The 64,582-nt window shown below is 37.8% G+C and overlaps 3 protein-coding genes across 3 annotated transcripts; 1 reads left to right on the top strand and 2 right to left on the bottom strand.

Moving 5' to 3' along the window:
• Positions 1-3,382: 3,382 nt before the first annotated feature.
• LOC138808753 (calcium homeostasis modulator protein 4-like) lies at positions 3,383-8,370 on the bottom strand. Its single transcript, XM_069994935.1, has 2 exons — positions 7,813-8,370; positions 3,383-3,796 (listed from the first exon to the last, which is right to left on the bottom strand). The coding sequence occupies exons 1-2, from the start codon at positions 8,368-8,370 to the stop codon at positions 3,383-3,385; spliced, it is 972 nt and encodes a 323-aa protein (XP_069851036.1).
• A 9,706-nt stretch (positions 8,371-18,076) lies between these two features.
• LOC138808763 (trafficking protein particle complex subunit 3-like protein) lies at positions 18,077-63,908 on the top strand. The gene is made up of 5 exons (XM_069994948.1): positions 18,077-18,140; positions 21,115-21,212; positions 23,438-23,537; positions 59,352-59,537; positions 63,789-63,908. The coding sequence occupies exons 1-5, from the start codon at positions 18,099-18,101 to the stop codon at positions 63,906-63,908; spliced, it is 546 nt and encodes a 181-aa protein (XP_069851049.1). The 5' UTR covers positions 18,077-18,098.
• On the bottom strand, positions 51,836-57,435 carry LOC138808762 (calcium homeostasis modulator protein 5-like). The gene is made up of 2 exons (XM_069994947.1): positions 56,865-57,435; positions 51,836-53,697 (listed from the first exon to the last, which is right to left on the bottom strand). Exons 1-2 carry the CDS (start codon positions 57,411-57,413, stop codon positions 53,308-53,310), a joined length of 939 nt encoding a protein of 312 aa, XP_069851048.1. The 5' UTR covers positions 57,414-57,435; the 3' UTR covers positions 51,836-53,307.
• Positions 63,909-64,582: the final 674 nt, after the last annotated feature.

The following is a 64,582-nucleotide window of genomic DNA, read 5'->3' as shown; positions in this document are numbered from 1 at the left end:
AGCATTAGCACATAATTAACTATAATTATCGGTTCCATAATTATATAAATCCACTAAGCATAAGGGGGAGGAAATACCATGTTTTTACTGGAAATTTTTTTTATCTAATTGGCTGTGGAACAAAAGAGAAAAAAGGCAGGGAATCTAATTTATTTAATTTAAAATAGCAAATATAGAAAACAATGAAATCCCAAGTGTGTGTATGATCTTTTAAATGTTCCTATAGGTGCTAAAAGGTACTTTGAAGCCTTGTTAATCAGCCAAAGAATCATGATTAACTAGCTCAAAATATAAACTTCTATGTCATACTGGCAAAGAGTTTGAAGAATAAAGGGCTACAGATGCTGGTAGAAACAAAGTGTCCAATTATAAGGTATAAACAACTATTAATCTTTCTGGTGATGTCATGTTATAACCATACATCTTTGATATTGCTATTAAATGTGTTAAAGAAGATTCTTTATTGTGGTATGGTTTCTAAAATTTAATTAACCAATTCTGAGCCTTGTTCATTTAACTAATAACCTTGATACAAAGGAATGTGAAAAGCTCTTATGAAAAAAGAGGCACAGGATTTAGGACTGCAGGAGAATTTTGAGAACAAAACATACTGAGACTGTGTGTGTGTGTGTGTGTGTGTGTGTATGTGTGTATGTGAAAAGCTCTTATGAAAAAAGAGGCACAGGATTTAGGACTGCAGGAGAATTTTGAGAACAAAACATACTGAGCCTGTGTGTGTGTGCAGGTGTGCAGGTGTGATTTAGGACTGCAGGAGAATTTTGAGAACAAAACATACTGAGCCTGTGTGTGTGTGTGTGTGTGTGTGTGTCTGTGTGTCTGTGTGTCTGTGTGTGTCTGTGTGTGTGTGTGTGTGCAGGTGTGCAGGTGTGCTGCTGCTACTGTGGCTGGAACTCCAGGCCATGCATCCTCACTTGGCTTTTTTGCTCTACCACTTGAGCCACAGCTCTACTTCCATGTTTACTAACTCTTATATCAGAGGGAATTAGAACACTAGTTCCTCCCATAACACACTTCCATTTTGTTTCAATATCGTTCTATAATCTTATGTCAATACTGAGTTATGTGGTTAGTTGATATGGTAGAATAGCATTTTCTAGCTACTTGTTAAAGGTCATCACGCTGTAAAAGGTAGAATCCCAGTAGATTAGACAAAACTCAGTCCAACCCTGCTATTTTCCTTCCAGAAAAAGGAACACTGGCATATTACCATCCCAGAGGGTTGTTTATATACTGACCCACATACATCCATAAAAATAAAGATTCTATGGGGTTTAGAAAGGACCTCAAGAATTTAGTTATTTGTTTTGCAGAAGGTAGCATATCATTATGCTGATTGCACAGACGAAAGAGTTAAAGCCCAGAGAGATGAACTAAACATTTGTAGGTTAAATAAGGAGTAATGGTGAGGACAGGACAGGTCTCCTGCCTTAGCCAAGTCTGACACTAAACAGTCTCTATGGGGGGAGGGGGGAGGAATCTTGAAAACATTTTATTTCCTTAAAAAAATATTTTCTAGCATAGTGGCATATGCCTGTAATTTCAGCTACTTGAAAGTCAGAGGCAGGAGAATTGTAGATTTGAGGGTACCCCAGGCAAATATTAAGATCCTATCTCAAAAAAACAAAATATGAAACTAAAGGGCTGAGGACATATCTCCAAGAAGTAGAATGTTTTCTGTGCATGCATGAGACCCTGGACTCAATTTTTAAAAAATCACTTGTTTTCATTAAGTTAAAGGACCCAGAATTTAGAACAAAATATAATTTCCCATACTCGTATAAAATACAAGTTACCGCCGGGCGCTGGTGGCTCACGCCTGTAATCCTAGCTACTCAGGAGGCTGAGATCTGAGGATCGAGGTTCAAAGCCAGCCCGGGCAGGAAAGTCTGTGAGACTCCTATCTCCAATAAACCACCAGAAAACCGGAAGTGGCGCTGTAGCTCAAGTGGTAGAGCACTCGCCTTGAGCTGAAGAGCTGAGGGACAGTGCCCAGGCCCAGAGTTCAAGCCCCATGGCAGACAAAAAATAAAATAAAATAAAATAAAAAATAAAATAAAATACAAGTTACCAAGAAATTAGCTGCATTTTAGATTATCAAGTTACATTGTCTCCTTGAAAGTTTGAAATTTGACCATTGGCAGTTAGTATATTACTGAAAAAGAAATCATTGTTTGGGCTAAATAAATGAATACATAAAACCCCCAGATTGCCAATGTAGCCCAGATGGCTAGTGTGGTAGTTGAACATGGCAAAACTCATGTAGGAGACACTGCATCAGAAGTGATATGTCAGAAATAATGAGGATAAACCAGAAAAATGTCAACTACCAGAGGTTACATTTTAGCAAAGCAAGACAAAGGCCAAAATGATATTGTACCTTTTTGAGTTCTAATAGTAGATAGGCAAATATAAGCAGTCAGTCCAAATTTCCCAAATAGACTTTGAATGCAAAGATTTGAAAGAGTAAAGGCATACATTGGACCCTCAGTAGTGAAGCACAGAGGATAAGCTGTCTAGAATAAACTTTATATGTAGTGATAAAAATGTTCCTGAGAAGTGGACACAAGTGGTTTCTATATTTTTTGTTGCTGTTTTTGTTTTCTTTTCCTTTTAACTTGTTTGTTCATTTATACAAGTTGTGGGTGAGGATGGGAGGGATAACTGGGAGACAGCCAGGGAAGGAATGACATTGTTCAAAAAGAAATATACTCATTATCTGACTTATGTAACTATAACCCTGCTGTAATCACCTTTACAATAACAATAAAGAAAAAAATTAAAATGTTCCTTAGATGGAGCTGGCGATAAGTAATGTATTCGTTTTCCCTCATCACAAGGATGACTCAAAATCTTTCGCACATGTGTCAAGAGTTAGAAAGAGAATTTTACCTATCTTCCCAAATGGTCAGATATTCAGGTTTGACAAAAGAGAAGAAGGCAGTGAAGACTTACTATATAAACATAGAAATAGAGAAAAGCAGAAATTAAAAGGAGTAGAAATAGTAAAGGCTTTGTGGTAAATAATTGACTTAGGATATCACACCTAATCTTCACATCATTTCCATAAGGCCAGCTAAAGATGACAAAATGGCACCCAGAAATGTTCATCTCCATCCAGCTAATAACAGAACTAAGATACAAATTTTGATAGGGATTGAAACGTTGTTGTTTTTAATTAGACCAATGTGACACAATAAGTATACAAAGGCAGAATGAAATTTCAAAAACATAGATTGGCATAGTTCTTCAGATAAATTGAATTTGGAAATAGTATTTTGATGGGCTTGTAGAAACAAATATCAGAGGGAGAGGGGAAAAGAAAACGAATTGATTACATGAAAACTCCATTATCATGTATACATTAAGCAACTTGCATTGGGCATGACGCGTTTTCTAATTCAATTCCTTCTGGTTTGTCTTCCTCATTTTCTTCAACTACCTTGTCTCCCAGGAAGCTATAGTGGTGGCCTTGTGAGTTATCGCCCATGCATAGAAGACTGGGCACTGCAATATCTCTCCAGTCCTGACATGAAGGAATACGGATGTGTTTGGCATCTTCACTCCCAGGAATGAAACCAAATAGCTTTTTTATGCGCTCCCGGACGACAAGTCGGGAGTGCTGTTCTGCAGCTTGTTCAAAGAGCTCTCTCTCATTTTGGAGGTGGTTGGTCCAGTAGTGATGCTGCAGAGGAGTGAGGGGCGAACAGCATCTCGCCACGCAGCGGGAGACTAGATATGCAATGGTTGCCAAGGTAATCAAAATCCAGCCCAGCATCTTCACATGATTGTTAGGGAGAAAAAAACAAACCCAGCACATAAAATATTTGAGAAAAAGCCATGGTAGCATGTATTCTGACATAACAGAACTAAAATATAGATCCGTGCATTGTTTTTCCAGTCTTTTAACGTATTAATAAAGTGCTGATTGTTATAGAAAGTATGCTGATAGAAGGATAGGTCAAGCCACATATGTTGGTAATAAGAATACTAATTTGACCAGTTAACCTAGAATGGATTCTAAGTAATGTCCTTAGAGTGGCTGACGCTGTAACCCACCAATTAACCTTACATAAGATACATAACACTGGCTTTTGCTTATAGCTCAACCTTACTTCTCAGTCATCAAGTATAGGCCCATACATTCTTTGGGGACTTCATAAATATTTACTAATAATATAGCGATAGAAATGATGGTTTGATAGACAATAATGCTAGCCTCCCAGATGTCTTCCATGACCTGCCAAACAGCATTTATTGAGACTTCTTCCTGCATTGCTCTTTCTTCTTTCTTTTGCAACCAAAAATAAATCAGTGAATGGACTTGTGTCTCTAAATGGATTATTGATATTATAGTCATTGTAACTTCTAGTACTCCTTTAAAAATAAAAAAGTTTACTTCCTGCTTTTAAAGCCTGACATAAATGTTTTCTAGTCTTAGAGGACAGTTCTATACATTTAGGAAAGCTAACAATGTATATCCACAGTCTGGCAGAGAAGGCCTCTTATGTGTATTTCTATTCACCAATAAGCCTAGAGTTAGCAGGGTGTGCACCATGAAATAGTTGCACTCTGTAGATGCTAAAACAAAGTAATACTTGGTGGGGGGGGAGGGGGGGCGGGAGAGGGAAGGGGGAGGATGGAATGTGAAGGGATGGGAAGGGGAAACAAAGGAGGAGGCAACAAGGAAGGTGGCTCAGTGGTAGAGCGCTTGCCTTGCATGCATGAGGCCCTGGGTTCGATTCCTCAGCACCACATAAGCAGAAAAAGCCGGAAGTGGTGCTGTGGCTTAAGAGGTAGAGCACTAACCTTGAGCTGAAGAGCTGAGGGACAGCGCCTAGGCCCAGAGGTCAGGCCCACGACCAGACCCCCCCCTACCCCCCCAAAAAGAAATGTACTCGTTACCTTGCCCATGTATTTGTAACCCCTCTGTATGGTATTTTCACAATAAAAACAAAAAACAAAAACAAAAAACCCCCAAAGTAATACTTGACAGAATTTAACCCAATTAAAAGACAGCATAATGGGGGAAAAACTTTCACAGCCATATATACACCAACTATCATTTATTCATCTTTAGGTTGACCTCTAACTACCTGTGATACCTACTGCTGAGTGATGGGGATTAAAATGGGGACTTATCTACAATCTTCAAGCCTGAAAGAGGAGAGAAATGAACATGTCAAGGAAAATGTCATCATTTTTATTTGAGTAACAATAGCACCTGGAGAATCACAATGGAAGAGAAATAAACTTTAACAAAATACCAGAATAATGCTCAGAGAGATGATGGCCAGATTTAAATTATGTCAACAAAAAAAATAGTCCAGTAGATACAAGTTGAATAGATTTGTTATGTAGAAAGAAGACAGGAAAATAAGGAGAGTGATGACATAAAATGACAGAAGGGAATGTCTGATCATATGTTGTATGCATGTGTGGATATGCAAGTGGATTGTACATTCCTGTACAATTAATTGATCCTAATAAAAATGAGGGAAAAAATAAAAGTTTCATTTTACAAAGCTAAAAGAAACAGCACAGGAAAATAAGAGAATGAAGAGTTGAGGGGGCACAGATACTTTGTATTTATACCATTGTAGGAATCATGTAGAAGGCCAAATATTGAAGGACTTTGTATATGATATCAAGGAATTTGTGCACAAGATGGTAGAAAAATCACTGAAGTACTCTATATAATAGAGAGGAAGACCTGACTACCCAATATGCATTAAGATAGATACTTTGGCAAGTATGTAGAAAGTAGATTGAAACTGAAGAAAACTAACGTCAGGAAGAAGTTTCAGAATGGGAGGTGGGCAAATAGTAATTTTTAACTTAATATGATCTTGTGGTCAACCCAGGAAAATCCATCTGGCAGTACATTGCTCAAAAGAGATTGAAGTTCAAGGTGGTTATAGAAGACAGCAAGGCAAAACATGATCTTTGGCTTTTTTTTTTTTTTTTGTGGGTCCTGGGGCTTGAGAACACTGTGCCTGGGCACTGTCCCTGAGCTGCTTTTGCTCAAGGGGAACACTCTACTACTTGAGCCACAGAGCCACTTCCAACTTTTTTGAGTAGTTTATTGGAAATAAGAGTCTCATGGAGTTTCCTGCTGGGACTGGCTTCAAAATGCGATCCTCAGATCCCTCCTGAGTAGCTAGGATTACAGGTGTGAGCCACTGGTGCCCTGCGATCTTTGGCTATTTTGATCAGTTATTTAGTAGCTCCACAAACCTCTACAAGTCACATAACCTCTGAACTTTATTTACTCACCTGTAAAAATGGAGTTTGTATCTAGCTTTCAATATTACAAGGTTTAAAATTAACATACGAAATATCTGCATAGTAATACATATGACAAATATCTAAAAAATATTTTAACACATACCAAAAAATTAACCAGTAGTGGTAATCAAAGCTCAAAACTTTTAAAATGGAAATCAGTGTGTACATTTTAAATTTTAATTTGATCTTAAGAAAATCTTACCTTTATGTGTTCTTTTTAATTTAAGCAAGAATGCATTTGAATTTATAATTGTCCTACTTTTTAATAGCAATAACATTTTTACTGTATTGCAGTGGTTTAAAAATATGTTTTTCTCCAGATCCATTGGAGAAACTAATTAAACTCAATGGCTCTGTCATTACATAATACAATGCAAAATTATACTTCTAAACTTTAACCTGATAGTGTAGTAAGTTAAGGATTTCCTCTCACTCTTTCCATTCCCTGATACATACCTGCACATTGACTGATTTTAGAACCATCACTGGAGACTTTTAAGTTATAATTCAATGTCCTATTATTTCAGATGAGATTTTATCATATACAAATACATATGTGAGAATATATATTCATAAAGATAGGATTTAGTAACATAGTATTACTGTTTCTAATAGTAGTTAAAGTTTATTACTTTTAATACAGATTCTAGGCAGAGCATCAAGCACTTTAAATGTATTAGTTCATTTATTCTTTATAACAACTCTATTCAGTAGATACTATAAATAATCCTAGTTTATAGATAAGAAAAATGAAATATGGGTAAATTTTGTAACTCAGAAAATGGCAAAGCAAGGGCTGGGAAGGCGGCTCAGTGGTATAGCGCTTGCCTTGCATGCCTCATGAGGCCCTGGGTTCATTCCTCAGCACCATATACGCAAAAAGAAAAAAAGCCGGAAGTGGCACTGTGGCTCAAGTGGTAGAGCGCTAGCCTTGAGCTGAAGAGCTGAGGGACAGTGCCCAGGCCCAGAAAAAAGAAAAAAGAAAACAAAATGGCAAAGCAAGGCAAACCCAGGTGGGCTGATTCCACAGCCCAGCATCCTAAATCTTATGTATGTAGCTGTTCAGCAGGCTTCATTTTCATCAGTAGCATCTGCTTCTTGTTCTTTCATGATGTAATATAAAAATAAGCAAAAATATGACTGTAAAAGTATGGCAGGAAAAAAATTTAAAAACTTACCTTTTGTGGGCTGGGAATGTATGTGGCTTAGTGGTAGAGTGCTTGCTTAACATGCATGAAACCCTGGGTTCGATTCCTCAGTACAACATAAACAGAAAAAGCCGGGAGTGGCGCTGTGGCTCAATTGGTACAGCTCTAGAGTTGAGCATAGAGAGGCTCAGGGACAGAGCACAGGCTCCGAGTTCAAGGCCCATGATCTTCACCCCCCCACCCCGAAACACACACACACACACACACACACACACACACACACACACACACACACACACACACACACACACACACACACACACACACACACACACACACACACACACACACACCGTACCTGTGAATGGAATCTGTGCAGAAGAGCTACTTCATCTCTTGCTAGGCTCACATCGGAAGGAGCCGGACTGTAGCATGGAAATCCAGCTAGTATCTCTTCTCTTTTGCTGTCAGTGACATTGTCGAACTCTGGGTAATGGTCCACAGATGCAAACTCGCTTGCTGCACATTCATAATAGGTTCCTCGTAGCAAGGTCACCGCCAACCATGTTAATGGAGCCACGAGTGCCCTCCCAGTGATGCTGAAGAACTGAAGGCAAGCCAGCCTTTGCTCCAGAGGGCTGATTCTTCGGCATGGAGGGCCACAGTTGCAGCAGTATTCACTGGTTAAGGTCCACGTTTGGCTTCTCAGAGCAAATCCAGCAATCAGAAGGATCAGGGCAGGAAACACAAGAAAAGCGGAGCCATAATAGAAATTTTTCCCTACCTGACAAGGACATGTGAATGTGGAAGAGGAGCAGAGGTGTTGCCCACTGATTGTCAAAGCCACAATCAAAGAATTGATCAATGTGCCACTTCTCTGCAGAGAAGACACAATATTGTTGAGAGATGGGCTCATCCTGAGAGGCTCTGACTCAAATCAGCTGGTGGCCCTTTCTGATCATTAGACTCTACCTGCTGTAACCATTTTATGGGCTCTTACTGGTTTAACTGGTTGTGTCAAGTGACCCAACATCCTTCCATGTTTAAAAGATTCTAGCATCTTTCCTTGTTTACTGTGTCAACACTGAGCTAGTAAATTCACATTAGGTTATAGCTAGAAGAAATTGTTCTTATCTGGTATGAATAAAGAGGGAAACTGTAATAACAATAATAATAAAAAGACCATAGCTTACTTACAAAGCAAACTTCATCTTTCTCCATGGTGCTTTGTACAACACAAAACACAAAGTACTAACAAATATAGCCCAGGAAGCAAAACTGAGACATTCTCATCTTTGTAGTAAACCATAAAATTACAAGATACAAGATAATGAAAATGATCAAATATAAAGAAATTCAAAACTTGGGGTTAGCTGGAAGGTCTGTAACCTAAGGATTCTGCCAAAAGATCCCAAAGGATTTTCCAAAAGAGAACAAGTTTAGTTTACCCAAATGTGTAGCTTTAAAAGTGTTAAGTGGCAAATTTGTTTAAGAGGTTAGATACAAATATGATATTTTATTTTAACAGAGATATACATCTATACATAAGAATGAAATGATCAAACATGTAAAGTGTCGATATTTATTTGATCAGTCAATAGATATTACATCCCATCTATATGAATTATACTAGATGGGGCTGAGTTTAGACATTACACAGGCTTGGTTGAGTTTAGACATTTGTCCAACTTTCCATATCTAGTTAAATCTCTCATGAATGAATTGGAACACTTTACTGAGATATCCAAAACTCAATTCGAGAAGAAATAATGTATTTTAAAAGATCCGATAATGGAAATGGAAGACAGATTAAGCAACTCTACAATCTATCTAATAAGAGTTCCCAAAGGATTAAAGGATGAGCAGAGTAGAGTAGTAGCTGAGAACAGAATCAAAAGTTTTCACATCAGAAAAATGTCAGTTGTTGTGGGAAGTAAAGTTAAAGCTAAATTTACATATAGATGTGTCAGTAAACCTACAGAGTGTAAAAAATAGAGCTATCAGAAAGATAACCTTAAAAATAATGACAATAGACTGAAGCAGGTTTTCATCAGTAACAATATAGACTAGAAGACAATATCTTGATAATTTACCACGTTAAATTATCATTGGAGAAAAAACAAAAGAAAAATCACAAAAAGTAAGGGAATTTAATTCCCATAGAACCTCATTTAAAATGTTGCTAAGGCATATTCTTCAGTAAAGACTAATGAACTCAAGGAAAGACATGAGATCAAAAGATAATGACAGCAATCTGATACTTCAAGTCATTATGTAGTTGTTAACTATGGAAACAATTTTTTATTTCTAATGATATAAATAAGGCAATACATGTCCACTGAAGGGCTTACATTTAAAATTAGCCAGATATTGATAGAATGTAGAACAACATTTTCATACACTGGTGGTAGGAATGTCAACTGAGACAATATCCTTTGGAAAATTGTCATTTTTTTTTATAAAAGCTAATCATATATCTGCCATGGGATCCAGTCATTCATCTCCTGGTTGTTTATATCAGAGAATAAAAGCAAGTGTTTACATGAAAACTTGTGCCTAAATATCCAAACAAAAATTCTTCATAATAACTATAAATAAGAAATAATCCAATGTCTATCACTAGATGAATGAATCAACAAATTATTATATTTTCACACACTAGAATGAAATGTAATAAATGAATTACATAGATTACATAATAAATTAAGAATAATTGGGATTGAAATAATTCAGAAAGGGAAATGTGCATTGTACAATTCTATGTATATACAATTATATAGAGCATAATCTGTTCTGATAGAAAGCAGACCAGTGCTTGCTGGGGATGACAAAGAAACATGAGAAAACTCCTGGGTAATTCATCAATTATGCACACAAGATTTGAATTTATGAAAATAATGGCAAAGGGTAATGCCTTTGAAAGAAAAATTTATTAGTTATCTTTCTCAAGACTTAGGGGTCAAGCCAGGCTATGTGGGTCATATGAGGAAACATGAGGTTCAACCAGGAGACATAGAAGGAAGAGAGAGCCAGCGCTAAAGCCTTTGTTGGAGTGTCAACCAGAAAGGAAATACGAGGCAGGAGAAACATTTGGGATTGTAAGTAATTCTAGGTAAGTAATTCTAATCTGCTCTGGGGAGTAGAGACTGTCTGTTTGTGCCTGCAATCTGGCTATGGGCTGATTTAGGGAAGAGAAATATTGGATCAGTAAGTTAAAATTAGATAGAATGTTCAGTATAAGGGCTTTGGACCAGAGGGGAGAAATGAATAACTTGGCTATTATTTGTTCCTGTAGTGGATGGATGCCAAATGACATGTTATTGAGAAAACATGAACAGACTAACAGAAATATGAATTATATATGTATATATATATCAGTTCATCAAACTACACATCAAGTTCATCACCATAAAACCATAGAAAATTGAAGTATAATGACTAAAAGAATAGACAGACAACATATAGATTACTCAAAAACAGAGGAAACAGGGCTGGGAAGGTGGCTCAGTGGTAGAGCTCCTGCCTTTCATGCATGAGGCCCTGAGTTCAATTCCTCAGCACCACATAAGCAAAAAAGAAAAAAGCCGGAAGTGGCGCTGTGGCTCAAGTGGTAGAGCGCTAGCCTTGAGCTGAAGAGCTGAGGGACAGTGCCCAAACCCAGAGTTCAGGCCCCACGACCGGACCCCCCCCCCCAAAAAAAAATAGAGGAAACAAAAGGTAATATCAGGAAAGGAGACAGTAAACAACCTGAAAAGGATGGTAGAGAAAAAACGAAGCAACGCTGGAGAGGAGACCAGATAGGTCAACAGTCATAGGAAGAATTATAAATAACAATTACTTCACACTGACTCCATGCTACTCGCCTTTCTTAAAGAAAGTTATTTCATTTAATCCTCAATAAGAGCATAATGTGCTACTAACAGTTACCTCAGTGTTTTTACAGATGAGAAGACCTGAGTGTAAAGAAATTAAGGAAATTTCATAAGGTCCCATTTCAGTAATGGAAGAAGCAAAAGAGAACCAGATGACCTGATATACACTTGAAGCACCTCAACCTAAGCTGACTTAAACTCACCCACAAAGTGATTTAAAAACAGTCATATTGCTTCTCAGTATCACTCTCAAAACTGTACCACACAGAAAGCTTAACAACAATGGTATTTAAATGGAGATCACTGAGAACAAGAGGATTAATAAATGCAATGCTGAGCTAAAGGCAAAGAATTTTGAAAGGGTAATTTTGAGCACCCTATCATAATAAAAGCAGCAATCCATTATAAGTATAAGGCAATGTCAGCTTGCATGTCTGCACCTGTATAAGTTTGAACAAACAAAGCAAAAGAGGCTCAAGATATAAGGAGAATTCTTACCATTCAAACTGTTAAGTATCATTATCAGAAATGAGGTGATAAAGTAAAAACATTGCAAAGGAAACAAAAGAGGCAAAAAATAAACTTGTAAGAATAGAATATATATATATATATATATATATATATATATATATATGTACCCTAAAATAGAGAATAGAGAAAAATAGAAAACAATAAAAAAATAGAGAAGAGAATAAATTTTTTTATAAATCAATTATACATGCAGGATTCGAATTTATGAAAGTAATAACAAAGAAATGGTAATGCCTTTGAAAGAAGAATTTATTAGTTATCTTTCCTCAAGACTTAGGGGTCAAGCCAGGCTAGATGGGATATTATGAGGAAACATCAGGTTCAGCCAGGAGACAGAGAAGGAGGAGAAAGCTGAGGCTAAAGCCTTTATTGGGGTATCTACTGGAAAGGAAATATGAGGCAGGAGAAATAGGTAAATAATTCTAATGGGCTGTAGCCATTTTGGAATTGATTACAAAGCAAATGTCAGCCTTAATGTCCAATAGTAAGGGAATACATTAATGAACTCTGACGAAAGAATGTCACAGAGACGAGGTCTGCAATCTATGGCTTATGGAACAAATTGCCCCATGAGAGGCTGAAGATGGTGTAGAATAGTTCAGCTGTTTTAGCCTAGCTTTATTGCTTGCTTTATATGGCTTATCAGCTAAGAATAGTTTTTATAACTTTAAATTGTGGGAAAAATTTAAATAATATGAGATATGTGAAAATTAAATGACACCCAAATTTGTAAATAAGGTTTTATTGGTGATAGACTATATGCACTATGACAACAGAGTTTGACTTATCATGTCATTGGTCAGTTTCGTTGGCTACAAAACGTAAATTATTCACTATTTGGTCACTCACAGCAAAGTTTCGTTGACTTTTGCTATCAAACTGTGAGAATAAATTATACTCAAATGAAAATCAAGACCTAATAGAGACATCTGCACACTCATGTTTATTGCAGCATTATTCACAGTAGTCCAGCTATGGAAACATTTCAGATGCTCTGCATCAGGATCAAGAAAACGCAGTAGACACCAACATACGCTCTCTCTCTCTCTCTCTCTCTCTCTCACACACACACACACACACACACACACGCACACACACACACACACACACGCACACACACACACACACGCACACACACACACACGCACACACACACACACACGCACAATGGAATTTTATTAACACTCAGGAAGAATGAAAATATGCCATTTACAGAGAAATGGATGAATCTAGAAAAAATATTGAGTAAAGTAAGTCAGGCTTGGACAAAGGGTACATGTTTCATATTTTCTCAGATAGATAGATAGATAGATAGATAGATAGACAGACAGACAGATAGATAGACAATTCCCCTCATGTGAGCACTCTGCTTCCCATCCTCTTCTATAGTATCTATAGGAATGAGATTCCATGGTGTAACACCTTTGAACAATTAACAGGCTGTTAAAATTAAGAGAATATTAGAAAATTGAAACATGTCTTGACCCAAGGTAGGTGTTAGTGGTAGGAGGCTGGACAAACAAAGAGAGGGAAGATAGATGAATATGGTCATAACATTCAATGTATATATGTGAACAAGGATGAGACTGGTGTGGGAAGGGAGAAGTAGGAGGATGGGAATGATGGAAGGGTAACAGATTGAAACCCCTTTGTACCACTATTTGAAGATAATGTTTTAAAGTGAATTAAAAAAAGAAATGTTCTACAGTGGCATATATATATACATGGATACAAATAAATTTGGCGAATAACTTCAATTGAAACAGTCACACATTAGGAAATGTGCAGTATGATACTATTGCTTTAAGTACTATTCATGTTTTTATAAACAGTAATGTAGGCAGAGAATTTTCTGTTTGCCATTCTTACCATGCATAAGAATAGCAAATATCAAGGTCTGGGAAGGACATGTCTGAGAAGGACATGAAAATTTAAACTAGAGATGGCCGCAGGATGGTTTTTCTGTTTCAGCCCTGTTTTATTGCTTAAAATAAAGCCTAAAGTGAATGCAGCAACACATTCTGTAAATTCTGATAGTAAGTACCACATCCGTCCTTATGCTTGCAATTTGATATTTTTCAAGCTATTAATTAAGATTGGAGATGCAAAAGTAGGGAAGGAAGTTCTAGATCATTCCTTCTGGCAACTACATAGGAAAAGATGGAAGCATTGACTACATAAATTCTAGTATGGGATTGTTAAATTATTGCTGTAAAGGAATTTATTGGTGACAAAATTTTAAGTATTTATTTTGTATCTTGTAAAGAATCACTTCATCTTCAGTACCCGTGTACAGCTTGCCAATGACTATGATTTATTACTTCTGTGAGTCATGTTTTCTTTTGTGCTTCATCATAGTCTTTCTGTGGTACTATTAAAAAAATACCCAAAGCTAGGTAGTTTATAAAAAACAGAAATTTACCTCTTATAGTTCTGGAAGCTTGGAAATCCAAGATAAACAATTCGTGTGTGGTAAGGGCTAGTCTATTCTCCAAGAAAGCACCTTGAAGGCAAGGGAGAGAGAGATAAAAGAAGAGTCCTGGATGAGTTTCCTCCAGCTCTTTTATAAGGCTATGCTTTCAAAAGGTCTCACCTTGTAGTTTACCACCGGTGTGGGGGGTGGTGTAGATGGTAAATTTCAATACACGAATTTCAGAAGGCATTCAGACAATAGCAGGCTTTATAGCCAAATTGTCTTTCTGTTAAAGGGAGTTCCCTGTTGTGTTGTGGTCCTCAGGGACCCCACCAACCCAAGTCCATTCTCAGCACAAACTAGCATCTGCATAAAGCAAACAGTATCTTGAGCACTGCACTACCTTAGGGGCACAGAGTAATCCATACACATACATAAGGAAATCAGATGAACACAAACACAAAAAGCAGGTTTTATTTTAGCAAGGAAAGAGTTAATTAAAGGAGGAGGAGGAGGAGGAGGAGGAGGAGGAGGAGGGGGGGGAGGAGGAGGAGGAGGAGGAGGAGGAGGAGGAGGAGGAGGAGGAGGAGGAGGAGGAGGAGGAGGAGGAGGAGGAGGAGGAGGAGGAGGAGGAAGAAGAAGAAGAAGAAGAAGAAGAAGAAGAAGAAGAAGAAGAAGAAGAAGAAGAAGAAGAAGAAGAAGAAGAAGAAGAAGAAGAAGAAGAAGAAGAAGAGGAAGAAGAAGAGGAAGAAAACAAGCCTCTGCACAGATAGTGTAGTGGCTAGAAGTGGCTGTTCTCTGTCGGCATCATCCCAAGTCTACTTGCATGTCCAGGTTCCTCTGTGAGGACCTCCATGGAGATGGAGGCTTGATCATTGTTCATTTGGTGTGGCAACTACAGAACAAATTTGTGAGCTTAAAGAATGCTTCTTTTCAAAGGAGGAGGCAACAATGCTTGATAAGAAATGTACTCATTATCTTGCCCATGTAATTGTAACCCCTCTGTACAGTATTTTCACAATAAAAAATTTTAGATAAAAACATCTTTATCTAGAGTTGGCACAAAATACATCAGAAAAAAGAAAGAAAATGAACCATACAACCTGTGGCTGGGGATGGGAGGGAAAAACTGGGAAAAGGCAAAGAAAGGAGTGACTGTCCAAAAAGAAATGTACTCATGACCCGACTTATGTAACTGTAACCCCTCTGTACATCACCTTTACAGTACTAACAACAAAGACACACAATTGACTAAATTTTGTGGTCATGAAGCTAGGTGTGTTTGTTTTCTGCTGAGGTTACCAGCGACTTTACCACAGGCTGAAAATAAATCTTCTTTATGAGGCCTCCATCAAAAATAAGAAACTCAATAGTTTTTAAAGATTAAAAAAATGCTTCTTTTTCCAACTCTAGTTCCAAAATGAGTCCTAACTAGCCTAACTAGATCTCTCACTGAAATAACTCTTAGTCTTCTGCATTATTTTGAAATAAATCTCCTTCCACCTTTATTGTCAAGGCAGACATGATAATACAGACCATTTACCTGCTTGAAACCTTATCGTGTAGGTCACTTACCTGCTTTCTTTCCTGAAGTGAGGGGTGATTTTACATAGAAACAAGGATTCTGGGGGACATAAAGCTCACAGATTCTAAGAGGTGTTGAGAGCCATAATTTTCACTGTATAAAATGAGTAAGTAAAAGTATCCTAGGGATAATCACTCAGGCTGTGCCTGAGCAGGGACCCCATCCTCCAAGACCTTCATCCCAGCTGGAGCATGGTTGGGGAGGGAGGGAATCTTATCAGTCTGAAGGAAGATTGTATCCATGACATTCTGAATTCTTACAGTATTGATGATTTGACCATACCACAGCTATTAGAGTTTACTATCTCCTTCTAGTGCCCCATCCCCTCTCTCTGAGCATACAGGCCTTTTCTGTGGTTATCAGGCTTTCTTACCCAGCACTCTAAATTTCCCCAAACAGCTCAGAAATGTGCTGTCAACTGCATTTTATTTATTTTATTTTATTTTTTGGTCGTGGGGCCTGAACTCTGGGCCTGGGCACTGTCTTTCAGCTCTTCAGCTCAAGGCTGGTGCTCTACCACTTGAGCCACATCGCCACTTCTGCCTTTTTCTGCTTAAGTGATGCGGAGGAATCGAACCCAGGGCCTCATGCATACAATGGAAGCACTCTACCATGGAGCCACCTCAGCCCCTGCCAACTGCATTTTAGTAGGCTTTGTGAGTCTGCTTCTAAAACATTTTGTTCTACCACATTTAAAGTAGGATTTTAAAATTGGAATCAGCAAACTTAGCTCAAATATCTCTTTGTTGCCTAGATATTCTTGAACAAGCATCTTAGTCTTTCTACTTTCATATTCATATCCTCTGAGATGTCTGTTATTACAGTACTATTTACTTCTCAGACAATTCTTGACTTAAGATGAGAAGAAAACGTATGAAAGCCAAATTGTCAACTATAAAGGTTATATAAGTATAAGTTTTTATTAATCTGCCATTGAAAAGTCTCATTTTCCTGAGAGCATGGCACCAATGGACCATGGCACTGATAGGAATACCTTCAATTTTGTAGAATTTTATTCCAGGTATTCACTTATAAGAATAACCTGTAGCAATTAGTTTTTATGCAGTGCATTACAATGTGTTTTATAGAACATACCATCTCTTTGATAGTCACAATTATTCTGTGAGGTGGGTATTACTACTGCCATTTTCCAGATGCAGAAACTGAGCCACAGAGCAATAAAGAGGCTTACCTAAGGCCACACCACCAGTAATGAGAAGAAGTACAGCTTAACCTGAGCTTTCTAATTCCTCCCAAGCTCTTTCAACTATGTCACATTCTTCTTCAAAATAATCACTCATCTGTCACTTTACAGGAAAAAGGTTTCAGAGCAAGTAAGACAATTGTCTCAAGCTGCCAAAAGTAGGAACTTACTTTCCTAAACTGAGTTTAATGCTTCTATTTCTGAAATGGCTTTGATCCTGCAGTTGTCAAGATGAGATTTCTTGTTTAAACTTTAAATATCCATATTTCTGCATAAATAAACAGAACCTTCAATAGCTCAGGAACTATCAAAGGAAAGCTAAGGGCTTATATTTCTCTGCCAGAATCATTATACATTATTAAACTATAGAGCACCCATACAGAGCAACAGTTCTGTAAAAGCAACAATTCACCCATTTATCACTCCTTAAAATGACTGATTGCTATTTATGAAGAAGAAGAAAATAACAGATACATTTGAGTATTGTAATCTCACAGATGGAGGTCTGCGTGCTGAGGTCAATGTGATATCCATTTACATTGTTGACCAGGTTTGAACCCAGGATTTACTACCCCCAGATTGCTGATCCTGTCTCTCTTATTCGTACAACAATCGATACAAGACTGAATAATGCTAACATTGAGATCTATCTTGGATTGTGAGGGTTTCTGTTTGTGATTTTAGAACAATGCATTGGCATGAGAACAAAACACCACTCTTGAATTCCCTGGGGCTAAAGAATTTTTAGTGTTTCTCCTCTGACTTCACACTATCAGCTTTCATGGGTCTGGATTCCATCTCATCCCCACAAGTGGAGCAGTTATTCCATCAGTGCAGGTTGCGTTAGGGACCAGACAGTCCCTTGTCCATGATGTTCGGTCTCCTTTTCCACAGAGAGCAGAAGCTGTAGAGTGAGAAAGTCGCACTCGTGTCTCAAAGCCAGGAGGAACTGGCAAAAGCAAAGGAAAAGGACAAAGGGACGGAAGCACTTGTGAGACAGAAGAAAAGAGACTGAAGACCACACCCTTCACCGAGTGCCATGTCTCGTCGGACACCCAGAAGACCAGAATACCGTAAAATTGTAAGGTCTTTTACAAAGAAGTTTTTTTTCTACTTTGTAGGAAATGTTTTGAGTGATTTGTTTTTTCCCAATGTGTTTTGGAAGGTGATGCTACAAGTAGAATGTTTCAATGGGGCAAAGAGGAGGTTTTGGTGGGGATTACCAATGGCACCTCTGGGGATAGGCACAATTACCTCTCACAACTGTAACAGAATAATCAATTCTTGGGAAAGATTTCAAGGCCTACTTTTCTGAGTAATTACATACATAAAGGTGTCATTTTTCCTTTTGTCTCCCACAGAAAATATGAAAACATGAGGCAATCCTTCACCTTCCATGTGCATGGAGTAGGAAATGAAATGTACAGAAAAAACTATGTGACAAATTAAATAGGAATAAGATTGTCAACGTTATCTAAAGATTGTGACGACAATATATTTTCTAGTCTTCTTTGTATTCATAGCGTCTGTGCTATTATCTTTCCTAAATATTCCAAATTAAGAGTTATTTTCAAATTTTAACTTTTCCACAGATTCAGTTTATTTTAACCTCTTATTATCATTTTAACCATTTAGATGTTGCATATGTAAATCATGCTTCATTTTAAAGCCATATTAATTATTTCAGGAGGCTGATGGGCATTTGGTATAATTAAGTAATTTCAGCCTCGGGTAGTTCAGACTTGGTAATTAGTTGGCCCACTCTGGTTGGAAACACTTACAGACACTTCTTCTCTCTAGCATTCTGGAACCGTGATTGTTTTCTAAGGGGCTCTCAAATGCTAAACCATAGAGCATATAGTTCATACTGTAGCTAAATGACTTAATTATGCATTTAACAAAATCATTTTATCCTGATACATCCAAAATCTCTGCAAATAGTAGTACTTTTTTCATATCTGAAAGTGATGGCTTTTTATTGTTTTGAAAATCTAAGAGATAATTTCAAGTTTATATTTCTTGGAATTTGAGACCCAAATGGATATGTAGTTTGAGGTACAACCTGTGGTTGTGAGGCTGAATGGAGAAAATGGACTTTTATGGATAAAAAACTTGAATGTTTAAAAATACAGTAGTATATTGGGAGACAGAGATAGAGAAGAGGGTAAGAGATAGAAATAAAGGGGGGATGAGAAGAGAGAGAGACTATTTGTGTGGCCTAAATTACAAATGGGCACAATGATGAAGCTATGTTGTGTAAATAGAAAACCATTTTTCTCATTTCCTTTTATGAAACTTGTATCACTACTGTTAACAAATTTTTCTCTCCTTCTGTCTGTCTCTGTCTCTCTCTCTTTCAGCTTGGCTTTTTTTTTATGCTGTAGTGTTGATACATAGCAGCACTACATTTTCTGCAGTGGCTCCTTTACATTAGATAGGTATCTATTTGTAATGTATTTTCTTGCGATAATAGGATTAAGTTCTCAGAAAGTTTAAGAACAGAAAAAAATTGAATACTGATGACCCTTAAAATTGTTTAATAATATGCTGTTCATATGACTTATGTCCTTTATTTCTCACTAAAAGCATTATCATACTCATTTTTCTATGCCTTAATTACATATATTACCTATCAATAGATAATATGAATGAATATATAAGTATTAATAAGCATCTATGAAATTTTGGTTTATATTTCTCCTTATGTGCCAAATAATATTTATATTCTGTTTCCTTAGAGTTATATAGTGATAATAAATACTTTATCTTACTGTAAAAGAATGTTTGTCATCATATAAATCCATGCCAAGAAAGAGGACACTGGTAGCATTGGATCAACTTCAGAAATATTTGCATCAAAATAGTGTAACACATTATAGAAACCACTTTGTTAATCAAGAAATTGATCAGAGTTAAAAAAAAAAACATTCCCATGCTTTAAAAATCCACACATTATGAGACCCTCTTCCCTTGTTAATGAAATAGTCCAAGATACCTGGTCTTAGAGACAGGGAGGGAAGCCTTTTGCAATCTGAAATCCACATATGACCTTGGGTGGAAGTGCAGGAGCATGTGAGAAATAAGGCTATTTCTGAGGAAGGAGACCTGCCTCAGTCTCCGGCTCACTTTTTCCTCCAGGCAGAATAGTGCCTTCACATACTTAGTGAGAAGTGCTGTGTCAGAGTAGAGGCCTGGAGCCTTGACTGGAAATTCTGGCTCTGGCCATGCATTGCTGGTTATTTTGGGCAATTTCCTCCATCCTTGTGAAACCTCATTCTCTCTTCTGTTGAGTGACAGAACTGGAAAAATTTAAGAGAAAAAGATTTTTAGGCAGGGTCTTGCTATACATCCCAGGCTAGCCTTGAACTCATGACTGTCCTGCCTTACCTTCACAAGTGTTGGCACTACACCTAGTCCCGTCCTTTTCTTATGTACTATTCAGTAGCAGAACCAAAAGACAGAGATTTTTTCCAAAATAGATCGATCTTTATTTTCTGTTTCCTACATGTTCAAACTGTCTCTGCCAAATGAGAACTAAATTAACCTCAGTTTTGGTTTTGACTTGAAGTTCACCTAAAAATAAAACATATTTTAGAGATCCTCTTTTTTTCTTTAAATAAGAAGAAAAAAAATCCATGAACTTGCTCCTGAATTTGGAATTATCCTAAGAGACTCTTGGGCAGATGTGAAACTCATTGGGGATTATGCAGACTCATGGAAAGTCCAGCTCCGTTATCCCTTCCAGATGAAAACAGAGTAGAAACCAAAGGCCATTCCAGAGCAACTGGAAATAGTCTTCAAAATTAGTAATTAAAAAAATTCCTCCATGAAAATAAATGATAAATTATATAATTTAAGTGAACGCATAGAAAGGTTACCTCATATCTAGAAAATAGCTCTTTACTCAGGCTCAGCAACAAAGCCAAATTTAAGTACGGTCTCAAAGGTGACATTTGTTGAAATAATAGGAAGGTAGAAAAATGGAAAAATAAACAGATGCTTGCATAAAAACCCATCTACCTACCACCAAAACCCATCTTTTCTTTCCCCACCAGAACAAAGACCTCTTTGTCCTCACCTACGGAGCTCTGGTGGCCCAGTTGTGTAAAGACTATGAAAAGGATGAGGATGTAAACGCATACTTAGATAAGATGTGAGTAAAAGGCTCTCACCTTTGTGGAATATTCATTGTTTCTTAGTAATATATACTTTTTTTTCTGCCTCTAACAGCTTGCTCTACAGTTATAATGAACCACATCTGGAAGATGAATTTAATTTCTTCTCCTGACACTTGGGCTGATATTATAAAATCATAAGTATTTCCTCAGGCATCTCAACTGTGAAATGCCTTTGCTTTGAGTTAGAAATCATTTCCTTTTTGGCCTCTTATACTCAGAAGATGTGGCAAAACTGAATTCTTCTTTTAGTGATATGCTGGAACCTCAAATTTCATTCTTTTCTTCAGTTTTTCCCCCTTAATATAACATTACAATATAAAAATTCACCTTCATCACAATAGAAAACTTAGCAAGTATGTGCGAACGCTAACGGGAGTTGTCCAAGAACAAAACCAAACCATGAAGAATTATAGGTTGGAGATTTTTCTTTTTTTATTGCTTGGATGTTTTTACCATTACTGTAATTGACTTGGAAACACATTAAATAGAAAACCTTATTTTTTAAAAAAATGAAGCACATTCCTGTATTAATGAAGATTGCTTTGTGCCCAAATTTAACCTTCTAAATATTTAACCTTCCTCCAAATAATTATATAATCATCATCTTAATGCCAAATAATAAAATCTGTCAACATTTTTAACTCTCAATTAAGGACTATGAAAAAATTGCAACAGAGAAATATCTGGAAAATATGTTAGAGATGTCTTTGGCTGGTGAAAGAGGAAATTAAGCCTAGCATTTTAGACTTTAAAAAAAGATTTCATTGCGTTTTCCCTTAGAACACAGAAAAAGGTTACATTAAGAGGAAAAACCTGAAAGGTTTTTTGTCTTTAACTTTTTTTCTTTCCTTTTTATGTACTATTCTCTTTATTCATTTTGGAAAATTCCTTTTGAGTTTTGGTACATATGCTTATTTTCTTTTCTACTTTTAATGTCTGCATGTCTTCTAGATTAGACAGGTGCATTCCTGTAAAAGCCAACTACCACCCGCCTAAGACTTGCCTAACTCACTTCTTCAGACGAATCTGGTGCAGCTGCTAAAGCTGTTCTACGCTTTGGTCACACTTTAACATCTAATGTAGCACTATCAGAAGTGACTTTGGTTTATTTGATTTCTATTAAATTTGCCTTGTTTGATGAAAGAGCTGTAGAAAATGAACAAGAATATTTACTTGACTAAAAATATATTTGGCTAGTTGAATGCAGATGTTAATAAATACAAATAAGGTATTAGTTAAAAATAAACTGATTAATAGCTTCCAACAATGTGGAATAAATATTTATATTCATTAATATCTTTCGACAATGCTTTTTTGTTCACTCAAAATTTCATCATAAATACTGTTTTTGTTTTGGTGCTCTAGTAAATGGAATTGACTTATAATTGCATGTCATATTGTTTATTGCTACTGTGAATACAATAGATTTTTGCATATTGACATTATATCCTACAGCCTTGTTGAACTGTTTTACTGGTTCTAATCATATAGTATATAGATACATTTTCTCTATACAAGATCGTGTCATTTACAAATGATATAATTTTTATCCTATCTAATAAATAAATAATATTTGAAAGACAGCAGGAAGGCTTGGTGTTAAGAAAAAATTTCCCATTTGACTTTCTTAAATAGATTTTGAAAGCATCTTACATTTTTGATTTGGCATATTAGTAACTGCTTTGTAGAAACCTTTGACTACAACAAGAAATACACAATGCTGCCCTGTGTATAATGCCCTGACTTCCATCACTCTTCTCACTGGCAAGATATACACAATGCTGCCCTGTGTATAATTTCCTGACTTCCATCGCTCTTCTCACTGGCTGAATCTATGGTTATCTATCATGATGATTAGAAAACATGGAAATGGCCATGCGTGATGGTTCAAAATTATAATCCCAGCACCCTGGAGGATGAATTCAAAGGATTATGAGTTCAAGGACCAGCTGGGCTACATGGTAATTTCAAATCCAATCTGGGATACATTAAATCAAAAATCAAAAGAAAGGGAGGAAGGAAGGAAGGAAGGAAGGAAAGAAAGGAGGGAGCAAGCGAGGGAAGGAAGGAAATGATAAAATTGACTGGGTGTGTTGCTTTCTGTGGACTATGGGACACTATGAAGCCCATTGCCAAAGGCCAGTTGACTTGTCAACATTTGGTTTGTGCGGACCACGTTATTTTTTCCCATCATCTACAGGGGTTATGGCATTGGAACACGGCTGGTGGAAGACTTTTTGGCTCGTTCCTGTGTGAGAAGATGCCATAGTTACTCAGAAATTGCCGACATAATTGCTCAGGTAAATGCATTTCTTTTTCTCACTGTAAATTTTTATTGGTTGCTTCTGATGTTGGGGTTCAGATCTGAAGCCTCATGCATGTGCTGTAAATGCTCTGCTGCTGAGCTACATCCCTAACTCTGTCAAAGAAGCTTTGATTCTTTCTGAGTTTGGTGGTTTTCTGTTCTAGTTGGACAAGTTCCATGTATATACATTTCTAGGTGCTGATAGAAGGGATTCTGATTAAGAAGCATTTTATTTCCCCACAGAGAAAAAGCTATCATAAGCTGAAAGAAAAATGCTTCCAGGCACTTATGCATCTATAGATTTTTCTCAACTGCACTGTGTGTGTGTGTGTGTGTGTGTGTGTGTGTGTGTGTGTGTGTGTGTGTGTGTGTGTGTGTGTGTGAAAGTGAGATAAATATCTTGTGAAGGCAAATGGTAGGAGAATAAAATAGATAATCTTAAAGCCCCAATTATACTCCAGTTTTCTTACGTAGCCTTTGCCAGCAAGTAAAGAAGATAGTCTTTGGCAATGTTATAGACTATTGTTATAATTCTACCCAGAGCAATGCTTTTTTAAGAGAAAAATCAAGTTTCCCATAGATGCATGTGCTGTAAGAACAAACACCGACCTGATGTATGGAAGACAAGTTGGAATTGTCTGAGACTAGCTCCATTTTCTTATAAATAAAATTGTGAAGTTCATCTTTAGCCGGTATTCCTTGGATCTCCAGGCCTATGGTTATTAACTAAGCAATGCTACTTTGTGGGAGACTCAGAAAGCACCATACATAGGAAATATTTAGGGGGTCCTGGTATACTGCCCCAACATTCATACAGCTTACCTAGTAAGTCAGTCTCATTCTTATTTCCTCTTCTAATCCTTGATATTGTTAGACATAACCATTCTTATTTCCTCTCCTAATCCTTGATATTGTTAGACATAACCGAACTTGACTCTTCGCATGAGTGTCTGCAACACTACCATAGGTGCTCTGTGATTCTTCATGCAGTCTTTTCCTTTTTATCTTTTATGCTTAGTAGCGCTCTAAAATAGGCAGACTAGAAGTTTATTATCTCTATTCTCCAAATATGAAGCTATATAGCAGGATGAATATGAGGAAATTAAAAATAGTATATTTGAAAAATTATGCATTAAAAATGCAATCCACTTACTGAAATGATTACTTTAATTATTTCCTGGTTAGTAAGACATAGACTGAAATTGGAATCATGCAACCTTAACACAGTGAGTTTATCATTTAAGCAGGTTTTTTTTTTAAAGTCACTTTCCATTTCTATTGGTGGAATATAAACTAGATCCTGAAGAAAAGGATTAAAAGACAAAATAACTTTTCTCTAAACAAAGTCTATAAGAATACTAGTCATTTTAGTGGAAAGTAAATAGAGTAAAAATATAAATGTAGATGATTGTGTTTAATGTGTTTCTAGTTGGTAGCCCTCTCAGGCCTGTTGGTTAGTAAGGCTCATTCTTTCAGTCATGATAATAGTTGGATAATTACATTCTTGACCTCTGCTCAAATCTATTGTATTGTCTTCATATGAATATATAATATTAACCATAAAATATGTCTAAGAAGAGCCAAGCCTGCAGATTCTTATGGCAGAATATTGGCTGATAATTTGAGAAAATAATTATACAATGTGAAAGATGAAACTTGTCTCATACATTTAAGGTTGCTTCTTCAGCTTTGGTATTTGAAAAAGAAAATAATCCAAGGGCAAATTAGAGTCTATTCTAGCAATATGTTAGCAGAATCAGTGAGTTTTCATTTCTTCCTCTGGATATGTTTATACATATATGATATTTTTCCTTTAATAATATAGTCACTCATAGCTTTTTGCTTTTTGTTTTTGGTTTGGGTTTGGTTTGGGTTAATTTGGTCTGTTGAGATAGAGTTGTAATATGTAGCCTAGGCTGGCTTTGAACTTGTGATTCTTCTGCTTTTGCCTCCCTAGTGTTGAATTACAAGTTTGCTCCACTATGCTCAGTTTCATTTATGTTTAAACAGACATAATTAAAGACAGATTTTAAATTTCTTCTGAATAAAGAGCAATGGACAGTTGGATGTGGAGATATCAAAACCTCATTACTGGAAGTAGTGCTGTGGCTCAAGTGATAGAAAGTTAGTCTTGAGCTGAAGAGCTGAGGGACAGAGTCCAGGCCCAGAGTTCAAGCCCCACGACCGACAAAAAAAAGGTTAATATCCAGAGAATACAAAAAGTTAAAAAAAATGAAATAGGAAAACCTCATTTCTGATTTTATTTATATTTATAATTGGTATAATATATAAATATAAAATATATTAATATAATTATAATATATAAAATCAGTATAATATACTATATATTATGTGTATTACTAGGTATTATTCCCTCTTGCATCTGAAGAACAGAACTTACCTGGAATGTGCTCAATACCATACATGCCCTTGGTCCAGAGAATATTGGCTGTTGGTCTGACTGAGCTCTAGTTAGAATAGTACTATCATGTGGATACTCTTCAGTTCTTTGCTGCTGTTATTCTTGATCATGTAAAAGTCCAAATACTGAAGAGCTTCTATGGACTTGAAAGGGATATTTCCACTTATTCATTTAAATCAGAGAAAGAAAGAAAAGCTTAGATTTCTCTGGTAAGATTAAAAACAAAATCAGTATAAGAAATAACTTTTAGTTAGGTGTGGTAGCTCACACTTGTAATTCCAGAAATTATGAGTCTAAGACAGAGAGATTGTGAATCGAAGATCAGCCAGGGCTACACAATATCTCAGAAAATTGCCAAGAAAAAACTTATTATTATTATCCTCAAAACACCTGCTAACAAATATTCTGTAAAAGGTATTCCCCAGGGGCTGGGAAGGTGGCTCAGTGGTAGACTGCTTACCTTGCATGCATGAGGCCCTGGGTTTGATACCTCAGCACTACGTAAACAGAAAAGGCCGGGGATGGCCCTGGCTCAAGTGGTAGAGTGCTAGCCTTGAGCTGAAGAGCTCAGGTACAGTGCCCAGGCCCAGAGAGTTCAGGCCCCATGACTGACAAAATAAAGTTATTCCCCAAAGATAGGGGCTGGTGGCTCACACCTCTAAATCCTACCTACTCAAGAGGCTGAGATCTGAGGATCATTGTTCAAAGCCAGCCTAGGCAGGACAGTATATGAAACTCTTATCTCCAATTGAAAGTGGCGCTCAAAATGACAGTGTCTGCCTTGAGCAAAAGAGCTCAGGGACAGCACTCAGGCTTCAAGTTCAAGCCCCATCTCTCTCTCTCTCTCTCTCTCTCTCTCTCTCTCTCTCTCTCTCTCTCTCTCTCTCTGTCACTCTCTCTCTGTCACTCTCTCTCTCTGTCACTCTCTCTGTCTCTGTCTCTGTCTCTGTCTCTGTCTCTCTCTCTCTCTGTCACTCTCTGTCACTCTCTCTCTGTCACTCTGTCACTCTCTCTGTCTCTGTCTCTGTCTCTCTCTGTCTCTGTCTCTGTTTCTCTCTCTCTCTCTCTCACACACACACACACACACAAAGGTATTCCCAGCAATAGATAAGATGAGTGGAGGTCTCACATGACATTTCCTTGTCCCGCTGCTCCTCTATGTCAATACCCTCCGTGTCCTGTCAGCCACATGAAGAACACAAAGTAGATGTAAAAGTGGACATAACAAGGCCAATATTAAATACAGTGAATCTTTCTTTGGGGTCTGACCCAAGTTTTGCTACTTGGTAATATTTAATAAAAACTAATTGAAAGAAAATAAGAGAGAAAGTTGAAAAGGAAGAGGGGAGGAAGGGGGAAGAACGAGAACTATCTGTTCAAATCCTTTGAGGAGAGAGATTTTTTGATCCCGTGGGTCCTGAAGATGCTCCCCACTGCCTAACACATTTAAGCGCCCCTTGAGTCCCTTTCATGAGGAACTCTGCAATCCATTTAACAATTTGGTCTTCAGTGGGCAGAAGTAGAAGAGAAGCCCTTTCTGTACACCCCATTAAAGAAGAAAAGGATTAAGAAGGACTAATGAGACATGTTGGATGGTGTGTACAGAGATAATAGGATTTCTATCTCAGCCAGAAAGAAAAGAAAAAAGAAAACCCTACAGAATGTTCCCCGTTGCAGAAAGCTATTTTGCTTTTAAAGGAAATAAAGCAGCTCCCAAAGATACCTTAATTTTGATCATTTTAGAAATGAGTCTGTTTGATATAAAACTGGGAAAAAAAAACCCATGCACATTATTTGCTTTGCAAATATCCATTGTGACGAAAGTCCATTGCTCTGCTGTCTTCAGTGAACCGGGAAAAGCTCCACTTCCACTTATGCAAGATCTTTCTTGACAATTAAGAGAACATTTCAGCACCTTTACCCCTGCTCTCCTGTGCAGACCAATTGTCTCTGGTCTTTGCCCATTTTCTTTAAGAGCTTGATTTTTACTCCTTAATCATCTTCACTTCATAGGAAAAAGAAAAAAGCTATGTTCTCTTCCATCAGGTCACCGATTTCAGAAGTCTTTTGACCCGGATGAGGGGGTCAGATTTTCGTTATGAACCTGCCCACTGATGCATGGCTTGTAATTAGCAGTGTTCACCCAAAGATCTGGCTTTGTAAGCTCTCTTCAGAGGAAGTAGGGTAAATGATATTGAGTCAGTGTTGGAGAACTAGGGCAGAGTCACCGGAAGTTTAGTCACATGCTGCCCTCAAAACACAGCAGGCAGGAAGAAGGCAGCGGTTGTACTCTGCTGCGCTGTGCTCCCAGACCACACATGGGCAGTGCACCATTGTCCTTCTCCTCCAAAACCCGGCACCCAACACCCTGGCTTTCACAGAACCCAGGATCTCCAAAGAGAAAGAGAATGCATAGGAAGAAAATGGACTCAATGAAGACGAGCAATTTCTCAGAGTTAGCAAAAGCCCATCAGAATGAGTGTTCTGACTTTACCCTCGGCTCTGCACTACTTCTTCCTTCAAAGAGGAAGAGGAGGATCGTGAGGACTAGAGGATTGTCTCAGTGGTAGAGCACCTGAGCAGGTAGTGCAGTGCGTGTGAGGCCCTGAGTTCATAACCCTACGACTGCCAAAAGAAAAAGAAAATGGATGGTGTAGCCTTAAGTGTTCTTCTTCTTTCTTCTTTTTCCTTATTTTTCTCACTTGCCTTTTCTAAAGAGGTCACTCTAGTACTAAGCATCTGACAAATTCTCTCAGCATGCACTGGACCTCAAATTTTGCCCTCTAGTGGTCTGAAAAGAAATTTCATGACGGAGTCCAGTCCGTCCCAAACTTTATATAAAATAGAGCTGGTGGTCAGTCTCCAAATTCAACTTCCTGTAGTATTAAAGTGGACCTGGCTCTACATGTGATTTTTGTCATCTATCAGTTTACTTTTTGTGATTACATAAAGAAAGATTGTATAGTTGGTCTTCTGATTCTATTGTGTCATATCTGTCGACTCAAACAACCACAGGTTAAAACAAATTGAAAAATAATTGTCTATACTGAACATGTACAGGCCTCTTCCTTGTTGTTAGCCCCTAAACAATATGGTATGACAAATGTTTATGCAACAGTCTTATATATTAAGTATTACGGGTAATGAAAAGATGATTTCAAGTATACAGGAGAAGCTAGTCATGACAGCACATGCCTGTGATCCTAACTACCTGGGAGGCCAACATGTAAGGATTGTAGTCCAAGGCCAACTGGGGCAAAGGTATAATACCTGAAAGACAAACTAAAGCATCGAGGGTGTGGTTTAAGTTGTAGAGCTCTTGGGAGACTGGCCCTGAGTTTAATCCCTAGCAACACATATACACAACACACACACACACACACACACACACACACACACACACACACACACACACACACACACACACACTGGATTATAAGCAAATACTATCTATGCCTGTGCCATTTTGTAGAGGGATTTGAGCATCCACAAAGCATGGTATCCATGAGGAACCTGAAACCAGCTTCCTGTAGATACTGAAAAATAGTTGTAATTGCAAAACTTTGCAACATAGCAATGAATTACTGGCAAACAGATTTCCTTCATGAAACTTCAAGCTAGTTCCCACCTATCACTTATATCCTTTCAAGAACTGCAAAGTTAACCACAGTGCTCTAAGATCTTTAATGCTTCTGATGCGTTCCAGTGCTTTTTCTCATACATTTTTTCCTTAAAACATACTTTTGAAGTTTTTTCCTATTATGATAACTATTCTGAGAAAAAATTGTAGTTGCTCTAAAATGAAAATACGTAATTTGCTGAACAATCATAGCTGATTTTAGTTGTAGAAGAGAAATATTAGATTTAAATGTTTTTTTTACAAATCTACATGTTGTCTTCTAGTTTATTTTAAGAGAAAGTTAGAAAACATTGTTGTATCTGCTTCTAGTCTAAGAACTAGGAATATCTCTTTATTGCATGAAAATATACTTCAGAATCTCCAAATACATTTATGATAAAACATTTTTATTACTTGAGGATGATACTAATTAGAGCTAGATGATCTTTGCAAATCAAGAAAACTTAGGAAGACTGGGCTTAGCCAGGTATACCAGTAAAGTAATTTAGGGCTGGGGATATAGCTCAGTGATACAGGGTTTCCTTAGCATGTACAGGGTCCTAGGTTTGATTGCTAGCACCATACACATAATTTATACACAAGGATCTTTGATCTTTATCAGGAGGCAAGTGATGGCCTAATCATACCAATCAAGTAGAGATTAAAAGAGAGAGTCTACATTCTACTCAGCCACATGTCCACTGTGTGGTTATTAAGTGTGAGTTGTTCTGTTTTGGGAGCCTCAGTTCCCATATTTGTCAGATAAAATTTCTTTCAGCCATGGGTCTCCTGATTTTCAGATATTGCTTTCCTTAGCTAAAATGTAGACACTGAATTATTAATGACACCCATCACAGCTGACAGTGAAGGGTGTAGTTTCCAAAGGCTCTCAGAACATCTCTACCTTCTAGCATCAGACAGTAGTTACAACCTCTTAGTCTTGTACAATTTCTCTTCATCGGGTTAGGACAGCTTTTTATTGCTACTTCTCTGAGGTACAATAGAGGAACCTTTCAGTTCACCTTTCACATCAGTGGTGATATTACTTAATAGGAGGTTTAAATAGAGAAATGTACAGTATGAAAAGATGTAAAAACCTGTCATGCTGATCTTTAGATTAAAATATTGGAATCCAATATACTGTACTTGTTGGGATTTTCTGGAAAGCAAGAATGAGATCATCTCTTTTTATAATATATAAATTGGAATTTTACCTTAATTAAATAGTGTAAGCAATGATTTTTTTGGTGAATGATATAAAATCAATGGAATACTTGAAAGGAAATGTTCATAGGAGGAATAAAAGTGAGTATTTCTAAAACAAGGGAGGAAATTTAAATGGGCACTGCAATAAATGAATAAACTCTAGGGCAAAGGATCAGGAAATGCAGAGAGGAATCTAAATAGCAGATGATTTTACTCATTTCATTAAAAAATGAGATTTAAGATTAGAATCGAGTCAGGCATGATGGCTGAAGCCTAGAGTCCTAGACAATTGAGAAGTAGAGACTGGAGGATCTTGGTCTGAAGTCAATCCTGGAACAAAAGAAGTTTGCAAGACTCTACCTAAACCAGTGGTTAAGTGCAGTGGGCCACACCTGTTAGTCAAGCTATGTGGGAAGCAAAATGCCTGGGAGCAGTAATGTGCACCTGTCACCCCCGGCAGAACAGGGAAGCACAAGTAGGAGAGTTAGAGTTCAGGCCATCCAGGGCATAAAACAAGACTCTATCTAAAGAAAAAAAGCAATGCAAAAGGGGTCCTGGTGGCATGGTTCAAATGGTAGAACATCTGTCCAACAAATGTGAGGCCCTGAGTTCATTCCCCAGTACCACCAAGAAAAAAAATAAAAGATTAAAATTGAGTCCTTACAAAATGGCTCCAGCAAATTAGAATAGTCAGTAGCATCTGTTATTTTTCTTATTTGGGTGCACAGGTTTCCATGAACATATGATAAAACTCCATTCTATAGAATATCAACCTTCAGATGGCCAATAGACACATGAAGAAATGCTCAACATCCTTAGCCATAAAAGAAATGCAAATCAAAACAACATTGAGATATCACCTCACTCCAGTTAGAACGGCAAAAATCAAGAACTCCAACAACAACAGATGCTGGAGGGACAGAAGGGAACCTTACTTCATTGTTGGTGGGAATGTAAACTTGTTCAACCACTTTGGAAAGCAGTATGGAGGTTCCTCAAAAGACTTCACATAGAGCTCCCCTATGACCCAGCAATCCCACTTTTGGGCATTTACCCAAATGTTTACAAACAAGACCACACTAAAGCTACCAGCACAACAATGTTTATTGCAGCATTATTTACCATAGCTAAGATATGGAACCAACCCAGATGCCCCTCAGTAGATGAATGGATCAAGAAAATGTGGTATATATACACAATGGAATTCTATGCCTCCATCAGAAAGAATGACATCACCCCATTTGTTAGGAAATGGAAAGACTTGGAAAAATTATATTAAGTGAAGTAAGCCAGGCACAAAGAAACACAGGTCCCATGGTTTCACTTATTTGCAATATCTAGTATATGTATGAGTCAAGCGGAAAAAGTCAGATAATGTGATGTTAGGAAAATGAATTCTTAGATAGGTATTTTAATGTTTTTTTTCTTTCATGCATGTTTCTAACGCATTTATATAGTTTATTTCTTTGTTGCTTTGTATGTCCCTCCCCCACAGTATAACCCCCGCTTTCAATATACTTGATGTCAGTACAACTTATGGAGGAGATGGGGAAAAACAAGTAATTTAAGGATTCAGGTGGACCTGTTGCAACAATGAGAAGTACAAATTGTCATGTCAAAAAGGAGCTTTACAATGTCGGTGGGGGGGGGGGGGAAGGGTTGGGTGGGGGGGGAGGGGTGAGGCTGGGAAGGGAGGTGAAGGGTAAACAAAGGAGGAGGCTGCAATGCTTGGTAAGAAATGTATGCATTATCCTGCCCATGTAATTGTAACCCCTCTGTACAGTATGTTCACAAATAAAAAAAAAAAAAAGAATATCAACCTTCAACACAGATTTGTACTCAGAAACAGTGATTTCACCTTCCACAGAGACATCAACTCTGTGAGACATTTTTGTTAGACACTGCTGTGAGTGCCACAGCTGGGAATGTTGGCCAGTGAGGGCCCAATAAGGAGCCAAAAAACAGACACTGAATATAAAAAAGACTGAATATAAAAAAGTACAAATGACATATAGGAGATTAGCTAGGGAGACAAAGAAAAGAAAAGGGGAAAATATTCAGAACCCTAGGACTGAAAGACAATACACAAAGGAGAAAGGCATTTTGAGGGCGGTTTTTCTTTCCAAACCCGAGCTCGGATCTGGTTTCAGAAGGTGAGACTGAAAAAAAAAAAAAAAGAAGGTGAGACTGCAGGGCACAAGTGGTAGAGAAGGCAGCTGGGTTTCCAGACCGATTCTCCGGAGCAAATCAAGGAAAGGCCCTCTGCAGCCAGATGAACATCACTCTCTTTTTGCAGTAATTTCTTTTTAAAAAAATATTTTTTTAAATTGACGCCTGTAATCCTAGCAACTCAGGAGGCTGAGATCTGAGGATCATGGTTCAAAGCCAGCCCGGGCAGGAAAGTCCATGAGACTCTTATCTCCAATAAACCACCAGAAAACCGAAAGTGGCACTGTGGCTCAAGTGGTAGAGCGCTAGTTTTTAGCTCAAGAGCTCAGGGACAGCACCCTGGCCCAGAGTTCAACAACCAACAACAACAACAATAATAATAATTTTTATTGAAATTAAGTGATTACATAAATTTCACAAATTTCACATATTATCAGATAGTGAGACTTAGTTAAAGTCACAAACACATTTTAACCTTCACAAGGCAAAGTGTCATTATCATGGTCTATAATGTTTGTGAATTCTATGAGCTTTGACAATAATACAACTATTTCTTCCACATTGGGTGATATGTACATTTATTTCCTTTTGTTTAGTGTCAGCTGTTCCCTCTTTCCCTCTCATTCCCTCCCTCCCATCGCTGCCCTTGAGTTGCTTAGTTCGTTTTCATCCATGTCCAGTGTAGCTGGTGGGCCCCTCTGTTGTATAGTTTCCCCTGTTTCCCTCTGATTCTGTATCCTCCTTTTAGCTTCCCTCAGATGTTTTTGCAGTATTTTCTAAAGCTCCTTCTATGGGCAAAGGAGGAATGTACGTGTGCTCTACTCGGAGCATCACAGCACAGGGCAATGAACAGTGGCTTTTAAGCTGAAAGGTGATCCTCTGACCACCAGCACAGAAAGCATGAGCCATTCTGATGATTACTTATTCCTGTGGCCATTTCTGACCCTTTCACTCTTCCTTTAGTGGAATTCTTCTTGCCTTCACTACAACATAGCTGGTTGGTAGGGAAAGTAAAGGAATGAAGGAAGGAAGTTATATTCTTCTCTGGCCAGGGCAATGCCAATTTCCTGAAAACAAAAGCAGTTAGGAAAGCACAGTTTCAGTATGAAAACTTCCTTCTCAAATAAGCACCTTCTGTTAAACCTTGTGAAGTTTACTAAATGTAGACACAGTCTTTTTTTTTTTTTTTTTCCTGTGGTGGGGCTTGAACTCAGGGCCTGAGTGCTGTCCCTGAGCTTTCTCACTCAAGGCTAGTGTTCTACCACTTTGAGTCATAGCACCACTTGCAATTTTCTGGTGGCTAATTGGAGTTGAGAGTCATATGGACTTTTCCTGCCCAAGCTGGCTTCAAACAGCCATCCTCAGACCTCAGCCTCCTGGGTAACATGAGACTCTGGCACTGAGCTACTACTATCTGTCCTTTCTATGAATTTCTTACTCTGATAACCAAATCTTTCCTCTCAGAGTTCTACTCTTAATAGTTTATTATTGCTGTAAATTCTATTAAAGAATACTGCTGGGAAATTGTTCTCTACTCTCTGGAAGTCCCTTGGATATGCAAGGCACAGTGGCAGTTACCACCCAAATGGACTCTGGCAGGTGAGCTTGGGGTTAGATTTAAAATCCATATTAAGGCTTTGATAGATTTTTAACTCAGTCAGATTTACTACCTGAAAAATCTACAGGTTTTTACTGGGCCTAAGGTGAAAGTTAGTTTGCCTTGCATGAGTTGCAGTGTGGAGGTAAGTAACTGAAATTGACAGACCAACCTCAGAGAGGAAAGGGAGCTCATGAATAACCTTACACAGAAAACACAGCAACGTGAGTCTACATTTTTGTTTAATGTTCTAATCCATTGGTGAAATCTAAATGAATCATGCTTTGTGTCTGATCTTCCAAGAATTTTCTGTTGACTAGCATCATTAATACACATTTTTTTCATTTTTCACCTCACCAAATATGTCTCACCAAGTATGAGCTAGGCACAGTGGTATGCACCTGAAATACTCAGGAAGATAGAGTTGGAGCACCTCCCAAATCCAGGGACTCGAGGCCAGCCCGGGAAACATAGAGAGACCCAATAAGGAAAAGAATGCAAATAACAGCTTCCCTAAATAATAATTACACATGTCAAGTTGGTTGAATTTGGTATTTTATCCAGTGAATGTATGGTTTGTTTCTGGACAATATTCTCTCCCTATTACATTTGTGAGCTTTTCAAAGGGAGTGAAAATTTCTAACAACGCTATGGTTTGGTGTAGGATGTCATGTCTGTAGATATTCATTAAATGTTACCAAAGTGAACTTAGAAAATATTGAAAAAATATTGTCATATAGCCAGACAGTTTCTTCTTCTATTCTGTCCAGAAGAGGGCAGTGACCCACACTGGTCTCTAAGTTGGACTGGAACAATATCTTGGACCACATACAGAAAGACCTTACTATTTCAAGCATACGTATCTCACTCCATTCAATCCAGTGTTCCAAATGTATTGGGTAGTTTATAATAAATAGCGAACCTTCAACAAGAAGATTTGAACGTCAACAGAACCTAGGCAGAGAAGTAACAGATTCTTATTAAGTAATAGATGGTGACGTTATCTTGAACATTTTTAATCAAAATGTTTCTATTTTTCTATTATCTGTATGTATATAGAAAGTTTCAAAGGATAAGACTTCTTTCTTCTACTCTGAGGTCAGTTGTGGTTACAAAACACAAAAACTAAATAGGCAATCAAATCTCATTTATATGTCATATTATTAGGAGTCAAACTCATCATGGAATCAAATTGTATTAGGTTGTATTAGATTCCTTTTGCTTGCCAGCATTTGGGTATTTTAGATCATAGGGCCTTATTCTGGGATGGAATGGTCAGACCTATTAGAAGAACAAATCCTCTGTCTTCTCTCTTTATTTTTAATTTCCAAATTTTAGAGTATACTCTTTTTTAATTGCTGTGAAGGTGATGTACAGAGGGGTTAATTACATATGTCAGGTAATAAGTACATTTCTTTTTGAACAGTGTCAACTTTTTCTTTTATTTTCTCAGTCTATCCCTCCCAACCCCACCTCCCCCACAAGTTGTATAGTTCATTTTCAACAGTGTTCAGTGAGTATCACTGCTGCAATTGCTCACCCTTTGTCTCATCATTTCTGTGACCACCTTTTCCCCTCCCCCAAAAAGATAAGTTTACATACAAGACAAAAGGTACAAAAATTAAAAATAGTGACAAAGGAGAAAAAACAAGAAGCAAAATAGCATTAAAACTCTTGTTTCCATTTCTTGGAGTTTATTTCAGTAAACATCATTTTGTATGATCATATGCCCATAACTATTGAGCCTTTGTGATCCTCTCCTAAGAATATCCTCCTTTGGTCTCACTGTGTGAATGTCTAGAATCCTGTATAATTTATCATGTTCAAGTGTATGTTTTGGTTTTTTTTGCCATCTATTATGTTTACATGTAGACTTATAGGCACTTTCTAGTTACAACATGTAAGGGAAACCCTGTGTTTCTTTGGGTCTGGCTTACTTCACTTAATATGATTATTTCCTTATGAATGGTACAATATCATCCTTTCTAATGGCAGCATAGAATTCCACTATGTATAGTAGGAGCAGGCTTTGTTGGTTCTCTTTTCAGTCCCCTAGCATTTTGGTGATTCATGTATTCCCTACTTATTTTGTTCTAACATTCTTATTCTTTCTGCTCAGCACCAGTGTCTCCAGTGCTCCACAGGTTCTGCTTCCTCTTTTCTCTGGGTATTTTTTTGATTTTTTCCAAACTGATGTTTCTCTGTATATCTCATGTTCAAAGCTCTGGAAAGAGAGCCTTTAACTTGTCCAGTCAACCACTAGCCTCAGTTCTGTAAAGTTTCCATGCTAGGCCATAACACAACCCTAGACAAACTATAGAATGACTACTGCACTCCCAATGGCTGCTGGAGCATATTCACTGTGGCTAGAGTGGCAAGATAATAAGACCAGAACTGACATCACAGCACCTCCAGGAAGGAGAGGTGGCCTCTGAGCACATTCTGAGATTTCTATAACAGAGCAAAGGAACTGCTAAATCTATGTCCCAACAATACAAAGTTACATTAGTAAAATCAAATCAACTTCACCTGTGAATCCTCGCTCCCCCTTCCTCATCTTACTGAAATAGGTTATTCTTTTCTGTGTTCCAGAGACTAGAATGTGGGGAAACCATTAGAAGAGAACAGGGTCCATTTAAAATGCTTACTGTAAGGTACTGAAGTAAAGCAAACTCTTTGTTATGCTTTCTGCAGATAATAATCAAGTAAGAAAACCTTAAAAAATGTTTCCCTTAGGAAATCATCCAAGTAAAACCACAGTGTTAGTGGAAAGCAAGTATTTTAAACCATTAGTGAGAATGAGGCAGACATTTCTCAGAACAGTAAGCTCAAAGATATTCTTTGAGAGAAGAGAGGTAAACAAATCCTTCCTAGAAAAATGAGGTTGTTCTACTGTAGAAAGTGATAGATTTTCTTTTGAGCCTATGAAAGAACCAGTAATAAAAGGTTGCTCAGTTTCTCTAATCCTATAGGGATTTCTCTTTTGTAACTTTTCCCCTTCTAAGTTCAGGCCTTCTCTAGGCATTGTGTTTTTTCAAAGAATGTTGCTAGCGATAACCTGATTGTTTATGTGAATAGGAAAACTGCCCAGAGAAAATGAACATGAACCAGACCGCTGAGCCAGAGAGCCTGTGAGCTTGCTTGTTCTTCTTTTTCTTCCTTCCTTGCTTCTTTCCTTCCTTCCTTTCTTCCTTCCTTCCTTCCTTCCTTCCTTCCTTCCTTCCTTCCTTTCTTTCTTTCTTTCCTTCCTTCCTTCCTTCCTTCCTTCCTTTCTTTCTTTCTTTCTTTCTTTCTTTCTTTCTTTCTTTCTTTCTTTCTTTCTTTCTTTCTTTCTTTCTTTCTTTCTTTCTTTCCTTCTTCCTTCCTTCATTCTTTCATTCTTTCCTCCTTCTTTCCCCTTTTCTTTTTTCTTTTTTGTCAGTTATGGGGCTTGAACTCTGGGCCTGGGCTCTGTCCCCAAGCTCTTCAGCTCAAGGCGAGCACTCTACCACTTGAGCCACAGCACCACTTCCAGTTTTCTTGGTTAATTGGAGATAAAAAGTCTCATGAATTTTCCTGCCCCAGCAGGCTTTGAACTGAGATCCTCAGATCTCATTTTCCTGAGTAGCTAGGATTATAGGTGTGAGCCATCAGCGCCCAGCTTTCCTCTCTTTTTTCTTCTTTCTTTTCTTACCTTTTTCTTTCTTACCTTCTTCTTTCTTTCCTTCTTTCCTTCTTTCCTTCTTTCCTTCCTTCCTTCCTTCCTTCCTTCCTTCCTTCCTTCCTTCCTTCCTCCCTTATTTCCTTTCTCTCTATTCCTTTTCTTTCTTTCTTCCCTTCCTTTTCTTTCATGTACTCTTTCTCCTACTCCAAAAAAAAAAAAAAAAAAAAGAGAGCTTTGTTTTGTTTTCAGGACTGGAGTTTGAACTGACTGCTTTGTGCTTGCTAGTCAGGTATTCTACCACTTGAGCCATGTGTATAATCCGGCCATAAAGTTTTGTAGTATTATGCTTGTATATTTTAGTAACCATTAGTTCTTTTTGCAGAGGCAAAAAATAACTCTTCTTTCCTTTTGCATTTGTCTTCCTTCAGTTTTTAGATAATGAGCATTTTTAGAACATTTTCACTTACTATAATTCACATTCTAAGCCTAAATGTCAGTACAATGTCCAACACCTTGAATAGTGTTGCCTTCATAATGCTAATGCCAAATAGAGAGCATTCATATCTGACCTAGATTTGGTCTTTCATTAGGATAAAAATTTTATTTTCAATTTTAGAATTGGGTTACATTCGCCCACTCCTTTGCTTTTACACAACTTACTTTCAGGGATAGGCGAAGAAATGTAATTAGAAAGAAGTAAAATATAGGAGAATCTGGAATCTATTGTGTTGCAACTTTTACCTTTCTGTATGCTAAAATCTTTTTTTTTTTTTGGTCAGCTGTGGGACTTGAACTCAGGATCTGGGCACTGACCCTGAGTTTTTTGGTTTTGTTTTTTTCTCAAGCCTAGCACTCAATTTCTTTGAGCCATAGTTCCACTTAAGGTTTTCTATTGATTAGTTAGAGGTAAGTCTCACAGACTTTCCTACTCAGGTTGGCTTCAAACTGTAATCCTCACATCTCAGCCTGAGTAGTTAAGATTACAGGCATGTGCCACCAGCACCTAGCCATGCTACAATCTTTTGCTGATGTTATGGAGAACTGATTTTTGCTGATCCTTACATAAGGTGACAATAATATAACTCTTGCCTCATCAGATGGTAACACATCTCTGTGACGCCCAGCTGCCAGTTTCACCAGATGACAATGCCACTTCTACTTTCTAGGACATGGATGGGAAGGCAGTGACTAGTGCAGGGTCACTCCCATTCAGCTCAAATCCACTCCACCTGAGACAACCTTTCAGGAAATTCCAGCAGTGAAGGACAGGAAAAGAGGAGGGTGCTGTACAGGAAGAGAGGAGAGGGAAGGGCAGCTACCGGCTCATCACTGTGAGTTACAAAGATCCACACATCTTAAACCACGTGGGGACCTTGTCACTGTCTCATACTAGAATACTTTGGGAGTTTAGCTATTACTGTGTGTGCTTTTCACGCCAGTCAAAAGGTTGAAGTAGAAAAGTAAGATCCTGCGGGATCTAAGTAGAATTTGAGACCTACTCGTTCCTCACCATGCACAGAGTAGAAGGGGTGGAGAAAAGCCAAGTGAAAAGGTCATTTGTGAATACGAAGATCCTGACAGATAGGGTGGAAACAAGGCCAGACCAGACAGAGCAGTTCTCAGCACACTGAGGCAGGAGAGGACCCAGGGACCAAAGCACCCTATGAGGCCCTTTCTCAACACTGGTCTAGAATGACTGCTTCCTTTACTCCCTCAACTGGACAAAATGCAAGATAGATTAAGCCTAAATATAAAATCTTTCTTTGTCACTGCTATTTTTCAAAGGCTAACTGAAAAATGAATAATGGAAGACTATTAAATTGACTTCCTTTTCCCTCCACTTTTTTTTTTTAAATTGTATTTTATTTTATTTGAGAACATACTGTACAGAGGAGCTACAATTACATGGGCAGGATAATGCATACATTTCTTACCAAGCATTGAGCCTCCTCTCTCCACTTTTTTTTTAAACCATATATTAAACTAAGTGGGAGCCCTTGGTAAATAGGCATTGAATTCCATAGAAGTCACAGCCCAATGCAACATAACATTCCAGAGAGGCTGGCATCCTCGTGAGCTGAATGCCATGCCATTTTCCTAGTTAATAACATTTTTGAGGAGAGAAGGGAGTGGAAAGAGAAGGAAAAGAAACTTTGTAGTCATAACATTACATTTGGACTATTTAAAAATGAGTGTATTTACAGTAAAAGTGACTAATAAAGTACCTCAGAAGCAGCTTTTTAAAGAAATGTGGCCACTTAGGCTTGTTTCTCCCCCACTGAGTAGGCAAGAGAGCTTTATGTAACACTACATATATGTGATCTATTCTGCTCTGTGCCTCTGGGAGGGGCAGAAGAGTAGAAGAAATAGAAGTTTTTCTTTGTGGAAAAGTGTTTATGTACAGCCACAAGTTCTATGAATTTGTAGGACTCTGAATTGGGTAGACCCCAGAAGACCACATCAGCTGCTTATGGCACAGTTTTAATAGGAAAGCACCTGCAGGGAAATTATCCTTGAATTTTAATTGAGAGACTTGAGGCTTAATTCTTAGTGAATTCTGCAAACCTAGTACCACCTCTCATTGTATGAATATTTGTCTTTCTCTTCTGGTTACTATCAAAGTATACAGGAAATCTGGATTCACCCAGGCATTTTTTTCTCCCTGGAATTATTACCACAGAGGCTCTAGAGAAGTTTTGAATTTTCCATCTTAGTATATAAAAACTTGTCTACCCTAACTTTCCTTGGAGAATCTTGGTTTTTCTTTTATTGGTTTTTAGCTGCTTTGGAGCAAGGTTATGAGGGAATGACATAAAATTGTAGGGAAGGCAAACCTTTACCTCTAAGGTTTTCTGTGTGTTTTGTTTTGCTTTTTTACTAAGCCTAAGAATTAAATTGACATGAAATAGATCAATGGTAACAAAGCATACACATTTATTTAATGTCAGTTGTACTTGGTGTGGGAGCTTCTGAAGGAAAAGCAGAGCCACTTACATAATGAACTGGACAAAGATGTTGCCAAAAAGCAAATGTGAGGAGATTAAAAAGAAGAATTATTTTAATAAAGTCTGTACAGAATTCTCAATGGCAACTTCCTGTCCTCAAATCTAAGAACACTTTCTCATTGTAAAAGGAAGACATGCTTTTAAGAAACAGCATGGAATACAGGGTAATCTTGCACATTGTGTTTTTCAACTATTTTTAACTTTAAAGTACATTTGTGTGTGACCTAACTCCTTCATAACAAACCTTAGTGTGTGGGTTGAAAACACCAAAAGCTTCCTGAAATGCTCAGGTAGATAGCTGTTATATATAACTATTATATATACTATGATATATAATTATTTATAATGACATTCCTTACCAGGAGATGAAAACTTTGGAGCAAATATTTGAGAAAGCAAACCCCTGAGGCATAAGCAAAATCTATTTGAACCTAACAACCCAAAGACATTTTAGGACAGCCCAACAAACTCTGGGCCATCCCTGCCTAGTGTGATTTGTAGGTCATAGAAGTGAGATGTTCTCTAGGTTTGCCTTTACTTTATATCAGCACAATAGTTATTGATTTTAGGTACTATAAAATCATGTAGAGTATTTCAAAATTTCTGATACTCAAGCTTATGTTTGAACAATTAAATCACATTCTCTGAGAACAAATCACTTTTGAAATACTCCCCAAATGATACTTTATATCAGCACAATATCACTTAGAGTATTTAAAAAATCCTGATACTCAAGCATATGTTTGAACAATTAAATCATAATCTCCGAGAAAAAAATCACTTAAAAATACCCCAATAGGGTATTTACATTAGAACAAGGGTCTTCCCTTCCCTTCCCTTCCCTTCCCTTCCCTTCCCTTCCTTTCCCTTTTTTTTCCTTAGTATGCCTGTTCTGGGGCTTGAATTCAGGGCCTGGGTGCTGCCCCATTTGAGCCACAGCTCCTTTTCTGGCTTTTTTGGTGGTTAATTGAAGATAAGAGTCTCACAAACTTTCCTGTCTAGCCTAGATTCCAACCTTGATCCTCAGATCTTAGCTTCCTGAGTAGCTAGGAGTACAGGCTTGAGCCACTGGCACCTCACAGAGCAAGGGTTTTCAAACCATCCACAGAGCTCTTGGGTGAATGCTGAAGAAGTGGATGGCATGAAATGGCTGCCATTCCTCCAGACCTTACAACCAATTCTACCAGTCACCTCTCATGTTATTCTACCAGAGTCATTTCCAAATAAAAATAAGTCACTGGATGAAATTGGGGGAAAAAGTTCACAGAAATGACTGAGATTAAAGTGTTTTGATGGAAACAAAGACCCTCCACCAGTGGCTGAGAGGATTCGCTTATCTGTCAAGAGTAAAGGAAGAGCTGAGAGCTGTGTTAAAATGGATGGAAACCGATGAAAGACGAATGTGTAGCGGCATGGTGTTTGTGACTGCTTTGCTCCAGGCATGGACAGGGTCAGCGAAACCCACTCACACTCAGCCAACTGTTAAGGAAGCAAACCAACCTCTGTGGAACTCTGATTATTATCCCTCATGTTTCCTCCCATGACTAGCAAAACCCTGGGGAGAAATAACCTTGCTCTGTTGAAGCCATCAGCATTTATTATTACTGTAGAAACATCTCCCTTTATGTTAAAATCCAGAAATGGAATGTTTTGACAAAGCATCCAGTCGCCATTTTCTGGGGGATGGACACTTCAGAGGATGACGACATTTTGAGCTTCTTTTTAAAGAGAAGTTATTCAATATTACCCGAGTTCTTACTTTACTAACTTGGTCCTATTCCTTGAAGTAACCCAGTGAATGTGATTAGGTGAATTAACAAATTCATTTCTTCATTTTAACCCAATATTTTATTACAAATTAAGATGTGTAAGGATTTCTTTCTAATATTGATATAGCTTCATGTTTGGAAAATTTGAAGTTATAAAAAGAAAGATAGAATCTGAAATGTATAAAATTAAGTTTAGGAAGTAATCTATACCTTCTATGAACTTTTCACTGATGAAAGTGCCTTCTTTGTCAATAGTCATTTTTATCTAAGGAAATGAAGCAAACCAGGAAGTTGACCTTGCTGATACAGTAGAAGTATCATGTTTTAGCATAGCTATCCCAAATATCCAGAAACCCCAGATGTAAAAAGTGATCTGAGATGTGAAAGAGTCTAGGGGCTCAGAGGTCAGAGAACTTAGAGATGGACCTCTATTCTCTGTGTGCACCTAGAACTCAGTAGATTGGAAACACATGCACTACTGGCTATAACAATTGGAAAAAGTTGAAATGTACTCATTCAACATCTTCATTTTTATAAACGAGGGAACATGCTTTTTAAAAATAGGTATTATTATCAAGTAGTTGTACAAAGAGGTTACAATTCTATGTCAGGTTCTGAGTACAATGCATCTTGATTAATGTCGCCACTTCCATCATTCTGTCCCATTTCCTCCTCCCATTGCTACCCCCAAGTTATTTAGTTCAATTTTTACATATTGTACATTGAGTATAATGACTGAATTTTGTCACCCTCCCTCCCTCCATTTGTGCTCCTCTAGATAATATGCTTTTAAAGGTTAAATGAACACTCAGCATTATAGCACCATGAGACAACATTTGTGCCGTAGAAGTTAGGAGTCACTTTTATGTTCTATAGTTAAAAGTGGCTTAAGCACCACTAACCGTTGTGAGTTTTAATATTCTTTATAAAACTGGTACTAGTAATGTATTTCTCTCCATATGCTTGTGTAATTTAGAATCTAGAGTGAACTTAGTTTCAAAAATTAGTAAAACTCAGTAGTTGTCTCTTAGTAGTTGTGTCGTTCTCAATTCAAATCAACGTAGGTCCCTGGTAATCATACAGAGTAAGAAGGAGATTAAAGAAAAAACTCATCAACTAGATTTTCTTTAAACAAAATGTCATTTCACAATCCAAGGTATATCTCATAGGAGTAAAATGTATGCAAAAGGCCTACCCCAAAGTATATTTAGCAAAAATACCAGGCACTAAATCAAAGAAAACATGCTATGAGAATATAAACAAAACATTATGAAAGTAATTTTAAAAAAATATAATAAGACATCAGGCAGGGCTTCTCTTCAGCAGCAGAAAGCCAAGTGAGGGATAACCAGCAATCAGCAAAAGAACTGACTTAAACATATTAATAATTTTGTTATAGAATTATTATAAAAATTTTCCAGCATACACAAATGTAAAAATAACAAGGCAATGTACCTCTTATTCAGCTTCAAAAGGTCGAAAGTACCAAATACTTTGCCATTTTGTTTAATCTTTAAACAACTTTCTCTATTCTCATCTACTTCCTTTTTCTCTTCTTTTTCCTCTCTTGTTCCCTCTCTGTTCTTCCCTTCCTCCCACAAACTCTCTCTCTGGAGTATTTTACAGAAAAATATAGATATCATGTCAACATATTTATATATATATTTATATAATTAGATATAAATCAAAATGCCACTTAACACATGACAAAACTAATTCTGTAAAATTATGTACTACCCATCCATTTTCCTCTAAATATTTCAGACATTTTCTTGCCATTTGTTTGAAATAGGATACAAATAAAGTGCACATATTATCTCTATATCATATTTATTCTTTATTTCTGCCATTGATCTGTAGAAACACTGAGTAACATATTGTTTCAGGAAGCTTTCTGTCACTGACAAATATCTATGATAAACAACTTAAAAGGAGGAAAGTTTTTATTTGGCTCCAGTGTCAGTTTATGGTAGTTTGGCCCCATGGTTTTTAGTCTTGTAATTTGTCAGAACATCACTATACAGATAACATGGTAGAGCAAATCTAGGCAAAAAGAGAACAAGAAGAAGAACCTAGTATCCCAATATCCCCTCTAAAGTCATGTCCACAAAGACCCAACTTCTTTATATTAGGCTCCAGATCTTAAAGAGTCCACCATTTCCCAATAGCTCTAGGGGCTGGTGACTAAGCCATTAGTACATAAGCTTTTGGAAGACAGTTTAGATCCTAGCTATAGAACCTTTGAAATAGAATGTTCTAAGGGCTGCAAGCTTCAAGTGGTAGGAGTCCTGAGTTCAAAGTCCAGTACCATCACCACCACCAACATCAAAAAGTTCTATATCTAGACTTAGCTGGGTGCATCTTCTTAATTTTCTTGCTTTCTGTCATTCATATTTTCTGAAAACTAGAAATTGTGTCCAAATATTTCATTGGCTTCCAATGTAAATTTTTAGAAAATAGTATTTCATGAGTGGCAGTGTTACTTATTCTTTTCTTGCATCACAAAGCACATATATCCGGTTGACATTTTTACAGATGAAAATATACATGTGTAGCTTCAAATTGAATGAGGCCTGATTCCTCCTGCCCCCCCCACCTTGATTTTCTTTTCTAGCAGTTAAGTTAATATTTATTGCCTAGATCTATTATGTTATTTAGGATTGCAAAAATCTATGTTTTCTTAACTCTGAAAAGTTCTACAAACAATAAAAAGGTCAGTAGGGAGCTATAAATTTCATATAAAACAAGATATAAATTGATTCAAAATAGATATAAAACAGGAACTTTTCATGTACTGGGATACCAATCACTTAGAAAAAGAACTGGGAAGAAGAAAAACAGTGACACACAAATAATGTTCACAATAAACCTGCAAAATTTATGTGAGATAAACTTAAAACGATCCTAATAGACAAAAGTGATCCTTGCACAAATGGAAGAATACCCAGGTTCTTAGACAAATTGATACAAGAATAAAAACAAAAAATGTTTGACACAGTATATCTAGGGCAAATTCTGAATTTCTTTTTCTTTTTCTTTTTTTTTTTGGGGGGGGGTCCGGTCGTGGGGCCTGAACTCTGGGCCTGGGTTCTGTCCCTCAGCTCTTCAGCTCAAGGCTAGCACTCTACCACTTGAGCCACAGTGCCACTTCTGGCTTTTTTTTTTTTTTCTGCTTATGTGGTGCTGAGGAATTGAACCCAGGGCTTCATGCATGCAAGGCAAGCGCTCTACCACTGAGCTACCTTCCCAGCCCATTCTGAATTTCTTCTAGTCTACCTTCACCCAAATTGCCTGCTTTACGTTTTTTAGAGCCCCCATTCCTACTGGACCAAGGACTTCTGTATCAGCTGAGAACTCACTAGAAAGTCAGATTTACTTGCCTCACTCCACAACTATTAAATCCGACAAGACACTCTAAAGATGCAATTCAGCAATCTACATTTTAATAAGTCATCCTAATGATTTTAATATGTACTAAATTTGAGAACCACTGTCCAAGTGGTTAGGAGTTGGCTAAGGTCTTCTAAACCTGCAGACTTGATCCAGCATGTCGGGGGTGGAGTTCTGTGCATTTCCAACCAACTTCCTCATGATGCTGATGCTGGTGTTCTTAAGGCAACACTTTGAGATATAAGACTCAAAGAACCATTTGTTTCCAGCTTACTCCAGGTCTTTTATGTAACCTCCCCTTTTCTAATTTGGTTCTCTATATTAATGGCAAATAATAATTTAATGTATTACTCCTCCCAATGATATGTTCACTTTAAATGGAATCTAGCCCACAGCACTGTGCTCCTTTCAAACAAAGATTTAAAAGTTTATTAAAAATACTTCTCAAGTTTTTTTTTGCTGGAACTGTTTTGAAGGTAGCATTTATGACTGAATTTAGCATTTATTCAACTAATCTATAAAAGATACACTGCCAACTGAAATCTAAAGAGGAATAAAACATTTAGGAAAAGCCTATGTATAGAGATAAGCTTTGTATAAATCTCTCTATAAATATAATTGCCTGTTATTTTTCTCTTTCTATGAATTTTGATTCTTTTTTTGTATGTATGTTGTCTATTACTTCAGACAATACTTAACCCTCTACATTTAGTGGCTTAAATACTTATTTTAGCTCATGATTCCTTGGGTCAGAAATTCAGATAAGATGAGAAAGAGAGAGGGGGGAAGGAGAAAGGGGGGGGGATGAGACAGGGCAGGGCGGGACACAGTGGTGACTTCTCTACTAAGCCAACAGCATCAGTAGAGCTGGCATGCATATTTAAGTAGAGCTTTGGATTTGGAGCCTTTTGTTCTAGCTGTTGGCTGGGCTTCCTACTTTTCTACTCTCCGTGTATTGTGTTCTGAATTTCCAAAAGGGACTCTCCACTCCTGTGTCTGCCACATAAGGATTTCACTCTGACTCTCCCTCCTTACTTCCCTACTCCCACTCCCTCCTCTCTTTCTCTACTTGAGAACCTTAGATATCTTCGTGACTTGGAGGATTCTAGATAATTAGACTTCTTACATGGTGGCTAGATTATTGACCATCACATTTTGCCAGGGATAAACTTAAATACTAAACATCAAATTTTATATTCTGTCATGTTTTTAATTGGTTTATTAAGTCCAGATTCAAAGTATGGAGAATATTCCTTTGTCTCTCAATTCGACCAATTCAGATATATTTAATTTACAATGTGTAATAGTTAATCTGGGGCATTGATATAATTAGATTATAGGATACTTAGGTGGATGGTAAGCCTTCATTTCAGGATCTGTCTGCAAGGAAGGTTCTAAAGTGCTTGTTATTTGAATCAGTGCACTGAATAAGGAAGATCCACCCTCACCTAATGTGAATGGGGCCCATCCAATTCACTGAGGACTTAGATATAACAAAAAGACAGGTGAAGGATACATTTGTGAGGTTCTGTCTTTCTTTCTCTCTTTCTCTCCTTTCTCTGTATATACATATGTGTCTCTCTCTTCTCCCTCTCTTATATTCTTTTCCTATTCTTCTCATTCTCCTTCTCTTAGAATTGTGTCACCCATATACTCTTGTCTTTGGACATGAAGACTCCAGGTTGTCTAACCTTTATTTTCTGAGATTTACAACATTGTCTTATCTGGGCCTCACTTAATGGGTTGGATGTATAAAAAGAGACAGATTCAAGTTCTACCCATGAAATATACTATCCTCTGCCTTCCAAAAGGAGAAAAAATGGGGCAATATTAGAAATATTAGAATATTAGAAACCTATCTTAGAGAATGCAGAGCCATTAAAGTCTACGTAGAAAAACAGTTATGCCATTCTTTAGATCTTTGGTGATTCTTCAGGGCTCATGAAAAGCTTGGTCTCCAGTTTGGTGCTATTGGAACATAGTCACAGAAAGAGTTGGAGCACAGTGGGAGGTCTTTAGGTCATTGGGGCATGCCCTCAAAGAGAGAAATAGCTCTAAAGCCCTGTTCTTTTCAATTGTTTTTACTTCCTGGTCATACATGGCTTTGTTTTTCCATGTGATTTCACCATGGCAAACTATTTTGCCACAGAGAAATGGGACCAGTTTATCATAGGTTCAAACTTCAAAAACTGTGAGCCAAGATAAATCTTATTCCCTAATGAGTCAATTTATTTCAGGTATTTGTTCTAGTGACTGAAAGCGATCTAACACAAAGTATTAGCTGAAATATCTGAATTATGCCATGTTAGAATACATAGGAGTTTTCTGCTACTGATGAGTTCACCGGGTAGCAGAATGCAGCCTTCCACACAGCTAATTTTTATAGAAATTAATCATCAGGATTTTAAGTACTGCACCATATTTGAAATTAATAATGCCACCATTTTCCTGTTCAATTTAATAATTCTAGTGGCGCTTCAAGTGTTCCAACTAGAAAACCACATGCATATTTTAAAATACATTTAGATACATATATACTTTATAATACATTACTAAATGTGTAATATATTTAATGATGTGTCTACCAAACCTTATTTTTTGTAACATTGGCCAGTCATTTTCCCCCCTCCGTTTCCATTGTTTGTGAATAAACTGAATGAGTTCTAAGACTTCTAAATTTATTAGGTGACCTTGAGGAAAAAGTTAGAGCCTTGCAGAAAAATAGCATATTAAAATTTTATATAAATTTATGGGACATATTTTAATGTCCTTTGATGTTTTCCTTGTATGGGAACGTACCAAATTTGTTCAAAGAACACTTTCCAATCCTTTGCTGTTGTGTAATAGAGCAATAGTAGAACAAGACAAGATGCCTGGGTTGGTTGTTCTTTGACTTCTGAGAAAGTTAGAAGTTTAAAAAAGAAGTCATCCTGGGCATGGATTGACTGTAATGTCTTCCATATACTTCAAGTATCGACTTGAGGAAGAATTGCAATTGCAGACTTCAGTGGATGTCTTCTAAAACATCCCCAGATATCTCATTTCAAGGTGCTGATACCCAATGTGTGTGTAACCTTCTCTGGAGGGTTACCATTGGGCTACTGACTATGTCTTGCTTAGAATCATCTAGGCCTCACCCTTTTTAGTTCTGAAATAACTCAAAGCCACATAAGAAGCCCTACCATTCACTTTAGATTGAGGTCAAGGCTCATGGCCCAGAATTTTCTATGATATTGATTAGACTAATATTCATCTGAAACCTCATTTTCTTGTGTCTATTCTGCTAAGAGGCTTCTTTTGAGCACATTACTTTTTAGGAAATCACTTACACACAGTTTCACATGTGAGGTATTGCTTTTAGGGACCCTAACCTAAGACAACAAATTGTCTATACCTCTGAAGTCTCCTAAGACCGGCTTGTCTCCTTGCCTGTTCCCTTTGGACACCCAAGAGCAGATGCAGTTTGCTTCCTTTATCTTCACCTATTTCCTCCAAGACAGTTCATAAGACAGATAAAGTTTCTTGAACTTGTTTCCCTTCTGAGTAAAGTACTCTTCTACAGGGATGGGGAGCAAAAGTCAGGATGAATACATGACTCATCCCAAAGCCACGTGTTCCAGAGTAAGAGGATGAACCCCTCTTCTACTTACTGAGCTACAGAAAAAGTACCCCGGGCTGCTGGCTTGTTACTAGGCAGTTTGGAGATTCTTGAATGAGGCATCCCAGTCATGAGTAAGCTTCTTAATTGTAGAAAGCCTCTGGGGCTCGGGTGACAGCAGCAGGCCCCAGAGCTGACTCCTCAATCTTCAGCTTCCTCCTGTTAAGCTACTTTTGTAGAACTGCTGATTCAGATTTCCACTAGCCAAAAGATGCATGTGGACCCCTGGTTCCCAGGTGGCTTTTTCAAGCTTAGCAGACTCTTTAGGGCAGGCAAGCTCCAAGTTAGGAAGCAATAAGGTTTGTGTTTTTGAGTTTCACCTCTCTATTCTGACATCTCTGCCCTTTTCACGCCTATCTCCCTTCTCTCTTTCTCTCTCTCTTTCTCACATACATAACTAACACCAAACCTCTAATACCTGAAGGATATAATACACACCTTTCTGCACTCACATGCAACAGTAAAAACTAACCACCAGGAATGCAAATGTGGGTTTTCTCCAACTTATCAGAGGGATGAGGGTAAGGTTAAAGATTTCACCTCTTTAGTCACATGGTTAGTTCCTCTGACAAATCAGTCCTCATCCTCAGACTACCCAGGAAACACTGGACACCTCATTAGCACACAAAAAGATACAGCATGGAAATTCCAAGGGTTTCAGAGGCACTGTGCCAGGAATGGGCATGAAAACAAAACAGATTTCTGATCAGTCACAACTCCACAGATTGTTGGTCTTAGACCTATGAGGATTTCCTTTCAGTTTGGCATCATGTTTCATGGTAGTAGAAGGCTAATATCCAGCTTTCTCTAACTATCACACTAGTGATATAAGTGTACTCACAGCCTAAAACATACCTCCCTTTCCTTAAGTACAATTCCACTCAAAGACTTCAGGGAAATTTACACACACACACACACACACACACACACACACACACACACACACACACACACACACACACGGATATATATTACATGGTAGAATCCAAGTTCACATTCCTAATAAATGGAAAACTGTAAAACAATTTTTTCTGGTACTACTCTGAGTAGCAACCCCATATCTTCAATCATGGCTGATTTACTCCACAACACTCTCTATGCTTGTGTGCTCTCCCTTCTCCTCAATTTATATATTGAAGCCTAACCCCTATTGTAGTAAGATTAGAAGGTACAGAATTAATGTCCTTAAAAAGATACCCTAGTGACTTTACTTGTCTTGACACCATATGGGGAAACAGTGAAGAGTCAGCAACTTGAGGGACAACCTCAACCCTGACCGTGCTGGCAACCTGATTACCAAATTGCAACTTCTAAAGAGTAAAACATCAGTTTATATTACTTATAAACCACTCACTCTATGGTATTTTGTTATAGTAGCCCAAACAGACTAAAATACACTCATAGTTTCTGGATCCTCAAGCCTACAACCCATATAACATTAGTCCACAGAGTGTTTTTAATTTTAAAATCACTGTTGGTGGGAATGTAAACTTGTTCAGCCACTCTGGAAAGCAATGTAAAGGTTCCTCAAAAGACTAAACATAGAGCTTCCCTATAGCCTAGCAACTCCACTCCTGGGCATTTATCCTGATTTTGCATTCCAAATCAGGCCATGCTAAAGCTACCAACACAAGCATGTTCATTGCAGTATTGTTTACCATAGCTAAGATATAGAATCAATCCAGTGGACAAATGGTTTAAGAAAATATTGTTATATATTGATATATGTATATATATACATATATATAATTGAATTCTACTCTTCTATTAGAAAGAATGATATTGTAACATTTGTAAGGAAATACAAAGGCTTGGAAAAAATAAGTGAAGTAAGCAGACTCAAAGAAATAGATTGCATTGTTTCCCTCATTTGTGGTAACTAGATTGTGTCTATAAATCTACAAGTAAACACACAGGATGGTAAAAGACAAAAAAATACACTTGGACATGATAAATTTTATAGCTCTCTAGACATTCACACAGTGAGACCAAAAGAGGATATTCTTAGGAGAGGATTACAAAGGGCCAGTAACTATGTGCTTAAGATCATATAAAAGGATGTTAATTGAAATGAACTCCAAGAAATGGAAATGAGAGTTTTTTTCCTTTGTTACTGTTTTAGTTTTCTTTATCTTTTGTCCTGTTTGTTAGTTTATCTGTCTTTAGGAGGGAAAGGGGGAGGGGATACACAGCAAGGGTGGGACAAAGATGAACAAATGCAGCAGTGATTCTCACTAGGCACTGTGTTAAAAATTAACTGTACAATTTGTGGGAGAGGGACAGGAGGGAAAAAACTGGGAGAAAACGAGGGAAGGGGTGATACTACAAAAAGATATGTACTCATTACCTGACTATAGCCCTTCTGTATATCATCTTGCAGTAGCAATAAAAATACATTAAAAAAGAAAAGAAATGAACTTTCAGTTCAAGGAATGTGGGTTTTTTTTTCCTGTCGTTCATGGGGCTTGAACTCTGGGCCTGGGCACTGTCCCTTAGCTCTTCAGCTCAACACTAGCACTCTACCACTTGAGCCACAGTGCCACTTCTGGTTTTTTCTGCTTATGTGATGCTGAGGAATTGAACCCAAGGTCTCATGCATGCAAGGCATGCACTCTACCACTGAGCCATCTGCCCAGCCCCAAGGAATGTGTTTTAATATATAATATTCAGGTATTTGTCTTTATCATCATGTAGTCATATAAGTATGTATAGATCTATATACAAATATAATTATCATTTTGGTCTGTGAAGTCAAATGTGACTGGGTCTACAAAAGTCATGATGCAGCACTGCATACATGTGGAAAACTATAGATATCATACTCTTGCAATTGTTTGTTTTTCAGAACTGAGATCTTCAGATTCTAAGGTAATGATTTTCAAATGGAAGGAACCAATTCATGCATATTGAAAGGCAGTAGAACAGAATTATACAATTATTCCTACTATGTTAAATACAGTTACAGTCCTTGTTGGCTATCTTGTTCCCTCACAATCCACTACTTCTACCCCAGATACCATGACCAATATTTACAGAGACCCCTTGCAAAAGTCTATATGCTGAATTTTAAAATCTTAGAACTTGGAGCAATGTGTGGGCCCACAGAACCCAATCCTCTACCAACGTAAGAGTCTGTTACCACTTTACATCAATTTGAGCCCATCCTGGCATTGTACTTGGTAGCTTCAAATCAGTTTCCCAAATCTGGCAATACAAGCTTGTTATTGATGCAGAAGGAAGCTGTCAGAATAGTATACTTCTGGACACTTCGAGTCAGTGATGATGAGCTATAGATTGTGGGCCGAACCAACAAGGACCATTGCTGTCTCATCGTCCTGGGAGCAAGGAGCCAAGCCATCTTCCACCACCCTGTGGAGGGTGCTGTAGTGTTGCCGACTTGGGTGGAAAGAATGCAACTCTGAAGCAGCTTCCCAGGCAGCAAAAGTGGGCATGGGAAAGACATCTGGTCTCTTGTTTTCAAAAAAGCATTTCAGATTCCTGTCACTCAGTTTGTTGGCATAGTCCAAAAATGTATTTTCCAATTGCTCTTTCTCCTTTTGTGCATATGTCTTCCAAAAGCTTAACTGTAAATAGCTCACATTAGACCGACAGCGTGCATAACAAGTGGTGAGCAGGGAGAAGAAGGATGCTGAACAAATCAGGATCCATCCTAGAATCTTAGGAAGAGAGAGAGATTGAGGGCATGTAAAAGCAGAATGACAACACAAGGGCAGTTCTACCACAGAGGTAGCATTATTAGAATATGTCTAACTAAATTAATACAAGTTCTTACCATAGGTCACTGAAAATCACCTTAAACTTTTCAACACTTTTTAACAGTCAAAATAGAGTTCAGATTGGCCTTATACCTAGTCACCTAACCAAGATTATTGCTATGTAAAATAACCAGAAGGCTAGTGAATAGAAAAGAATAAAAAGTATAGATTATTAAAGTATTGGATAAAGCTCACAAATGGTATTAGCTTTTAGAGGAAAAACCTCTGTGCAGGAGTAATTGTGGCTTTTGAAGGAATTACCAGTTTATTAGCCAGGTATTTTTAGGTATATATATATAATCTATCATCTCTCACTACATATCTATAATAAATATAATATGTATAAGTATGTTTATAAATATAATACATAATAAATTAAAATATATAATTTCATGTGACTATCTGCAGAGCAGCAGAATGGTTATTTATTATCCATATTGAAGAGAGACAGACATGATATAATAAGGAGGCTGAAATTGTAAAAAAAACAAATACTGTCTAAATGCTGAGGAAAAAAAAATAGCCATTCTTGATCTTGGGGATTATTTCTTCTCAAGTTTGGTCATTAAAATAAAAGCAAACTCCCTGTTGAATAGCTATGGTCCTGCTGATTTTTAAAAATTATTTAGAAACAAAAGCCACATCACTCAAGATAGCTTCTAAATTTCAGTATTTAAATTCTATTTTCCATAATTAGAATTAATTTAATATTTAGACAACTAACAGATTTCCTCAAAAGTATCTCTTGATATTTAGTTCAATGACCTATTAGCAGATGGATCATTTGAAACATCAATTTGTTACTAAACCCACCAAGACCATTACAGAATCCCAAATTAGCTTTAGATCAGTGATTTTCACGTTCTGTCTCATTCATGAGGTGATCAGAGTCTCACCTTTTACATATAGGCCAACTTTGGATTGACATTACTTGGGTTTAAATCCTAGATTTCCCCTCATTGTGGATGTTGTCTGTACCTCTCAGGCTTTCTTCAGGTATAAAATGGGGGTTGCACATCATAGAGGTATTTTGGAAAATCGTGAAATTTTCCTGGGCTCATCATTTCTCTTTCTCTACAAGTAGGCCACCTTACCTCCCTCAGTACCTGAGCTAACTAGCTGAGTCTGAAACTATTTGATCAGCTTTGGGTCATCTTTCCCCTTTTTCATGAAGTCAGCATTGACCTGCTCTTATCTGAGTGTGGAACCTTCTCCTTCCTCAAATTCACAATATACACAGTCTAATTAGATTGCATGGGATGCTTCCACTTCAATCTCCAGAGCATTCCTGGTAGTTTTCTCCTCAACTTAGGACATTATGATGTTCTAGAATCTTTATGTCCACTTTCATCTCTTTAAATCTCTCAACAATTCTCTAAGGTAGGTGTTATTATCCCTCACAATGAGACAACTAGAGCTCTAGCTGTAGGTCACTAGCTCAGGGGTGGCAGTATCAGCGTTCAAACCCAAAGCCAGCTAACTCTAACACTGAGCTTTTTCCACTGTTCCCTTCTGTCTTCCTTAAGAGTAGAGTCATTTAGCTGGATTTCTTGTTGCCAGGCCCCACCCATGGATGAATGCACTTTTCCACCCCCACCCACATGCCCAATTATTGGTCTGGACTATACACTGCCTCCTGCCATGTGAACCTTATGGTCAGCATCTGCTATTGCTACATCAGCCTTCATCCACATCTTTCAGGTATCCTCCCATAGAAATCAGCCTCAGGTCCTTTTCATCCTGCTTAAAAGTCAACAGGTCATTGTACCCAGTCTTGGCTATGACAGGATGTGCCTGTGTTTACATAAGAAAAGCTTACCCAGTGCTAAGTGTGAACCTGGCACTGACTGAATGGAGCCTGGTGCCTGAGGACATAAACCGTAATTCCTGTGTTCTGTCATAACATTTGTAATTATTACCTTCCTTCAACAAAAGAAGGAAGACTTTTAGGAGCTCGGCAGGTTTTTATCAAAATGTATTTTATACAAAAAGCAAAAGATTTTGCTTGGGGACAATTTTTGGCTTATCAGTTTATAAAGAAAATGTGACTTTGCTGTCTATTATTTTGGAATATATGATTGATCCTAAGAACAGACTTTGCTTGATGTGTGTAAAAGCAGATCTTATTGAAAAATTATATTTAAGTACATACGCTATTTTCAATGCATTTTTTTTCTAAAATGAGTATTATTTCTGACAAATTTTGAAGTTCTTCACTCTCCACTGCTTGTTTTGATTTGGAGAATACAATTCCCACTATTCATAAGGTCTATGCATCTGGATTTCTGGTCATGTACCTGAGGAGATGACTGACTAAGATATCCTTGTGTTAGTTAAGTGAAGCTTAAGTTTTCTCCTCTAAATAAAACTGTCTCTCAAAATGTGAGTTTCTAAAGTAACATAAGAAGTTCTTTAGCTGTACAGCACAAAGAGTAAAATACATCATCTCCCTAGTGAATATGGTTGCTTTTCACTGAAAGTTATTTAAGACTACTAAGTCCTTCTTTAGATGGGAAATGCTTCTCAAGTTTGTCAATATTATTTATACACAGAAACAGCAATTGCGGGAAACCATTCAAGGGAATCTTTGTGGCAATTATGTTACAGGCAACAAAAGTAGTAGATCAGATGGCTCAGACACATTTTAATAATATGTTTGTGTTTCTCTGAGAAACCAGTTTGAAAATAAATAATTGATAGAAGGCAGTAATTCTTAATTACAGCCCCTCCATTAACACACAGTTTAGAATTGGCTGTTATGCATTATTTACAAAGTCAACCTAGAGAGATTGTTTTAAAGTACTAAAGTATTTACATATGCATAACCCAGAGGATGTTTGCTTTTCAAAAATGGAAAAGATAGAATCCAACCAGCAATTTTACGAAGCCATCCAGCTTTTAAAAAGCTTTTCCTGAGATTGTCTTAGCACTGTATCAGATTCCAATTTCCATCTAGTTTAATTATCCGGGCAAGCTTTAGACTCCTCCCCGAACAAGAGAGCAGAGAGAATACTTTCAATTCATGTTTATGAGAGAGAGAGAAAGAAAAAAGATGAGTTTCTTCTTACCTGAGACTGGGCTTGAAGAGACAGTTTCACTTCTTCATTGTCCATGGGTAGCATGCTAGTTTTGCCACAGGATACTTTGTATAGCTCTTCCCAGCATTCTTTGGGTTTGCCGTGACAAATCAGTTCCAGAAGTCTGGAATTTTTCGTCCCGCTCATGGCACATTCATAAAACGTCCCATTAAGCAAAGCCACAGAAAGCCACATCACTGGAGCCACCAAAGAACTCAGAATGATCTGTCCTAGGACATAGAAGAAGCGGCAGTTGTGGCCCCTGGGGAAGATTTTCCTGGGATTGACACAACAACCTGTGAAGAGTTTCCATGCCTTGTTGTTGAGAAAGAATCCAAGGATCAGTAACACCCAGGCAGGAGCAAAAAGGAAAACCAACCCATAGGCCATATTTTCAGTGCTACAGGGGCATTTGAAAGCCACCAGTGAGAAGAGGCGTTCACCTCCCAAGGTCAGCAAAGCCATGAAGCTGTAGCCAATAGCAGTTTTTTGATTCAGAAAGAACTTTAAAATGCTTTGAAAAGCTTCCATGTTGGACATACACAAAGAGGGGAAATGCTGCTCTTGCTATTGACACTGCAGCTGTGGCTGTGGCTGGGTGAGGGTGGAGTTCTTTCTTCATTAGAAACAACAGTCCTCCTTCTCTGGCTGAATTCAGCCAGATAAGGAAACAATGTCATTCCCTAGGAATGCGTGTTTCCCAACAGTGTTCAGATAATGCCTCCTACTGGTGGATGCTGGGCCGTGAACTGGCTGCCTAAACACAGAAGTAGAATACATTCAAAGTGCATGGACTCCTTTAAATATTATTTCCATGTCCCTTGGATTAAAAGACAAAGAAATTCTCATGCAAAGAGGTTAGAAATTTTCCAGTGGAAAGAATCAACACTAGCAGAAATGGGTTTCAATCAGTTGGGAACCAAATCAAATCTCCACATTCAGACTTTCAAGATCATTTATTCTCTTGTTATGTGACTTACAATTTAGAAGACAGGGATTTATCTTATGTCTTCTGAAAGAGGTTTGAATGAAAAGATTTCCACCTTATTTTACAAATTAGGATGTTTTAAATTTATATGTGAGGGTTTTAAAGACAATTGGAATTTTGAAGAAAAACAGGAGCTGTCATTTTTCTTTTCTGGGCCAGTGTAGTAACTTCTTCATTAGTAACTCTCCCTCTAGCTGCATGCCCCCTGTACCTACAATAGTAAAATCCATCCTCCACATTGCCACAGAGGTTTAAAATATACATGATTCTGCATAACCCATTCCCAGCTTTAGAGCTCCCCACTGCTCACAAGTTGATAGAGGTACAACTTTTTTGAACCTCATTGTGATATTTCATGTCATATTCCTAGTACTTACAATGCTTCTCATCTCTACCCCCACCTTGTCAGCTTTTCAAATGCTAACTCATGAGTTAGCTAATACATACTAATTCATGTATTCTGGTACTAAACATGGTATCAAACATAGAGTGAATGTCCCGTCAGCAACTGTTTTGCAAAGGGATAGTGAACTCACATTGCACAAGGCATTTGGTAGGCCCAATATGTTCTGAATGAATGATCAAAGAACTTCTTATGGTTTTACACTATGACTAAAGAAAATTGCTTTCACTTCTTTTTCATGCTGCTCTTAATTTAAAACATTAGTTAATTAAGACGTTTGAAAGATGACAACACGTCAAGTTGACACGTTTTTATTAATTAACTACAGACCTGTGTGTTTTGTGAAAAGAAATTGCCTTGGACTCTGAGCCAAGGAACTAAGTTATACTACAATCTTGGCTGTATCCTTTTTGCTTTTTCTGAAACAGAAAAGCTTGCTCATTTGAAAAGTAGACGTTCAAAAGAAATAGATTCCAAGATTTCTTCCATCTCTCCCTTGTAAAATTCAAGTGCTATAAAACACCGTTTTTGAAAATTACTTTATGTCTCAGTTTTGTTTCTCATACCAATATCCCTTACTCCTTCTCAGAGATCTGTTTGTCTACAATAATATGATTCTCCTTCCATAGCTGTCATCCATCCAAAGCTTACTTGGCTCTAGCCAGGACTTCCCTGTTGGGGCATAGGTGTCTGAGATCCCCTCTCCTTCAGGACCTTAGTTTTGCTAATATTAATGTGACAGATACCATACTGTTATGTCCATGAGTAATAATCTTGGAATCTCTCACTTTCCTAAAGGATATGCATATTTTTAAATGCATGTTTTGCAAAAATGTTGCCTTATGGCAGTTTTCCATAAGCTATAATGTATCCCTTAGGATTTTCCATCAAACTAATAAAAGGATTAAACACCCTCACATGGCACAGGGTCAATAAATTGTAAAGCTAAGTGTGAGTCCAGATGTCCTCACTGAAGACTTGTCTTAATCATACTGCTTCAATGCCTGGAACGGAGTATTTTGTTATCCTGCTAATAGATATTTGTTCTACACCAACTGCTATTAAATCCCCCCATCTTTATTTTTAGGTTGCTTTCAAGATGTACTTGGGAATTACACCAAGTGTGACCTGTCACAATTCAAGCAGAAATGAATTTTCCCTGATTCTAGACAAGAATCCTTTGGCAGAGTTTGTGGAGGAGCTGCCGGCCGGGCGATCTTCTCTGTGCTACTGCAGCTTACTCTGTGGGGTTATCAGAGGTGCCCTGGAAATGGTAAGGGGAAAGAGAGAGAGAGAGAGAGAGAGAGAGAGAGAGAGAGAGAGAGAGAGAGAGAGAGAGAGAGAGAGAGAGAGAGAGAGAGAGAGAGAGAGAGAGAGAGAGAGAGAGAGAGAGAATGCATTTACTTCATTTTTCCACTTGTGTACTGATTTAAAAAATACCTCAAAATAACCAAGACACAGTTTCTAAGGATGAGAATTTTGGAGCATTTCAGCTGGGTAACTGGGGCTCAGAACCTTTCCCAGGTTAGCACACGTGGATTTGAGTTATTAGCCAGGGTTACAACCTCTGCAGTCCTGATTGAAGCTGGAGACCTCCTTCTAAGCTTGTGCAAGTAACCTCAAGCGCTTTCTTGGCCACTGGCTAAGAAGTTGTGTGGATTTTTTAGCTTTATAAACAACTTTGTAGGTCACAAACTCACCATTACAGCTTGGTAACACGTGTTGCCAACCCTGGTACAACAAGGGTGAGGACTAGGCATTTCAGGCCATTTTGGAGGTTGCCTTCCATACCTGAATTATTCATTGGTATAACAAATCCAAATGTTAATATCTGTTAAATCCCAGGCACTGATGATGTAAAGATGAGCAAGATGCAATCACTACCCTTAAAGATCTGATTCAAAGTCATATGTATAAAAAAGTGTGATAAATGTCCAGGAGAGGACCGGAGGCAGGAAAGACATCTGTTAATTTTTAGAAATGGAACTGGATTTTGAAAGACAAATGGTAGGTGAAAGGTTTGAGTTAAAGAACAGGAGGAAAATATTTTAGGTAGAAAAATCCAATTGTCCAAATGAGCAAGAAGAGTATTTCATTCCAAGAACCAATAACTGTAATTCATCTGGCACAACTGATCCAAAGAGAGAAAGAGGACTTGTTGGGAGAATGAGGTTTGCATCCTTCACAGAAATCAGATAAAAGAAGGAATTCAAGTCAGTGCTGGTGGCTCATACCTGTAATCCTAGCAACTCAGGAGGCTGAGATCTGAGGATCATTGTTCTAAAGTCAGTCCAGGCAGGAAAGTCCATGAGACTCTCATCTCCAATAAACCACGAGAAAACTGGAAGTAGTGCAGTGGTTCAAGCGGTAGAGCGCTTGTATTGAGCAGAAGAGCTCAGGAACAGCGCCCAGACCCTGAGTTCAAGCCCCATGACCTACAAAAAAAAGAATTCGGAGTTCTATACCTAAAGCATTAGAGTCAGTGCAGGTTTATCAACTTGAATTTTTTTTCTTTCCTCCTCTTTTTTATCCCAGTCCTGGGCTTGAACTCTGGGCCTGGGCACTGCCCCGAGCTCTTCAGCTCAAGGGGAACACTCTACCACTTGAGCCACAGTGCCACTTCTGGATTTTTCTACTTATGTGGTGCTGAGGAATTGAACCCAGGGCCTCATGCATGCAAGGCAAGCACTCTACCACTGAGCCACCTTCCCAGCCCTCAATTTGAAATTTTGAACTTTGTGTTCTAGAAATTTTATTCCACTGTCAACATACCAGACAATAGAAGAAGGTTCAGCTTCTCCCCTAGCCCTTTATCGAGAGGATCAATGCTGAAAAGCAGAGAAAGAAGGGCAGTTAGGAAGCCTATGATGCTAACCTCAAACAAAAGCCAAACTCCTTAGAGTGGTCATCACGATCAGTTTGAACAAGGCTTATGAAGGTAGACAGGTTGTGAGCTGACTGAAGGGACAAGGCTGAAAACAGGATTCAAGAATAACTTTTAGTCCATGGAACAGCCTGTAGGTAAGGTTGCTCTCTGACCAGGAGAGCAAAACCAGGAGTTCATTGGGAATTTGAAGAGGCAAGAGAAAAAAACTCATGTTTGAATCTGCTTTAGTTTGGGTGCCTACACACCACACACACACACACACACACACACACACACACACACACACACACACACACACACACACACACACACACACAGAAACAGAGACAGAGACAGAGACAGAGACAGAGACAGAGGGACTGAAGACATTCAGTGTCTGAAGCATACAAAGGGTTGTGTCTGAAGAATCATTGGAATCAGCCAACAATGAACAGTGAGAGGCTGTAGAGAGAGAAGAAAAGGGAACCTCACACAGAACCCAAAGTAACAGTGAACTAGGAGTAAGTTATAGAATACAAAGACTGCAAAGGATATCAAGAAAGAATAAATACATGTGGCTTAGTGGTAGAGTGCTTGCTTAGCATGCATGAAGCCCTGGGTTTGATTCCTTAGTACCACAGAAAAAGTAAACAGCAAAAGCACTTTGGCTAAAGAGGTAGAGTGCTAGCCTTCAGAAAAAGAAGCTCAAGAACAATGCCCAATGGGGGGGGGGAGGGGGGTATAATTGGGTGGGGGGAGGGGGGTAAAATTGGGTGGGGGGAGGGGGGAGGCGGGGAAGGGAAGTGAAGGGTAAACAAAGGAGGAGGCTGCAATGCTTGGTAAGAAATGTATGCATTATCCTGCCCATGTTATTGTAGCCCCCCTGTACAGTATGTTCTCAAATAAAATAAAATACAATTAAAAAAAAAAAAAAAAAGAACAATGCCCAAGCCCTGAATTCAAGGCCCAGGACTGGCAAAAAAAAAACAATCAAAAAAACAAACAAACAACCCCCCCCAAAAAAAATCAAGAGTAAATACAGGTGAAAATATATCAGGAAGAATACAGTATCTCAGGATAAACAAGATCAATATAGAGACAGTGAAACAAGACCTCAAAAATATTCACACACCTTACCAAAGGACATGGAAAACTTTGGTTAAGTTTTTATTGGGAAAGTAGAAAGAGAAGAAGACTGTCATAGTCTATTGAACTGCTATTGGAAGCTTTGGAAGAGGTAAGAGTCAACAAAGTCTCATTTGTCTCCCAGAACCTTTGCTGTTAAGAATGATGGGGCCAGCTAGTAACCAAAGTCTAGGCATATACTGACCTACTCACTAATGAACTGCATATGTAATTTTAAAATATTATTATCTTTAAGTAGTTGTACAAAGGAGCTGCCATTTAACAAAGCAGTTGTGAATACAATATATCTTGATCAGTGTCATCATAAATTCTAATTATTTATAATAATTGGGAAGGAGCAAGAGGTAGTTCAAAACCATAAAGCAACAGAAACAATAAATTATTCACAAAGCTCCTTCATAATTCTATTCCAGCACTTTTGTAGGATTGTCCATCTATATTAATATAGAGACATAGATGTTGATGTAGTTAGATATATAAAGACAGTAAAATGAAATTCACCAATCGCTGAAAGAGAGGGGGAAAATAAGGGTTTCAGAACAAAGTGGAGGGGGTAAAGTTGTTCTATGTATACTGTGTGTGTCTATGGTATTACTACAGTAAAACCTCCTCGTGCTCTTAATATGTACTAACTAAAAGAAAATTATAAAAAGAAAAGGCTGAGGATAAATTTGGATTTTGTGTTTCAAAGTGCCATCTACATCCTTCTATTTGGTAGTAAGTACCACAAAGGATGGTATTTGTACTCTGGTATTTGTACCATGTGCCAGATAATTTGGCACATGGAGATGGATTCAATAACTATTAATTACTTATTTGCTATACTCAGACATTTTTAAACTTGTGATTGTTTGTAATTGGTACTTCTGCTAATTTATGTTATTTATCCTAATGATCTTGAATGATTCTGAACTAATTCTATACGGAGGGTGGTTGAGTTTAATGAATACTGAAATGAGCCCTAAGAACTTCCTTCATTTGTCTAAAAAGTGGGAAGTACTTCCAAAAAGAAACGAGAGCCAGCTATCAAATATTCATGGCTGTAGTTTCGATCTTTAATTTTATATTTATAATTTATTTAGTTGATTTTTTTCAAAGCAACTAAAGCCATAAGTCATGGCTAGATGTTGCTAGAATAAGTTATTATATTATTTAGGGGATGACAGAAGGCTTTATTGTCAATCCATTTGGGAGGAAACTTTTAAGAATCCATTTATCCTTGGAAGTTCTACTGGACAAAGCACACTGGGTAAAGGCTATCTTTTCTGGAGATGGAGCCACAGTCCATCTCTATGCATGAGCAAAGCTCAGCATGGTGTACATGTCTGGAAATCCCAGCTCTGAAGTTGTCCTTCCCTTAGTAGAATGACATGACGGAGGTCATGTGCTGCCAGATCATTTCTGGGCAACACACAGTCATCTGTGGAGCACACTGGATTTGAGAGATGAAGAAATATTTAGAGATTTTTGAACATTGAATGAAACAGTCCTATTTCTGTTTTTCTTTCCTAGGTTAATTTGGCTGCTGATGTTACATTCTTGCAAGACAGACTAAAAGGCGACAGTGTGACGGAAATAGGAATAACATTCCTGAAAAAGCTAGATGAGAAGAAATATAGACGGAAAAAATGAAGACTAGTGTGCAAACGTTCCCCAGGGTGGCCAGCTAAGAGTGGATGCAAGCTAACCATGCACAGCCATGGGACTTTTGAATTGCTTCCTTAGCATGGGCTTTGTAATGCTTATAAATCAGGCAGAAATTAGAAATGCCCCCAGGCCTGCTTATAAATTACACCTTTTCAAACTTCATGTCCAGAGGATTTTATTTTATTTTATTTTTCCAGTCCTGGGGCTTGAACTCAGGGCTTGAACACTGTCCCTGAGCTTCTTTTGCTTTAGGCTAGCACTCTACCACTTGAGCTATAGTGCTACTTACTGGTTTTTCTATTTATGTGGTACTGAGGAATTGAGCCCAGGGCTTCATGCATGCTAAGCAAGCACGCTACCACTAAGCCACATTCCCAGCCCCATCGGATTTTATATATATAGGCAACTCTTATACAAGAGCAAGCATGACTTTCACATATTACACCATCCATCCTCAGAGAGTATATTCCATTTACTTACTGTAACTGAAGGGGGAAAAGAAAGAACTTCTTATATAAACAGTTTGTGTATAGGTGTCTAGTATTATCTGTTCACTGGAAAAATGTATTATATAATATAGCATAAAGCTTACCATATATTGGCAGCTTGTAGATACTGTAGATTGCATTCTCTGTAGAAATAGTTCTATTTGTGCCACT

Source organism: Dipodomys merriami, unplaced genomic scaffold (assembly GCF_024711535.1).
Source record: "Dipodomys merriami isolate MVZ:Mamm:240054 unplaced genomic scaffold, mDipMer1.0.p SCAF_476, whole genome shotgun sequence".
In the NCBI taxonomy this organism is placed as follows: Eukaryota; Metazoa; Chordata; class Mammalia; order Rodentia; family Heteromyidae; genus Dipodomys; species Dipodomys merriami.
The sequence above is the reverse complement of the archived record's forward strand: the minus strand, read 5'-3'. Positions and strand labels throughout refer to the sequence as shown.

Coding starts and splice junctions, on each gene's coding strand:
- LOC138808762 (XM_069994947.1), bottom strand. CDS start 57,413: ATGTCCAACATGGAAGCTTTTCAAAGCATTTTAAAGTTCTTTCTGAAT. Junction 53,698..56,864: donor CTCTTCAAGCCCAGTCTCAG/GTAAGAAGAAAC, acceptor TCTCTTCCTAAG/ATTCTAGGATGGATCCTGAT.
- LOC138808753 (XM_069994935.1), bottom strand. CDS start 8,370: ATGAGCCCATCTCTCAACAATATTGTGTCTTCTCTGCAGAGAAGTGGC. Junction 3,797..7,812: donor TGCACAGATTCCATTCACAG/GTACGGTGTGTG, acceptor AATCATGTGAAG/ATGCTGGGCTGGATTTTGAT.
- LOC138808763 (XM_069994948.1), top strand. CDS start 18,099: ATGTCTCGTCGGACACCCAGAAGACCAGAATACCGTAAAATT. Junction 18,141..21,114: donor GACCAGAATACCGTAAAATT/GTAAGGTCTTTT, acceptor TTTCCCCACCAG/AACAAAGACCTCTTTGTCCT. Junction 23,538..59,351: donor TTGCCGACATAATTGCTCAG/GTAAATGCATTT, acceptor CTTTATTTTTAG/GTTGCTTTCAAGATGTACTT.